Source organism: Phragmites australis, chromosome 16 (genome assembly GCF_958298935.1).
Source record: "Phragmites australis chromosome 16, lpPhrAust1.1, whole genome shotgun sequence".
Lineage (NCBI taxonomy): Eukaryota > Viridiplantae > Streptophyta > Magnoliopsida > Poales > Poaceae > Phragmites > Phragmites australis.
In genome coordinates this window covers 28,938,282-29,008,171 of record NC_084936.1, presented here as the reverse complement: position 1 = coordinate 29,008,171, position 69,890 = coordinate 28,938,282, and the positions used below count along the sequence as shown (strand labels likewise).

Genomic DNA, 69,890 nt, shown 5'->3' with positions numbered 1-69,890 from the left:
CTTTGTCAGTATTATGTCAAACACAGGGTACTTTGCTTGTAGTGTGGTATCAACTTACTTGTTTAATAGATTATCCCAGCCAGCCACTGTTCTCCTTTCGATCAGTATTTGCCCAATTGCCTCCCTATCTTTACCTTTTCCTTCTTTTCAGAAAAACTCTCATCAGCTTTCCTTCTTTTCTTTTCAGATTTCTGTTCACTCTTGATCAGAAAGAATATGTGGCTATCACACTGCCAATAGAATCTCAAACTTTTCCATCTGGATGAGATCTGTTACTCACTCATCATCCAACTTGTAAATGCACAGGGAGAGGGGTACATCAGAGGAGAAAGCAAAGTGACAGCTCAATCATAATCTGCAGGATTCTAACCCGCATTACATTGGTCTCTGCAGCTCTGCAGCTCAAAACTAGATAAAAGGAGCAGATGACAATAGAGTATCAGATCAGTACTTCATCAGCATGCGTTATCGATCCACTCCCCAAAGAAATAAAATTATGCACAAAGAAGAATATAATTCAAAGAGCAACGTTTCTGAAAGGCAGTCAATGAACCAATGCAATGCATTCCTGGAACTGCAATTGCCAACATGTAAACGTCTCATAATCTCTAACCCCTATCCACAAACAAAAAGGCCTACACAATATTATCTCTCCATTTCTCCTCCCTATTGCTCTAATCCTCTTTCGGTCTGAAAACAACTTGGAATCGCTCCTATGGATCGGGAGCCACAACCTTGCCAAATCATAGCAGGCTAAAGAGAGGATGATCCACTCCAACAAGCATGACCACCACTGCAACTGTCAGGGCAAATTGGAGGGCAACTGATGCCAACCATGGTGTTGCTTTCATCGCACCAGCGTCGCTGGCCTTCAAGGACGCAAGCCACACTTCGTCTTCCAGCTGCTCGTGGCTTGGCCTCCGTGACGAGTTCTTGTTGGATTTCCCGCTGCAAAATGTCCAAGGAGATGCTCTCATAAGCAATATGTAGCCAGAGGTTAATCCTATCGACATCTAAAGTTAATTCAAGCAAGAAATGTGATATGTTGGGTCTGTTTTATCTGTTTTGCAGCTCCACGTTCCAACAAGGCAATTGCAATTGCAACTTAGCCAAGACCAACACACAGGTACAAAATGGGGACAGAAGAAAGGAAAAGATGGCAAGAGAAGTGTTGAGTATATCTGACTATTATGTTAGGATACGATTTTATTAGAATTGATTCGGATATACTCTAACAAGAAGAGTGCATCTCAAAGCTTCTTTTAATCTTTTCTTAACTGCAAGTCTAACTCTTTTCCCCCCTTTCACATTACGAATCAAAATCTCATTTCCCCCCAGTAATCTATCTATCTCAAAGAAGTGTAATGTATACCTGCAGCTCGAATTCTAACAAACTAGATCAAAATCTGGGCAAGGTAAGTAAGGCTAGGCGCAGACCTGAATGGAGTGGATTTGGGGCAGAAGGTGATGGTGTAGTCGGTGTGGTTGCAGGTGAAGGTGGAGGTGGCGTCGTCGTAGGCATAGCTGTAGGACTTGGGGCACGCCGACTTGAAGAGCTGCGAGTACTGGGAGGGGTGGCAGGTATCGGGGTTGCCGTAGGCGCCGTTGCAGCAGTACTCGGGGCTGCCGAACGCCTCGCACGCGCTGCGGCACGCGCGTCCGTCGTCGGCGCGGAGCTCGTCGGGGCAGCGCTCGTTGAGGTCGTTGAGGCACCCCGTGTCGGGGCAATCCGGCGCGGCCGCCTGGACCAGCATGGGCAGGTTGTAGCCGTCGACGAGGCTGACGTCATAGAAGTCCTTCCCGCCGGCGCCGTCGAGGGTGAACTCAGCGAGCGTGGCGGGCGGGGACGCCCCCGCGCCGCGGCACTCCACCTCGCCGGAGCCGCAGTCCCCCGTGGAGCAGGAGCCCTTCCCGGAGGAGTCGAAGTCGCAGCCCGACCGGCCCCAGAAGCGGCCCGACCACCCCTGGGGCGCGTACAGCGAGCGCGATTGCCCCGGCGAGAGCGCGAAGCCGGTGCTCTCCAGAGGCGGCGTGCCGGAGCCCGACAGCAACCCCGGCCACACCGTGTCCCCGCACCGGTTGGTGAACGTGAACGTGATGCCGCACACCGACCCTGCCCATCACAAATCCAAATCCAAGACGATTCACGGACCGAAAGCTCGCAACTTTGCCCCAAATCCAAAGCAATCCAAGGCGATTGATTAATCCCTAGAACATTAGGAGAGCACTACCAACGAATCAGTCGCCACGTACCTTGGAAGAAGGAGAGGATGAGGAAGGCGATGGAGGTCGGGGTGCCGAGCAGACGCAACTGAGAAGCCATGGAAGCTGCGCTCTTGGGAGATGCCGGTGGTTGGGGAGCACGATTTAACCGGAAGAGCAGCGGACTAGCTAAGTAGCTGGGGGGTGGGGGAGGAGGCGGGGCGGCCGGGTAATAAGGCGGCGGCCGTTGGGGAGTGGGAGTGGAGGAGGAGGGGGAAGTGGGCGCGACCGGCACGGCCCATGCCCTCCTCCGCTCGCTTGGAGGACCGGGAATGGGGAGGTTGGGTGCGTGCGCGGCCGTGTAAACCTTTCCCACTCGCGGTTGCCCGTTTTATAACCGCGGCCGTGTGTTGCCTTTTGCTTCCGGAAACCAGCTTCTGAAAATGGCTCTCCAGAAAGGAATCTTGTCTTCACTGTTAAATGCTAGATGCTAGTTTAGAGATGTTTTTTGATTTTTGAGAAATAATATTACAGGAGGTATCTATTATATTATTATTTAAGAAAAAAAAGTATTTATATTCGCTCTCAAGACCATAAAATTACCACGTTAATCAAAAAAAATTTCTAGACCACTTATTGTTATAAATATCTAACGACGATGTAGATTAAATCAATGAGCATATATACAATTAATAAATAGCTATATTTAGAAACCAAAGAGTCAATATCACATACGATTAATAAATACCTAAACTCGGAATTAAAAATTAAAAAAATAACAGTTCATTTTTTTATAGTTTGAGAAGCAAAATATCTAAATAAAAAGATCACATAAAATAAATTTAATAATAATGAAAATTAAGGGTTGGAATAGAAAAAAATATCCATATCAAATATAGTTTTATAGAAAATCAAATACCTAAATAAAAAGTTCATGTAAAATACAATTAATCAACGGCTAAAATTCATAATAAAAAATAATAATTTTTAAAAAAAAAACTTACTAAGATAATAGATTAAGAAGCATTGTATAGCTCAAATTCGTCACATCAAGTAGTCAACGGGCAAGACATAGCATGCAGGCAAGATAAACATATTCTGATTTTGGTTGGACCGACTACACTTGATGCACGCTTTTAATAGTTGATCAAAACATATATGAATTGAAATAGTATGTATATACGATTCAAGTGCAAGTTTGGAGCATAAATAATTTCCTTTTTTACAAATTTTTTTTTATCTCTTCTTCTAATTTTATACGTTTTGTAACGAAATGACATTAATAAAAAACTAAAAAGACTAATTTTTAATCAAATACTATTATGATAAAATATTGTAGTGAGGCTAGCTACACTATTAGTGCGGTGTGATTTGCTAGTTATATATATTATATATTTCATTCACACCAAAAAATCATCTTAAAAACTTTTTTCCAAAAACAACTTTCAATAAAAGCTTTTTAAAAATAGATTTTAAAAAACCACAACCCAAACAAACAAAACCAATATCTCAACTAATGTCTAGGGTAAGGCCCTGTTTGGGGGAGCTTCTGGCAGCTTCTACTTCTCAGAAAAGCTGAGAAGCTGATAAGCTCTCCCAAACAGGCTGATTGCTGAGGAGCTTTTCTGAAAAGCAAAAGCTGGTTTCTGTTGAAATGAAATAAAAGCTGAAAAGCTGATTAAGGATGACTTTTCTGAAAAACTGGTATGCTGAAAAACTAAAAATTAAATCCATAAGTCAAACCGCTTATCTCAGAAGCTATAAACAGCTTTTCAGAAAAGCAACTTTTCAAAAAAAAATCTATAAACTCTAGCTCGCCAAACAGGGCCTAAGGCTGCAGGGGTTACGATTTTGGAGTGGCTCCTCCTCCCTTTGGTTCTCTCCAGACCAGAGACCAGGATAGGAATAAAAAATCACAAGGAACAAAAAATGTATGGATTCATTCATTCATGGCGCACGAGGCGAGACAGAATCCGGCGCGGGACCAGTGGTTGGTTCATTACTTTACTTGTGTAGCTAGTGTTGATCATGACATTATTGTTTGCTTTTTTTTTCTCCCTTCATGTTGTTTTTTTGCTGAGAGGATATGTCAGACGTACTCACATAGCTACAGGCTAAACTTACATCTATACAAATTCAAATGGCACTCACGTACGTATATCATACCTATATCCATATACATTTAAGTGATATGTCCTAACACATGTCTAAACAAGATTAGTAACAAGATTATAGGAATGTTGTTTGATTGACTCTGCCTTGTCGTTTTGCTTATGCATTTGCGTTTGTACACGAATGGAAAGTCCGCGAGCCGAGGCACAAACCAGTCCGACTCGCTTCGGATCACGCTGCTCCCACAGTGTAGTGTCCCCTGGTGCCAGGAAGAGCTCACGTCTGTATTCGACCAGTAATCCAAGGGTCAGGCACGCGACAGCAGAAAGGCTGAAATCCATGTGCGATTCTCGTCAGATCCTCGTTGTAACGGACGATTGATTCTTCGCACGTAAGCAAACCGATCGATCTATCACGTCGACGACCTCAAAATCAACTAGCTATGGGGCTTTCGTGGAAAGCCAAGACGATGATCTTTGTATAGCAGGAGCAGTAAGCTCGGCCTGCTTGCCGCTCCTTTCTGAAAAGAAGAAAAAAGGAGGGAGAGTGGAAAAGGCAATGCACCTCGTGCTATGCCATCATCCTTCACCACCATTGCCGTGCCGACGGCTGAACGAAGCCGATCAGGGCGCGTCATTCGTGGCTACGCATCACTCTGCCTATGCAGACCCTTGATAGAAAGCTACTCCTGCGTACTACTTACTAATCGAGACCAAGAACTAACCTGTCGATCGACTAGATCCTGCTCCTAATCCTAACCTTCTTGTCGAGAGGATACATATCATATGGGTGTCCGGTATGTTTGTTTTGGTTTATGTTTCTCGATTTTTTGAAAAATTGCGTTTTTGATTTTTTTTAAAACTGTTTTTGAATTTTAGCTGATAGATTTTACAATAATTTTTTAGCTTCTCAACACACTACTTAGAAAAATTACTCTCAACTAGTTTCTCAGCTTCTAGTTTATTTTCTCAGAAACAGCCTTCTCGAGAATACAAAAGCCATTTTTCAGCAAACACATTTGTTTGAGCTTCTGACTTCTAAACTTCTGATAGAAACAGAAGTTAAAAACAGACCCTCAGTCTAGCTGACAAATTCTTCAGTGAAGTATGTGCGTTCATTTGGCTGTGTCATATGACTCCTGGACCCCTAGCAGTATCCTGTGTGATTTCCTACTGCAGAGATAGATTCAATCAGACAGATTCCTTCGGATCCAGGATCAGATCCTGGATGATGCAAGTTGCAACAAGGGATAAGATCCGTCTGCTGCGCCTACAGAAAGCTAGTGAATGTGAATCTTCTGAAAACAAGGATCACAAACTTTTTTCTTCTTGGCAAGACCTGAAACAATTACTCGGAACCAACCATTTGTAATCATCAGCTTCGCAGAATGGCTTCATCAACCGTAAATCCGAGTACTTCAGTATGAGTACATATATGACAGATGCATCGATTAGTCGGACCGATTTTGTACTACAAGGAATGGACGAATCTGTTGAGGATACGAAGATAAGATGTTCATTGCATGTCTGAATCGGATCCAAATAGGACGTGCTTGTGCAGATTTTTTTTTTTGTGTCAAAGCATGAAAGTGACGGATTGATATCATCCAAGAAATCGAGGAGGATTAGAAGTGATAACATACAAAACCAGCAGAGTTTGACATTCAGTATTGCTATGTGCATATTGAGTTTTCAGTCTTCTTATGTTTTTTTCTCCTTTTTCACATATTGGAATAAAGCTTCCTTCATTAAAAAACAAAACCAGTTGGTCCTTTGTTCTAAAGGCTAAATCTTTCACCAAGAGACTTGCTATTGCAACAAGGAAACCTGAAACCTTCTGCCTTTCTGGACTCTGAAATGTGCAGTGTCATCCAGCAGTAGCAAGGGGCATATCATCCACACACGCACACACGCATACACCAAAAAAAAAAAAAAAAAAAAAAAAGTTATGAAGCACGGTTTCTCCAAAGTTTTCATTTAGAACATGAGAATTTAGAAGACGACGAAGCGACTTGTTCTGAATTCCTAACTGATAATGTGGATGACAATAAACAGGAACCCTGCCGGTCAGTGACGGCACCCATGCTAGCCATGCAAGACTTATAGTACAATTAAACGTTAAGGTCCTAATGACAATAATTGTCGAAATGAACTTCTGAAGGTTCAGTTTTGTTCACTGGAGTCCCAAGAAAAAAATCTCAGAATATGGATTTTCTAGAAGTAAGAAATTCCCGGATCAGGACAGTATATGGATTTCATATAACTAGCAGGGACAACAAACAATTAGGTCAAGCTCAAAAGGAAAACGGCATGATTCAAGTGAAAGAAGTTCTTCTCAGTTAATGGCTAAAACTTAATATACATCGATCATTAGGGTCAAGTGAGAGTAAAAGATTCTAATATCCTCAAAAAAGGGCTATACCACTGTTCGCCACCAAATTAAAGAGATACAGGTTAAAGAATGATGAAGACTAAAATAATCCTACAAAACCTTTTGAATTTCCGCAACAAAACATGATAACAAAAGAATTTTCTTACCTAAGTTTGGTTAGAAAAAGATTAATCATATCAGACTATATATTTTTTTTACCTGAATGTATATACAGTACTGAGCTGGTATGAAGAAGTCATCACTCTGTTTTCTTCTCAACAAGCCTTTGCCTTTCTGCAACAGAACTAGAACTGTTGCATCAATAGTCAGTAGTACCCTTTTGCCCCTCTGGACTGGTAGAGTTCCATCCTAATCTTGGCCTCGGGCAACAAGCTCTCGATCAACGGATCATGCGCCGTGTACCCTTGCTTCCACGCCCACTCGAGCACCGTCAGGATCTCGGCCTGTGCGAGCTCCTCGCTGTCGGGGACGTTGTGCGCGATGTAGCACACCAGGATCAGCGCCGCGGTCTGGACCGCCTGCTCGCTGAAGTAGACGAGCTGGACCAGGTGCTTGGCGCCGCCGTGGTCGATGATCGCCGTGGAGTGGTCCACGTGCAGGAAGTTGTCCGTGCACGCGAACTTGGTCAGCGCCACAGCCGCCTCCTGGCTCACGTCGGCTTCCCGCTCGTCGAGGAGGCTGACGAGCGGCCCGATGATCCGGGTCTCCGTCGCACGGAAGGTTCTTGACAGGCAGCCGAGGCACGTGATGCTGGGGATGAGGAGGTCGTCGTAGTCGGCCTTCTCCACGACGCGGAGGAGCTGGTCGACCACGGCGCGGGCCGCGGGGGAGGTCGGCTTGAACGCTGATCGCCGCAGGTCGGCGTTCTGCTCGGCGACACGGCAGATCTCTAGGAGAGCCATTGCGGAGTTGTACTGCACATCGCCCGTGCTTTTCTTGAGGAGGATGGACAGGCAGAGCAGCGCTCTCGACTCCGTGATGTTCTTGCAGATGGCGGGATTGCCCGTGGCGAGCGTGCACAGCGCCCTGGCAGCGTGGGCTTTCAGGTAGGCTTTGATCTCCGGGTCCTCCAACTCCCTCCCCCGCGTGCTCGTCCCGCACAGCGACGCGTTGTGCTGCTTCGTCCCGGCGACACTGACCGCGGTGGTCCCGGCGCTTGTCCCCCTCGAACTGGCACCGCCGTTCCCGCCCCCGCCTACGGTGATCGTAGTTCCAAGTACGCTGGAGCTGCTGGCGCCCCCGCCTACGGTGGGCTTGGCCTCCATGGTCTCCCCCGCGTCCGACGTGTGCTGCGAGCTGTCGTTGTTCTTCTTGTCCATAACCACGGAGTGGATGGACATCCTGGAGGCGACGGCGTACTTGGAGTGCTCCTGAACCGTCTCGAAGGCGAGGTGGGAGACGAGCAGGCGGATGATGTTGTGCTGCATGAAGGCGTCCTGGCATTTGGGATGGTTGGCGGCGAGCTCGGAGACGGCCCAGGCGACCATGCCCTGCACCTTCATGGGCGCGTCCTTGAGGATCTTGGCGAAGGAAGTGCAGACGCCGGCGAGGATCATGAGGTCAACGCACTCCGGGTCCCGGCCGAGGAGTCCTATGGCCAGCGCGGCGCTCTCCTGGGCGTCGGCGCGGCCCTCTTTGATGAGTCGCAGCAGCGGAGGGATGCCGTCCTCCTCGATGATGAGCCTGCCGTATCGGTCGTTGTCGCGCGCGAGGGAGACGACGCTGGCAGCGGCGTCCGCGCGGGCCTCGAGGCCGCCGGTCTGGAGCACGGCAATCTGCTCCCAGATGAGGAAGAGGATGGGCTCGTTCTGCGCGATGGGGGGCAGGCCGATATGGTCGTCGAGGTCGTCCTCTGCGGCGGCGTAGTTGGAGATGCGGAGGATCCAGGTGAGGTCCCCCAGGGAGTTGTCGAGCTGGTAGGAGGTTTTCTTGAACGAGCCCGCGGGGATGATGGTGAAGACGCGGCTGACGAGGCCGTGCCCGCGGCAGCGTTCGAGGAGCGCGGCGGCCTTGTCGAGCGCCTTGTCTGTGTCCTCGAAGATGCGGCGCGCGGGGCGCTCGTAGAGGTCGGCGCGCGCGGCCTGGCGGAGCAGGATGGCGAGGCGCTCGACCTTGGCCTTGAGGTCCTGGCACTCCTGCCGGCACGTCTGCGCCTCCTCCGCACACTTGATCACCTGCTCCGCAAGCTGGATCGGCCGCGCAAGGCTCGCCTTCAGGTCGTCCATCCCCACCCCCGGGATCGGTCGACGGAATCGATCAACGGCGCGAGCGAGGAATGAAGAACCCTCCGCGTCGAGGCCGGCCGGCCGGCCGTCGTCCGGCGGCGGAGGGAGGGGGAGTCGGTGAGGGCGGTGGAGCTAAATTTGGAAGTGGAAAGGAAGGGTGGAGGTGAGACCATGCCATTGCCAATTTGCCATCATGGGTAGGAAGGAGGGAGGCGCCAGGGCGGGAAGGGGACGGGACGCCGGTTTCTCTTCTTCTTCTTTTTTTTTTTTTTGCCTTTCCCGTGTCCTATTAGAGGACATTGGATTGAAAATCGACGGTTCAGATGGAGTGGGTTTTCCGAAATGGAGTATGGAATATTGGCATTCTCCTCCATGAAATGGGAGTTGCTAATTTTGAATGAGTGAAAATAAAGGTATGTTTCATTTGATAACAGCAATCGTCGGATGAAGATCAAATGACTGATAAAAATATTAATTCACAAATGAACAATATTTTTCTATAATAAAAATATATATAATTTTATATGCATATCAGATAAAAATACATGTTTGAGTACAGATTAAAAGACAGACGTACGATTAGATGATCGGATGGATAACACGTCGAATGAAACAAAGCTCTGATTTTAGTCGATTGAAACGTAGTAAATCCGCCATGAAATAAGTCGATGGAGACATGGTTGTGTTGTCTGTTGCAAGCGACACACCACCGAAGCGCAAAAGTTTCACATACCCTTCTACATATATGGGCACGCGGAAGTACATTTCCGCACACTTCACGTGCAACCAGCTTATCCCAACTATCCATCCAGACATTTTGTGACCTAGAGTGAGCGTTACTGCCTGAATTGCTTCGCTACATTACCTAACAAATCCAATCATTTCCCCATTACATTGAAACTTTGGCATCCGGACCTCCAATCCATGCCTCCTCAAGCTGCATTTTTGTTCTTTCCGCAGTTCAATCACTCATCCAATGTGGAGTGGAAATGACAAGAGAACAGGAAAAATTCATCGAATAAATCGGATGATCCGACAAAATACTGAAAATGATGGCTGCCGTTTTTGTTCATTTTCAGAGAAGACGAACACATGCTGATGATCCTCCTCCGGCGGCCAAAAAATTGCAACTTGTTTCCCAACAAATGACCCGCTACCCTCTTTTTTCACACGACCTGCTACTCCTTTTGTACGATGGGAGCAAGGTTCACTTTCCCGACCGAAGCTCGGTTACCGAGCTCCGGCGGTAACCGAAAATTCGCGGTTACCGTGGTAACCGGTCGAAAATTTTAAAAAATTCGGACAAAATTTATTTGGCAAAATTTGAAATTTGGAAAAAAAATCGGCGATTTTAGCCGTTCGGTAACCGGTTTGGACCGGTTTGGACCGGTTACCGAGTGGTTTTCTCGAATTTTTTGCATTGTCGGTAACCGCCCATTTTCTCGGTAACCGTTCGGTTTTCTCGATTTATCGAGCGGTTTTCTCGATTTTCAGTGAAGTTCAACAAAAAAATCCAAAAATTATCTCAACCTTATAAAATCAATAACTAATTCATCTGAGCTTCAAATCAAGTGAAACAAATTTTGTTGGTTTCCTTGTAACATGATCTACATGATAAAAGTATTTATACTCGTAAAAAAGTTCAAAATTTTCTGTGAGAAATTGTATTTGTTAAACCAAGTTAAATGCATAGTTTACTCTTTGCTAATCCAAAAATCATGAAAACTAATTTTGTTAGTCTTATTACATGATCCTATATCTTTTAAAAATACATGAACTCATGAATTAGTTATTGTAACATGCATGATTGTGTAAATGTTGTGCGACTAGATTAATTCATAACTAACCCATCACACCTAAAAAATTAGTAAAACCACTTTCATTAGCTTATTTATACTATGATTTACGTAGGAAAAATAATAGTAGACATGAAAATTTTAATTACAGTGTCGTTTCTTAACATATTCACTTTATGCTTGTGAATTTTGTAAATATCATAGAGAAATTAATAAAACTCTAAATAAAGTGAAATCAATTTTAAAGATTCTCTTAAAATACTTTTTACACAAAAAATATGTGTTTGCATGTTAAACTTTTCCTTAATATGAGTTAATAACTGAGCCGCAGGCTTCAATTTTTTTCAATCTTCCTCCCTATAGAATATGATACAAATAACATTATTTTTGAAAAAAAAAATTCACAAAATGTCTTATAATTGTGTCTAGTTTTTTTAATATTTTTTTGAATTTTTTATTTTTTTAAATTTTTAAATTTAAATTTAGTTACCGTGAAAAGATCGGTTATCGTAATTTTTGAGCGATTACCATCGATTTTTTAACCGTGGATGGGAGAAGAACGGCACTTATGTCACATGCCTTCTTGCTCGTGTCTTGTCGAGGGAAGAAAAAATTCATCTGTACGTGTGTGATGACTTCATTAATTTTGGAGCTACACGTTTTTTTTTTCTTCAATACGTCTACAGTTGTACTAGTATTTCTAGTTTAAAAAATCAGCGGATGCTGCATAGCACAGCATGCCGATTGTCGTCATGTTTGACTTTCGGACAAGAGGAAAGGTCGGCAGCCAGGCCCTGCTGAGAGTCCCATGGCGTGGCATGGAATGGAACGTTCTTGTGGAAGGAAAGTTGAATATTGTTGTGGAAGGAAAAATTGTGGCCTATGTTCCCGTCGGTTGACGCTGGCATAGGTTGAAGCAATGCAGGCAGTAACGCTCATTCTAGGCCACCAAATGTCCTCCTGCTGCTTCTTGCGTTTCAAGAAAGAAGACGGCATTCGTCGACGACGCCGGCTCATCAGAGATGTCAAATCGCACGGCATATTGGAATGGACAAGAGAAGAACAGCTTAGATGGATCAGCAGAGGCAGGGCGATTTCCTTGAAACCTCGCATCGGATCGACATGCTAGCACATACTATATACATTGCACAGGTCAGTTTCTTCGTAATCTCTTCTCAAGATTACACATAATTACAGGAAGAAGAACGAAAATTACATCACATGGATGGTCACCAATGCTAAAAATCCAAGGTGAGCCGCCATGACCGCAAGGCGGCAAGAAGGATATATAAATGCAGTCGCAAGCAAGGCCCGCATGGCTCTCATGGCTCCTACTACCAGCACTGGTCCGTCTCCCACGTGCGGCGGGGCCGGCCGGAGCCGCCGGCGCCCCACCGCGGGTAGTGGCGCGCGACTGGCATCGCCATCACGGCGGCGCGATCGTAGCTCGCGCGGCTGTCGGGGTCGGAGAGCGTGGCGTACGCGTCGTGGAGCCTGACGAAGTCCGCGGCGGCGGGCTCGCCCGCCACGTCGGGGTGCCGCTCCCGAGCCAGCCGCCGGTACGCGGCCTTGATCTCCCGCCCCGTCGCGCCGACGCGCAGCCCCAGCTCCTCGTACAGCGTGGAGGCGCGCCTCCCCACCGCCGCCGCCGCCGCCGCCGGTGGTGCCGCGGCGCACCGGATCTTATTAGACTCGGAGGGGGAGGAGGACACGCGGCGGAACCGGAACGTCCCGATTGCACCCTTGGGCGCCGAGACTCGAAGAGGCGCCGAGATCATGAGACGGACGAAGAAGGGGCAGATCTGGGGACAGAGTAGAAGAAGATTGGGGAAAGAAAATGAGGCAGGTGGGTGAGGCGTCCGTGCTCGCGCGCTCTTATAGCGGCGGTGAGATGGCGCGGTTTGCGATAAGAATAGGGGAGGTGGGGGCGCGTCAGCGTCGGCCACTCGAGCTGGACTTCCACGCCGGACGGCCGCACCCGCTGGCGCGTCGCTGTCGGGCGCCCGCGGGATTCTTGTGCCGGTGAGAGGCTGCCTGCCTGCCCGGTCGGGCGGCCCCCTGATTGATGGGAGGATTCTACTCGGTTTGGCCGCTGGCGCCCGCGGCCGCAAGGCACGCACGCTGATTCGCGCGAGCGGTTTTTGCCGACCGCCGCTTGGGCTGTTGGCCGTTGCGCCCTCGGACGGTTGCGATTTCAGACTGGTCTTGCGACGCATTTGGCTGATGCAACGTCTCGCTCTCCAGCCACTGACAGCTCCTGCCGCTGCCCGCGCCCTGGTCAATATCCCGCCTGTTAGACCGACGCAATTTGGTACTCCCTCTATTTGCGTTTACTTAGCAACTTTAACCACTTTTTTATTTGAAAATATTTATCAATTTACGTTTCCCAATAAATCATTTCTAATATTGTCGCTGATGTGGACCCAGATTCAATTTGGATAATAGTACCCATCTGCCTGTATGGTGTAAAAAAAATCTGAGCAATCCTTATTAAAATAATCAAGAAACAGAAAAAAGAGGGGTTAAAACAGATAAAAATATATCAATATTAATTTTTACAAGGACCTACTACTTCTTAGTTGATCAAGTAGCGCTAATACATACACCAAAAGAATTGTATATAAAGAGATGAGTGCATATTTACATGAATTGATAAACTCGTGTTTCTTAAAGTTCTAGCAGTAGTAATAATAGGTACACCTGATGACACAAACTTTTAAGTAAAAGTAATAGATATTCTAGTAATCTTATGATCCAAAAGTCATTTTTCAAAGACATTTTGATCATCATGTCTAAAATACCAAGCAGATATGAAGAGTACCACCCCCAGTAGCTCATTTATCAATCTGCCAACACACCTACTGCACCAAATTGACATCATAGTTGATTTGCATTAGAAGTTTGCCTTCTCTTTCTAATGCAGCTTTGTTAACATGAGGGATCTCATAGTTGTTGCATCCCCCTACTTTCATTATCTCTATCATGACAAGCTGTAATGTTAAGAACATACGGTTTGACAATATATGTGAGTACCCTTAGAAGGCCTGCTGCACGACAACAACAATTTTATGTATGGTTTTAATAGCGTTCTTAAACTAAATGGACTGAATAGCTACAAAGAAACCCAAATCAAGGATATTCAAGTTTGGTGAATTCGGTGGTTGATAAATCAACTGAATATTGAATCCACTCTATTGTGTTGCTTCCTTAAATAAAAGGTCAGCAGGGTCAATGTGAGGGTGAGCATTATCTTGTTGGATTAATATTGGCTTCCCAGCATCTTCACTTGACCATTTTTCTTTAATTGCAGGGATTACCTTCTCTATAACAAAGGAACACATAACATCTTTTTGTAATTGAAGTGATATGCTTCATCTGTAAGGTCCCTGCAACCCGATTTTTACTTATCTTTTTTGCAGGCTCATAGATAACTAGAGTGAAACACCCAATTTTATCATCAAAAGTACAATTTCCTTCATCAATCATCCTTGGCCGAGTAAGAGCACGAAGGAACATTACCTTCGGGATGAATTTTTTGCTTTTGCAAGTCTGAAGTGGATCCTCTTCATCTGAAAGAAGATAAAATCTCCCTATGGTCCTTGTGAGATAAAACAACTTTTCATCTATATAAACAATGTCAGTGAAGTCCCTAAAGACCGAGTCAACATCAATGCTTGTCAGATCAAGCATGGAAATGTACCACCACATTCTTTCTTTCATGCTCCGATCCTTCAACAATGGTTTATGCTATTTTAGTGTCGTTTTATCTGTCCTTCTCTTTTAAGCTTCCAGAGCATATATTTGCTAACTTTCAAATGCCTTGACAAATCATCCAAGGTGGTCCTTTTTGACACAGGAATATCGTGCAACAAACTTAGATCAACATGAACTCTCTTGCGGCCACAATTTGATCTCTTCTTTTAGATATCAATGTCACCACCCTGTTGAAAACAATGCCTTGCACATTTCCATATGCACCGAACTGTTCGAGTACTAACAGAGAATAATGATGCAACCTCTTCTACAACCTCTCGTGTTAATCCTCCATTAGTATTTTTATTTCTTCAAACCATAGCTTCATACACTTGCATTTGCTTATCATTTGGAAGTTCCTTCTTGCAAGGGTAGTGAGTAGCATCTGCTGAATGAAAAACACAAAGGGAAACACATAATGTAACTCTAATTAAGAATGAAGAAAACAGATTGAAACAAGATCATATATGTCGCATGTAAGCTGATAACAAATTGTTCTCCTACACGACTCTACAATGCAACTATAATCAAGAATGACCACTAAGACAGAAAAAAAACTATGGAGATATATACTATAAGCCTGAAAATTTAGAGATGGCATACTATATTGACTACAAAATTATCCTTAATTTGGAGCCTGGGAGAAGCATGCTTGCGTTAATCAGACAAAATATGAATTAACTAAGCTATCTGCTCATAGATGGTGCTAAATCTGCTGCGATGGCTTAGCTTTGATCCTGCAACTAACAGGCTGCTCTGCCGCCCTTTGGCTTCCTGGTAACCGCAACCTCAAGTCGGCGCCTCGTCCGGCGGAATGGGCTGCTCAACTATCTACGGAAGGCACAAAATGGAATGCGAGCTTACCGCTTGAAGGCGACGATCCTTGAATGGAATTTTCTTCCTCCATTTCTTATTGATGGACGACATTCAAATCGAACTCTCGCAAAGCTCTTGGACCACAGTCTTCCAGAGGAGAAACACTTAGGCAGTGCTCACTCCTTTCTTCTCCGCCAAGCTCTTCAGGATACAGGTTCAAGTCAGAGAGCTGGACGAGCAGAAACTTGTAAGCACTGCTCACTCCTTGCTTCACCGTAGCATCCTTCTAGACAAACATTCAAGTTGAGGACAACCATTAAGCTAGGGAGTTGGCTTCATGTAGGACTGTAGGAGTATTCCTAATTGGCATTTGTCACGTAGAAGCTCATAGGAAAACACTTTAGTGCGGCGAGAAGTATCCTGCGCTCTATTTTGAATTTTAGCAGAGCCAGAGACTTCCGTTTTGGCGTAAGGACAAATTTCGCTAACACCTATCCAGTACCGGAAGGTCAAGAAAGTTGATGAACTGATGGAAAAAAACCGGCGACGGAAGCTCCGGTGAACGGTGGCCGTAACTATAACGGTCGTATCCTGGACTTGTAGCATTTTTTTTAAAGCAAGAGCATTTTCGTCACTCCATTTGAACTGAATGGATGCCTTGGTTTCCAAGCCATGGTCTAATTTGCTAAATAAACATAACCGGAGGGAATATCACTGGACCGCATGCCGAGAGTGGCTTTCGTCCAGGCACGCGGCTGCAGAACTGGCGTGTGCGCACACAGGAACAGCGTGAAAAGGGGCTCCGCACCGACACCGACACCGACACACAGGCAGACAGAGCCGGACCCATCTCGCGTCGCACGTCACGGCATGATAGTTTGTGTAGATTACGTGCCCGTTTGGAACCACCGATTCTCGCCCAATCCAGGAGAGTTCGTTCCAAACGGGCCGTCGAGCCGTGAATCGGCCCAGAACATTTCTCCCTTCTGAACGTTGTGTTAGAAATGGCCCGCGAAGCGTTTCTCATGAAAAATGGCCACCAATTCGCAACATGCCCCCGGTCCCGCCCGCGTCGCCGCCTCCCGAGCTCCGCCACCAGGACCACCTCCCACTCTCTACTTAATTTCTCTCTGCCTCCTCTCTCTCACACCCGAGCCCCCCCCCCTCTCCCTTATTCTCTCCCCTCTCTCTCTCTGCCAGTGGTCGCCCGGGCTGAAATAAGATTTTTGTTACGCCATTAAATCGATTGAAATACTTTAAAAGATATAGTAAAAATAATATAACTCTAAACATTATGAAACCAATATTGATTATGTATTGGCATGCTCTACATATTAAAATTACTAAGTAACCATAAAATGCTCACGGAAAGAAAAAAAACTGCAAATCAGAACCAGCGTAAATTGATCAATTGCACCATAATCCTCTCTTTGAAAAAACTGATGCCATCTAGATAGCCAAACAATTTTCAAAAGTAATTCTAATTCAATAGAAAAACGTTTCTAGAAAAATCTAGTACCAAAAAAATATTACAATGGGTAATACGACATTTCATTCAGCCTTTTTTCTTTAGAGTACATTTTAGAGATGTACCACTCACGCCACCACTCGTGTGCATCTACACACTACAATTAGATACAGACACATACTTTTCCATTAAACACGCTATAAATAGTTAAGACATATTACTAAATTGTTGCCAAGCCCACTGGTAACGCTGAAAACAGAGACTAGTTTGGAATCGGATCATCTGACTTGAAGAAGGGAAGTCACCGGTGAAAGATATTCTAGGTGTGACTTTAATGCTGCGATTTTACTGTAGAAAATGCGCCTATGAAAATACTGTAGCAATTGTACTATATTGCGGTACTGTATCAGAACTATAGTAATCAATCTTGTAAAGTCATAGGTACTGTTCACCGTGGCTTGTACTCAAACAGAGCACATCCATGCCCAGCCGCTGCCCTATCAGAACATGAGCCCCATTGGAGTACTTAGAATACAGTACACTGAGCATCCATCGGAAACCGGCACCAGCATTTTCAGGCTGCATATGGTATCCAAGAGATACTACCAGTATAGCACTGTTCTTTTGACTCATGGATCTCTGACCAGGTCAACGGTGATCCCACTTACGAGTTACTGCCAAAGTTAATGGATGGCAACTCATGACATCATGGAACAAAAATGCCACAACAACGCGAATAAAGCGACAAAGATTTAAAGAATGACTATTGACTATCAATATGATTGTTATTTTACATCTACAAATAACGAATCATGAGCATCTAATCGAATGCATAAATAACCAGCGGCATGGTCATGAAAGCCAGCAGGTGTGGAGGGCTCAGCCTGTTGGAGTTGAACTGAAGAAAACAGGGACACAAACTCAGGGGCTTTTCCCTTGTTTCTCTCCACAGTTCAACAGTTGACGCTGCTTTCATTTCACCAATAGAAGATAAATATCAAGCTGCCGCTATTTCTTCCAATTCAAAAGTCATGCCTGCTTGTTCACAGTGGAAATTTCAGAGCTGCACATCGGGCATACCTGCAACACAGTCAACGGTATATGTCACCTTCATGCAGTTCAGATCTTTGTTTGATATTTAAATTGTGTATTCTCAATAACGCTGTTCTGATTATTTTTAGCAACGAAATACCAAACACCCCCTCAACATCATATTTGGTGGGGGACTCAGAAGGTATGTGGTGATGGTGGTTATACCTTGTTTAATTGCAGCCACTGGTTTATGCACTCAGAATGGTATGAATGTTTGCAAGGAAGTGCAACCAATGATTCACCTTCGTCAAACTCCACACGACAAATAACACATCTGCAAATTAATTTGATAGATCAGGATATCACTCTGCATACAGATCATTTTTTGGGATATAAGGCAAAATAAAATGGTGTTCATACTGTTCCATGTTGCCATCTTGCTTGTCTTGTGCCTGGTAAGTTACTGAAGGTAATGAAGCAATAGCATCGGCAGATAGGCCTTTGCTTTCCGTACCAACAACTTCACCCAATGCAACTAGCTCCTGAGATCACCACAACCATGAATGTTTAACAGTGCATCTTGAAGCTCCACACACAGGAGAGATATGCAAAGAACATCCCATTCTTTTTTAGAAAAAAAACGATAACTTACCTCATAAGAGTATTCATCTGGGTCAACATCTTCCCATGCACCCTAAAGTTTGAAGTAACAAGAATATCTAAAATGTCAGATACTAGCTTCATTCCCAGGAGATTTTCAATGAATATTCCAAGAAACTAAGGACCGTTTCCAAATAGAAGAAATGGCATTGTATATGCAATTTCCGATGTAAGCAGCTATATGCTTATTTCTCAACAGCCAACTCACCAAGAGGAACATGGAAATTGGACTCCCAACTCTACTGTGTTTAGCCAATTCCAGTGTTGCAGTAAACTTCTACTTTTTACCGATAAGCAGCACAGATTCTGACTACCAACTCAAGAATATGATGTAGGAGGACATAACATTACCATATTGATTCTAGAGCACTGAGAAATGATATGATTGAAAAGTTTCATTATCCACGATGGGTACCGGGGAAACAAACTAGTGCCTGTGTTTTGCATTACTGACAATAAGCTTATCATTCTCTTTATAAAACCGTCCAAAAGTACATAATCCAATTCAGCCAGTTCATAATTGTCCGAGCATGCTTATAACCATCGAATTATGGAGTCAATAGAAGGAAATTCACCTGTTGATCCCCATCTTCCTCCTCCTCCTCCTCCTCCTCCTCCTCCTCATCATCATCATCCTGCTCCATCGCTTGCCCTGGTAAACAACGGCAGACTAAGCAACATACCAAGAGGGAGGAAACACAAAGGTGACTGAATTTTGAAATCAGTTTTGTGCACTCACAGTCACCAATCCCGGCGAGCCCCATGAGGCGGCCGGCGACCTCGCGTTCCTCGGCGTCCTGCAGGGCGCGCGCGTACGCCTCGTCGTCCTCGTACCGCGCGGGGTCCAGGTCCAGGTCCGCCTCGGCCCCCTCCTCGTCCTCGTCGAGCGCCTCCTCCTCGTCCTCGTAGTCGCTCCCCTCCTCCTCGTCGTAGTCATAGCTCCCGGCGTCTGAGATCGCGTAGTCGCCGCCGCCGCGTCCGCTCAGCATCATGTACGCCCTCTCCTGCGCCACAACCCCAGAAAACGCACGACGAATCAGCCGCAAGCCCCGTAGGTGCAGAGCGCAGCCCGGCGGGATGTCGAGGACTTGCCTGCTCCTGGAGGACGCGGGCGAGGGCAAGGTCGGCCTCCTCCTGGCCCAGGCTCGTGAACGGCCGCCTCCCCACCGCCGCCGCCGCCGCCGCGGGCGAGGCGCCGTCGTCTCCTCCTGCGCCGGCGGCGCGAGGGTTGGGGCTAGCGTTCTGGTCGGCGCTGGTCTTCTCGCCGCCGCTGCTCCCTTTGGAGGCGCCGTCCATCGTGTTGAGCTTGAGCACGGAGGGATTCGAGAGAAGCGGAGAAGGGAGAGGGAGGGAGGGAGGAAGGCGGCGGCGTGCGCTGGATGGCGTTGTGAAGGCGAGCAAACAAGCAACGGAGGCGGCGGCGTGCGGGCGTTGTAGCCGATGGGGTTCCAATTTAAACGAGGGATCGGCTTGGTTTTTTTTTTAGGGGGATCGGCTTGGTTTTGGAGGTCATGGTTAAAGGGAACACGAAAATTCGACAAGGCACGTGGATGCGGATCCGAAACTCCTGATTTCATGCAGTAAACTGTGAGTAATGCTATAACATCATAGCGTCAAACACTATGCTAATTTTATGTAGCACTGCTGTATTACTAAATTTGGTCCACCCATTTCCAATTCAACTGCTCATAGTAAAGTAAAGTCAGATGGTTTTCGCCCCGCTGATGCATGATTTTTCAAAGTATTCGTTTGTGTTGAGATTCGTGTTGCAAAATTATGAGATAGGAGAAAGAATTATTGAATTGATGAATATTAGATAAAAGGAATAGACTATTAAAATTAGCTAGGTGCAGGTAAAAGCATTCAGAGTTGCATTTTCCAAACCACAGGGTTGACCTGATTTGCAAAGCAGAAATTCCGTAGGGACTTTGCACAAAAATCACACGACTTTCGTAGCATTTTGATATTTTGACTACTTCCTGGAGTTCTATTGTGCAGCTTTTAGATTTGTGCACGTAAGAAGGCGAAGTCCGAAAAAAATGTTACTACTACATTGCAAGATGATTAGTGCGGCCAAAGAGTCATCAAGAGAAGGTGTTTAGCACGACAAGATAAAACTCGCCAAGGTTGGGGAATAGCGCACGGAACGGAAGACAAGTTTGGAACTTGTGGCCGGCGACTTGTAACTTGCTGGCCGAGTTAACAGCAGGCCGCGGGCTCACGGCAAATACGGCGTTGCCTCCATGGGCCAACTCGTTTCTTGCACGGGTGCACCATGGATATTCTTGAGGTGTTCCCAGGGGCTGGGTTGCTGACCTCTGCAAAATGCAAATGATATGCAGAGAACCTGATGCGCATGAAAAGTATGTTACGAAAAGAAGCAACCAGGTGCCGAGTTTTTTTATTTTTATATTTTTTAACATAAAAATTTATTTAAATATATTCCAGATAATTTTTTTTGTAAAAATAGGCGTATATCATCCTCTTATGAGACGTTATCACCCTCTTATGAGACGAGACCTTACCGCCATGAGAACGGTAAGCAGTCCTATCGACTCTTACCGCACTTTACAACCCTCTAAACAGTAACGTGAACAGTAATCCGAAGTTCAATTTTCCCTCCACCTTTTCTGTTCAAAACAGTGATATTCTGTTACTTAAAAATTCTAAAAAATTTTATACGTGTTACATAATCAATGTGCAACCTATTTTAATTGAATTCATCCAAAAATCCTGTGTAAAATTTAAACTAAAATTCTTAAAAAAAACTACTTTTATAACTTCTAGCAATTGTTAGGTCTCAAATAAATTTCTAAAAAATGTTAAAATTCACTAATATTCTTCTTATGTGATGTAATAATTTTTAAAATTAATTTTAGCACTAGGTTTATATATGTTTGAATTCAAATTAAGTTAAAAGAGGAATATCACATGAAATTATAAAAATACATATAAATAGTGCATTACAAAGAAATCCACTTTTTTACCATATAATCTAGGGTTGAAAATAATTTTAAAAATTATCACATCACATAAGAAAAATATTAGTGAATTTTACCAGATTTACTAACAATTGCTACATGTTATAAAAGTAACTTTTTTTTTGAGAATTTTAGTTTAAATGCTATACAGGATTTTTAGTGAATTCAATTAAAATAAGTTACACATGGATTAGGTAGCACGTAAACAAAAAGTTTAGAATTTTTAGAGCAACAGAACATCGCTATTTTTAACAGAGATATAAGGGGAAATTGAACTTCGAAGTACTGTTTACCGCATGTTACTGTTCAAACACTGGCAGCCGCGACGGTAGGTGCCAATTTTTACAATAAAAATAAAAAAACTCACCAGGTGCCCTCGTCGGCATGGTCCAAAAAGCACAGTGCCGTGGTGCCGGGCCGTGACCATGGGTAACCAGCACAGCACGGCCAACAATCTTCTGGGCCAAACAAATTGAGATTCTCATGCAGCTTCGCGCCCCGTCAGATGGGAACACGACATGCTTAACAGATACAACAGCCATTGAAATGGGGGAATCCCAGCTTGTTCTCTATTCTGGAAATGGGACACCTCAACCTGTAGAAGCTACGCCCTTCAAATCTAGCCTGGGTACATCGTCAGATGGACAAACTACGTTTCACGGTATTTGGTACAGTTTTCAACATAAACAGTTTACGACTGGGGAAAAAAAAAGAAAAAGAGCGAACAAGGCTCTGCTATCCACTTGAGAATGCAAAAGGCTGGGCACTGGAAGCATAATGACTGTTGCATTGTATGACGAGCAGAAAAGAAACCAACATTATGCTTTGTATCCTGCTGCAATTTTTACACCACCCCGGATGGAAGTCGCAGCACCAGTTGCCCACCAAAAACACTGCATGCGCCACCAGAAATCGCTCGTTAGTCAATGATCAAGGCTTTTGCCTAAGTGATAAGAAATGCTAGACCATATGTATGCACCTCTTCACATAGTAGTAGCAGAAATCTGCAAGGATGAATGTCTGAACTATTTCGGAGAGAAGCACCATCGAAGGCCACAGACCATAGCCCAGAGCAGTCAGCAAACGGCCGCGAGTATCCAAAACCTACAAACAGAGTAACCATCACTTACTGATCAGATGGACTAATTCAGAAAAAAACATTGGACTTTGCAAAACACGAAGTCAAACTTTCTTTCTTTTGAAACCTCAAGGGTACGGAGGATATTTCTTTCATGCTGTTACACATGAACACACATGTTCCCTAGTCAACCTTAAACTGGAGATACTGTACAGATGTATTCATAAGGCATACAGTCAACCCAAGGTTGTTCTTAAAACATAACGTGGTTATGTGACGAGTCAAGAAGGACCCAAAAACCAATAGAAAAAGGTGACAGGTTTCATCTGAAAATGAAGATACTGAGACATACACCATGGAATAAGTAGAACAGAGTATTTTCCAGCAAATTTTGCATCAAGCATGAGCACAGATCATGGTGATAACAAGGAAAATGCATCAAAACTAAAAAAAACCTTGGTTGTTGCATTAATCCCTGTACTCAATGCTATAAGGAAATGTACTGCTTGTTCTGTTTCCCTAGTGTTTTGTTTTTTCAGCCTGGGGTATCTTAGGAGTCCGGACCTTTTGTCTGATTGTTTCATACTGTAACTGATGGGAAAGCATCTGTCTCTACTGACCAGATGGCCAGCTGACTCTTCGTTCTAGAAAAGGAAGAAACTGGCAATGTACTTCTTTAAAAAAAAAAAAGACAGAAAGAAAGAAAAGAACCTGAAGGACCCAGTGTGCACAGTTAAGAAACCTTGCAACACCCAGTGCAAACACATAATGAGCTGTGAACGGCTCAACAATCTGCAAAAGGCATAGAATGCCAAAGTCAGATAAATACAGCAATTGGATATGCATTCAAGGGCCCATGTATGTTTAAAGATTCACCTTGGTATTTTGCATCAAGTGCAACTGGGGCAGCACTGAAACAGCTTCCAAATAAACACAGAAGGCCCAGCAGATTCTGTTCACTATGTTGTGCGATGTTGAAGGATGAACAAGTAGCGCTAGAGCGGCACAAGGCAACACCTGGAAAGGAAGTCCAGTAAGATAGCATGTGTGGCAATACGAGGTGGGCTAACAAGACAAATGATGAACAAGCAAAAATAGCAAACAGCATAGGTACAATTCCTTAGCCAAGGCCAATTCTTTCTACAAGTGATGTCATCATTGTAGTGATAGTGACTATGTGGTCCAAAGTGCGTCAAGCAGCACAATGTGAAACAAAAAACATAGAGATTTTGAAAATACAGCTTCAAGATTCATATTCACAAGAGAGGTGATACAAAAAAGAATACATTATAACGTGTTTATGTTGAATAGCCTAAATGTTCATAGCTTTGCAGTCAAGAAGCTAATATTGTTCTTACCACATAGTACAATGCAAAGTTGTCTTTGTCCAGCATATACGTTGACCTCAGTTTGAACCGAATCATGTAAATAACAAAAAGAGTAGCCGCTAGTGTAGCTGTATCCAGAATTGTATGGATGTCATACTCCATAACAAAGCTGCAGTACAACCTAACAGCCAGAAATAATGCTGTCAGATCCTGAGACTTGAGTGACAGTCCTGAAAATATTAAGAAAGAGAGAAAAAAGTTGGGACAAATTAGACCATGGGTATAAAAATAAACATCATGAATCATGAAAAAGATAGAAAACGAAGAAAAATTGGCAAACTTGTCTTAGAATCATAATTTTCAACATGCAATGATATGCCAGTCTAGTGCCTCTTAATATAACAGATTAAGTCATTTGTCTACAGTTAAATGTCAGAAATCGTATAGGACAGATTTTTTGACCATCCGCATATTGTTACGGTGGGGTGACCATAATACACACAAGTTTCTTGAATTATAATATTGAAATAATAAAAAAAATGATGATGCTGTGTATGAACCAAGTCATTAATATTTTTTATTGCCTATTCTTTTACTATCAGAATGTCGACATCTACATCCCTCCACAAATCCTTGATTTTGCGTTAACAAAGCATTTAGCCACATAATCTTTTGAAAAGTGAATCAGGAAAGATGCTGAAAATAACAATTCCATTAATGGGACAGGTGTTCTAGTAGGGATTGAACAAAACTTAAACTACCAATTGTCAGGTCATACAAATCCAGGAATACTACCATATTTCTACAACCGGAACAAAGTGTAAATTAACTGAAACTCTAAAGAGATGCAACGAGAGCAACTTTAAGAAAGGCATTGAAATTGAAAAGGCGCAAACTTTTATCCTACCTTTGGGCTCACCCAGGGATATCAACATAGAACAATTTGACTACCCCCCAAAAACAGTATGCACACATTAGCATCCCAGTTCCATTGCAATGTCCAACACAGCACAAGTTGCATGCAGTATTCAGTAGTAGCAAATCCCTCACTCGCGTGAAATCCAAACCGTCTGTCCATACATCCTGACCTAAAAAAAACACAAAATTATCTACCTCCTAGATCGAATCAGGCTGACAATCCGCACTAAATCCATCGTTTCACACCCACATGCAGGCAAAGCGATTCGCACCAAGTACGAGAATAAGCTTCTAGAAACGGAAGACCCAACCCAATGCTTCTCGAAACGGGTCTACCATAAACGCAAAGGAAAAAAAACCCCCGCATGACTTATAAAAATTCGGATCGAAACGCAGCGAGGCTGACGGATCGAGCGGATAGCAGCGCCGGGATGCAATACTGGGGTAAGAAGGGGGTGTGGCGGAACCGGAGCGAACCAGCGCAGGTCTTCTCCTTGGTGAGCTTGTAGATGAGCACGGCGATCCCGAGCGCGTGCGCGGCCTCGGAGGCGACGAAGAGGTTGTCGTGGTCGTGGACGATGAAGCGGATGAAGACGAGCGCGGCCATGCCGGCGACGACGGCGAGGAAGGCCTTGACCTTGGGCGGCTGCCGCCGCACCCACGCCAGCACCGCCCCCATCGGCCTTCGCGACGCCCTCATCTCCCTGCTCCCGCCGCCGATCGGTGAAGGCGAGCTCTGGCTCCGCGCGCGCCCTTGGTTCCGGCTCGTGCGCGGCGTGAGTCGAGTTGGGGGAGGAGACGAGCGAGCGAGAGAGAGAGGGAGGGAGGGTTGGAGTTAAAGACGGAACGGGTCGAGTTGGTGCAGCTGTTTTGTTTCGTGGCATGGATGGACATTTTTGTAATCTCTTTCTTAAAAAGCATAATGATTGAACACGGTACCATCACAAATTCAAAACTACCGAGATATGAATATGTTACGAGAGTGTCGTTAAATAAATATATTAATTTTATAAAAGATTTGAAAAATAAGATGAAATTATCTATTAATTTTTTATTTATTTTTATTAGCACTAGTGGTTAACTGTTAAGAGACTAGAGAAATAAGATGAATGATAAAAATATAGTTATTTAAATTTTAAATTTTTTATTAAATATGAGAGGAATAAGAAAAAAAGATAGCACGAGAACTAATTCGTATTTATATACTAAATTTTTTATTTATTTTTTCAAATATAAACAAGTATTTTATTTTATTAGGTCAATGGACTTGGAGTAAGACTATGTTATGGATCAACTTCCTCTTAGAAAAAATGGCTTTGGGTAAAGTGCGTGCCCGTTTCTCGGTGCGTGTCAGATTACGATCCACAATTAAAAATAGGCACTCCAATTATCACCACCTAAATAATCGCAGAAACCCTAAAAAAAAGTGCACCAAAAAAATAGTTGCTTCGACTAGTCCAACCGGTGGACATTAGCTCAGCTGCTGACAGAGGTTGCTGGATCCGATTCTTCTTGTTCAGACACGTCGTGGAAAGTTTGGGGGGGCAGGCAGACGGATCACAGTGCGGCGTGCGTGGCGATGGGACCGGAGTAGGGCATCTAAACGGCCACCGGTGTTTGACCCGACACGAATTGTTAATGCGCCTCGTGGAGCCCGAGCACTCCAACGGCGACGACGGCGACGACGACTTGCACGGCGCAGGAAAAGGCACGGTCCACGCGGCCGTCTCGGCGCACCGCGCACGGCACGGTGTGGAATCCCCTCCCGCCGCCGTGCGGTGCGGTTTCATCCCAAAAGCACGTAGCGCACGGCGGAATGTAAACCCGAGGGTTCGAACTCTAGACTGGTGGGTGAGACGTGTCCTTGCGTGTTATCGGTGAGTACGTGTTCGTTTATAGGAGAGAAGATTTTTATTTTCGAATTTTGTATAAATATGTATTCTTTTCTTTTTGAAGGTTTACGGATCTTGTCGCCAGTTGGACATAGGCAAAATTATATATTATGTAATTTTTCATAATAATGAACCCACATTATTGCTAATTAAAAAATATATAAATAAAAAACGATGGAGAGACCAACATAAGTGCGGTGCGGGTGAACTTTTTTATTTTTCTATTTTTAAAATAGAAAATTACAATATATACGCATATGTTTTGAAAATTTGCAAATATAGTCTTGTCATCTGTTGGAAACAACAGGCACAAGTTTAAAAATAAAAATATCATGTTGCAATGTTTTAAAATTCAAAACACTATTTATGTGGCACAGATAATGCTATCATCTCGTCAAAAAAATTCAACTTAAACAATTACTTGTACAATGAGAAAACAAAAAGATAGATTTTAGGAATTTATCTTTTTATTTCTAATTGTACAAATCATATTGTTGTCAGCATTTTTATCATTGTACAAATCTTATTTTTGTGTAAAAATTTTAAACAGACGACACAAACACATGCAACATCTAAAACCCTAACCCTACACACTAACTTGTCACCCAATCAAAGGGCAACGACAACTTGTCACCCATTGGAAGCACGCCACGTCAATCCAACGACAGCCTGCCACGCCAAGTTTACATGTTGCCCGTCGAAAGGGCGACAGGTTCCAGCGAGCAACAAAAGTATATTCTTGCTATTTTTTTTCAAACAAATGACTATTTTTCTAAAATTTAAAAAATGTTAATATAAAAATGAAAAATGGGGCCAGTCTCACATTAGGCTAGATGCGATCCATCGTTTGGATGGGCTAACCCAGGCCTGGTGCTGCGGGCGGGCTTAGCTTTTGCCTCCACTCCTCTTCCGGGATGGGCTGAAATTTCACAAGCCACAAGTATCCATCTCTGATTTACAATTGCGCCGACATTTCTCAAAAAATTGCATCGCTCGTTGTAAGGGCGAGTGTCGCTTTTTTTGACATTTTTAAAAAAAATAAAGATGTCGTATTTTCAATAATCATTAGGTTAAAAAATAAAAGAAACATTGTGTTTTATTACTCTTAAATTTAAAATACTATTAAAATAACCATGAAAAAATCTGAAAAAATATATTACAAAGGATACTATAATCTATCTTAAAAAATTCAACTCAAAAAATTACTTTCACGATGAGAAATAAAAATAAGATCAATTTTATTGTACTGATCATATTTTTGTCTAAACTTTTAAGTTAGATCATAATATCCTTTTTGTCTAAACTTTTAAGTTAGATCATAATATCCTTTTAAAAATTACAATATATACGCATCTATTTTGAAAATTTGCAAATATAGTCTTGTCGTCTGTTGGAAACAACATGCACAAGTTTAAAAATAAAAAATATTACGTTACAATGTCTTAAAATTCAAAACACTATTGAAATTATCATAAAAAAGTCTGAATACATTATGTGAGACAGATGATGCTATCATCTAGTCTAAAAAAATTCAACTTAAACAATTACTTGTGCAATGAGAAAAAAAGGATAAATTTTAGAAATTTATCTTTTTATTTCTAATTGTACAAATCATATTTTTTGTCTACATTTTTTTATCATTGTATAAATCATATTTTTATCTAAAAATTTTAAAACAGACGATACAAACCTATGCAACATCCAAAACCCTAATCCTACACACTAACTTGTCACCCAATTAAAGGGCAACAACAACTTGTCCCCCATTGGAAGTACACCATGTCAATCCAACAACAGCCTGGCACGCCAAGTCTACATGTTGCCCGTCGAAAGGGCGACATGTTCCAGCGAGTGACAGAAGTATATTCTTGCTATTTTTTCAAACAAATGCCTATTTTTCTAAAATTAAAAAATGGTAATATAAAAATAAAAATAAAAAATGGGGCCAGTCTCACATTGGGCTAGATGCGATCCATCGGTTGTGGATGGGCTAACCCAGGCCTGGTGCTGCGGGCGGGCTCAGCTTTTGCCTCCACTCCTCTTCCGGTATGGGCTGAAATTTCACAAGGCCCAAGTATCCATCTCTGATTTACAATTGCGCCGACATTTCACAATAAATTGCATCGCTCGTTGTAAGGGGCTAAGGGCGAGTGTCGCTTTTTGACGCTTTAAAAAAAAATAAAGATGTCGTCTTTCAATGTCGGTAGGTTAGGAAATAAAAGAAACATTATGTTTCATTTCTTTAAAATTTTAAATATTATTAAAATAGCCATGAAAAATTCTAAAAGAAAATATGCTACAGATGATGCTATAATCTATCTTAAAAATCAACTCAAACAATTATTTTCACAATAAAAATAAAAAAGATAAATTTTATTGTATATTGTTTCTCATTGTACCGATCATATTTTTATCTGAATTTATTGAGCTAGAACGTAATATACTTTACAATATACATTGTTTTTAATTTTTTTCATAACTATTTTAATAATATTTTTAATTTTAAAGCAATAGAATGTATTGCTTTTTATTTTTTAATATCATTTATTGAAAGAGTGATATCTTTATTTTTTTTAAAGATGTCACTCGTTGCTATCAGATTTTCAACCAACGAACACCTAGTTTTATAATTTTTTATTTTCAAAATATCTACTACTATTTAAAAAGTAGCAAAATAGTCCTACACTAGTGATAAGTCACACTGTGAGGTAAAATGGGATGGAATAAGACCGTTCCTGTTTTTAGAATAAGATAATTTTTTTTTATTTGATTAGATGGATGAGATGAATCTTTTTTTATTAGAGGGATGAGGACGGATGAGGACAAGAATTATCAACTAATTATATCTTTTAATTTAAAATAATAATAATAATTAATAATACACCCATCAATATGCATTGACGTGTATTAATATTAGTCTTGCCATAGTCATTACTAATTAACAATAAAAATATGCTAATTAATCATAATCATACTTTAATAACTAATTAATTACCACTAATTAGCACATTAACCCTTACAAATTCTAATCTTATAGTAATACATACTAATAAGCAATACAAACATACTAATATCACTAATCATTTTATTAATAAGTATAATTAGCAAATGTGGATAGCTTTGTCCTACTAATTTAAAGGGATAGTTTTATCTAATATATTGAGAAAATATTCTTAAAAATAATGATCATACTACCTCTAAAAATAGGAATCACCCCCTTTCCATCTAACCATCCCCTAAAATAAACACACTCATAATGAGTCCTAGTTTTTTGTTTTTTAAATACTTTTTCAGTGAAGTTTTTATGGCTAGCGTTATAACATACCAACACTTAACTGGTAAAAATAATAATTTTTTTTTGTCGCCATCGCAGGGAGAGGCGTCGGTAGAGTCGTCCGGCCGGGCCGCCCCATCCACTCCCCTGTGCCCGGCCGTGCAGGGTGGGGAATGAATGGTACGAGGTCCCCGTCGCCGCCGCCGCCTCGACGGTTCCCTCCCGCCCTGCGCCCTGTCCTCACCAACTCACCGTGAGTCCCTCCACAGATTCTGCTACTCTTTGCTCGCTTTATTCACGGCCACACGTTGCGATTTCTAGCCCAGATTTTTCTCGTCCTTGCAATCTTGGTGGCCGAGACCTGATTTCCTGTCTAGCTGCACGAACGCACGATCATTTCGACTTCGCTTTTTTATTTTTCATGGCAAAAGGGTTTTTTTTTCATCTTCCTTGTACTTTGAGATATACAATATTTTGCTCATGTTGATTTAATGTCGCTGCAATGTGTAATTACTATATGAGAACGCCTACTTAAATGGTGCGGAGCCCTCTTTTTCCTGGTGCTGTTGTAAAACAACGATCCTTCATTGTTTTCTGCCACAAAAGAATTGCAGAACGAGTTTGTCTGGAACAACATGCTCAAAGTCGTAGCATTTGGTGACAGAGAGTGATCAAGTAGGTACTTAGACACTGTGATCCGTTTGGTGGTACTGTTGATTCTTGGAACACCAGTACTAGTGTGCCCATATATATAATTTAGCATGTGCAGCATTCTGGCTTGAGACTGAATCGAGGTCTACAATACCTGTCTCGGGTCATATTCCAGAAAACGCAAATGAATGCATGAGAGGAACATTCCAACTCAAATATTGCAACGGGATGTTTTTTAGGGAAAATTGATGTTTTTGTGGGTATCAATTCGTCATGCAGATGTCATTACAGCATGCTACATTGAATTCTTCAAATGGAATGCCCTACTTGCTAATTATCTGCCAAATAGAGTAACCAATATTGGGTGACTTAGCGGGTCAGGTAAGATACTTTAACTAGAAACTTTTTAAAATTGATTTCTCTCTGAAGAGACAGGTAAACTATTTCCTAAAAGCCTGGTCATTTTTTCAACCTTTTCAGAAAGTCCTTGTGCTAAAGCTAGTGGGATGTAGTACTGAGGACGCCTTAATTCAAAATTATGTGGCTAGGACCTAGGAGATCAAGATTCAAGGCCTAAAAATGTAGATTCCCTCCCCTTAATCAAGTGTTGTCTGCTGTCAATCTACATCAGTTACACGGTTTCTTAGCTGGAAGGTTGCTAATCCAGGTTGTTATTAAGTGAATTTAGACTGATGGAATGCGGCGATGGAAACACTCGGTACATGAGCAGTAATCATATCCATCGAAGATTTAGTTAGTCCAAGTTCTTTGCTGTAAGGCGTTGCACTATAATGTGGTTTTGTCTGTCGGTAAGATGGTAACTGCACAACAGGGATGAGAAGGTGAATTTCTAGTTGTTTCTGCGTGTCTTCTCTGTATCATTGACCACCTCAACCGTTGGTGAATCACCATCCCAACTCGAAAGTGATAGGCTACCACCTCCAAGTTGGGACTTCCATTCATCTGGTAGGATATATTACTTGAAAGAGAAAACTTAAATGCTTTGGTGAAGAGCAAATATGGTACAAAAATTGCTCACATAAAAACATATGTGAGATAATATCACTTGTTCTATACACTTTTTTTGCTGTGCTGTCAAGCTACATGTAGAGCTGTCCGGAAACAGTCAGAAATATATACAAACTCCATCAAGCGCTGTTAAGCAAGAGAGTGTCTTAATTTAATTAACCACCATCTAAAGTCAATGAATACTTAGTGGGGGGGGGGGTGCAGAAGTTAGGATTCACAGCAATTTTCTCCTTTTAGATTTTCTCTGGGACAATTGGATTTCAATTTGAAAATTTATATGATGGTAGATCCTTGACTACTAGCTCTACAATTTTTTTTGGGAGTTCTCATATTATGTTTTGATAACAAAGCAATAGTTTTATCATTATAGCAGTATAACACCTAGCGTGTGTTCTGCAGTTGATGTCTTCTAGAAATGCACTTCACAACTTATAACTTTCTGCGTAAACATTGGAAGTCAGGATGGAATAGACCTACGACCTAGGAAAAAAATATTATCTAAAAGCAAACTTCTGTTTACTGTTTTCAGAACAGGAATACATATAAGTTCCTGGGGATAGCAACAGTACACTGAGAGTAAAAAATTAGCAGATACAGTTGTTGTGGTGCAGCCATTTTCTTTGGTTGGATTTTTTCTTTGATTTTATCCAATATGTATATATTTCTAGATGAAATGAGATAATTATTTCTTCAATTGAAAGGCTGTCTCTTAATATGACAGTATACGTGAGATTGGATCTCATTTCTCTAGAAACAATAAGCCGTTCAAGTTTCAGTCTCCTTGTACTATAATTATCTAGAAATAATAAGATGCTCAAGTTTTAGCACACTGCCTTTTGCAGATTGATTTTTCCTGCAAATGCAGATTCAGTGAAGACCAGATCAATGGCTTGTAACTGGTGCGTCTTTGAGGGCACTCGGCCGAGTGTCAGGATTCTGCTGCGGGAGATCAATGAGGAGGTACGGCTTTGTATTCGATCATTTATTTTCTTAATATAATGACACGCAGCTCTCCTACACGTTCGAGAAAAAATGGCATGTTCTGGTCTCATGGATGTGTTAGCATTGTATCCCAGAAGATTACTGCCATTCCATCAGCAGTTGCTAGCATTTTTCTTGCAGCTTACACAGCATAAATTAGCTCCTGTAGGCTGTAGTTGTCCAAAATATTCTTCTGCTGCCAGACCTGTGTCTGAACAGCATTTATAGACAAGTTTGGTGATTGATTGATTGAAGATGCCCCTTCTTATATCAATATTCCAAAGCATGTACCACTGAATTGACATTATTTTCTTGTTGCAGCGTGCAGTCATTTCTTCCTCTATTCCTCATGTCGGCAGATTCTTAAGCTGTCCCTTGCTGTCCTTTCTGAGTAGAAGTAAGATGACTCATTTCTTTTCCCCTTTTTTGGTGAATAGGCTCTGAAGAGTTTGGTGGATTAAGAAACTATAGTTCTTATCCCTTCTTTGCATCATGTTACGGAATAACCAGTCTACTTACACAATGAGTAGGACATGCGGTTGTTCTTTTAGCAAACAGGCAAGAGAGCTGCACATCTTTGCATTAAGAAGGATAAAACGAGGTGATGTACTGCTTTCCCAAATCTAATCAATTAATTGTTGTTTTTTCTCCTCTGGTGTACTACTGAAATGGAGAGGCTAAGCTTTTCCAGTCGGTTGTAAAGTCCCTGAGAACTACAGATTCGAGGAAGGTGATGTATTGTATGGTTGATATGTGACCCTGTCTGCTCTCATCCTCACTTTTGCTGTCAGACATAAGTGTATACACATGGTAGAAGAAGATCATATTGTTGAGTTCTTGCCTGCTGGTAGCTGACCTTGGCAAAACTCAGTGTCACAAGACCACCAGTCTCAATGATCTTGGATGCTGAATGCTTGAATGTTTCAGCTTTTTTTGATAAATTGGATGCAACAGAAACATCATGGTGTGCACAATGCCATTATATTGGTCCAAACAGATACATTAGACATGCAACTTGCAGAGGACACAGGCAGGTCAGATTGTTCCTCCTGGTTTGATCTGTTATAGTGCACCACCGATGATGAGGTTGTTGATGAAATCGTTTCGTAAGATGGCAATGAAGGCGACACACATATATACTTTTTCCCCTGTGGGAAATGGTCGCAGCAAAAGCTTCGGAAACACCAGATGAGCTGCAGCTTCTATATTCAGAGACAATCACACCTTTGGTTCCTGTGACAGCATTTGCAATCGAATTGTCGTGTTTAACTAGGAAATTGTGATATTCTACCTGCAAGAATTGGGCATTGTTCATTTAAGTTCAGAGTTAATTAATTAAGATCATATCAAGCCTTTGTACCATATCAGAATATTGAAGCACAAGAATCAACTTGGTCACAGATTCTGACACAGTTACGTCTGAGTGAACCTGATCAACAACTCTATTTGTAGTACAACATGATGCTGCAGTACATAAAAATTGCACAGTTTACTATAGGTCGGATTGAGACTCTTGCTTCCAGATCACATTAAATTAACCAAGTCGCGATTACTATCTCCATCAGCAAATAGAAAAGGTTGAAAAGCACAAGACAATTTTTTAGAAAAGATGGAACTCAGTTATAAATATATGCAGGCAGACACCCATTGCAGTTGCAAGGGAGCTGTCACGATCCTTTTGTCTGATGCTTGTCTGTGGAGTTTGGTGGCTCACAACATATATACAATGCAATAGAAGCTTATTGATAGCCTTGTTGTACAGATCTTAATCTGGTGTCAGCTGCAGCTGATAGTAAATTCATCGATGGGGAGGAAGCCGTGCTGTGACAAGCAGGGGGTGAAGCGGGGGCCTTGGACAGCAGAGGAGGACAAGAAGCTCATAAGCTTCATCCTGACGCACGGTCGGTGCTGCTGGCGGGCTGTGCCAAAGCTGGCGGGGCTGCTGCGCTGCGGCAAGAGCTGCCGGCTGCGGTGGACCAACTATCTCCGCCCTGACCTCAAGCGCGGCCTCCTCACCGCAGCGGAGGAGGAGCTCATCATCGATCTCCACGCCAAGCTTGGTAATAGGTACGCTGGCCTGCATGGATGTCTCGTAGTACATACCATGTGTGCATGCATGCGTAAACCTATAAACATCACTGCATATGTTAATCCCTTGCTAGAATGAGCTATTTGCATGCATTCCTGGGCATGGGTGGTGAATTCCCTTGTTTAGTTTGAAGTATCCAAAAAGCCAAATAGCATAGTGAAACTTACATGATACTGAGCTAACTCCATACCTTTCGAAATATAAACTGCATGCACATATCCTGAGGCAGTGATAGCGCAATAAGCAGTGTTTGTATGCTTAAATTCAATCCATATATAGTCCGCTTTGTAGAAATCATACAAGCAATTTGTATGCAGTACTCCTGCGTATTTTATGCGTTTCTTTGTGGATACACAGCTTCTTTGATGCGTACGTGTTTCCTAGTCATCAGAAGACTTGGACTAGCACATTATCTCGCTGTTTTAGATTATTTTAAGCATTACTATTGGTGCCCCCTGGAAGTAAATAAGATTGGTTGACGCCTTGACTGACGGTAGTATGTATAGTCGGACTAGCTAGCTAGTTTGTGGTCGTAAGAATCTACACAAAACATGCAGTGTTACTTACTGTAAAACGATGTCACAATTTTAAAAGCAACTGAATTCACGGTCAACAATTAAGAGTTGCAAAGTCACATGCACTTGTCAAAACCCCTTGGTGCACGGCTTTCCATCAAGACAAACTTATCTAGAAAAAAATAATAGTCTTGATAAAGAAATAAGTCCTTCGATACCAGGATCAACTAATCGACTCTACCTACTTAATTAGAACTGCTATTTTTTGTTTGGAATTGATAGTACTTCAGTTCTTTGGACACTTAGTATTACCTTTTGGAAGATAATACTGTATTATTGTGAGTTTTTCATGGTTATCGAGCTTATTGAAAACAAAAGAGTACTGGGGGGAGGACGTCCCCCCTGGATTTCATTAAGAGAATGCTACATCTCGAACCCAAGCACGATCATGATCGTTAGCAACGTGAGAGGCTTGGCAGTTATCGAGCTTATTGGATCTTGCATAGCATGACCCTATAGTTGGAAAGAGAGTGTTTTCTTCTTTTACTTATTTTTGTTCTCGTCTCTAATAAGTAGTTACCTCTTGGTTCTTTTGTGGCTTTCGGTGTTCTTGCAAAAGTCAAGTTATCTCAAACACCGAATGTAATGGATATCTTTTTCTTAATCGTTGCATTTCAGATCAGCGGTCAATGATACACTGATGTAGACTCCGTATCTGCATGTGAGTTGAAAAGCACTTAAAAATTAAAGGGCGATAGTAATAGCGTTGATCAGGTCATTCTCAAGCTCTTTACATGTAGCACAAACTCCACTTTCAGAAGCATGAAGCACGCATTTGCGAAAATGATTGAAATGTGTAAATTAATACATTGCTTCGCATTCAGCAAGCTGCAAAATGAATCAAAAGGGCTGGTCTTTTCACCCATGTGTTTTTTTTCTCTAAAAACAAAATATTAATACCTTTTCTTCACTCGTGATGACTTGCATCCGTGCAGATGGTCCAAGATTGCTGCCAAGTTACCTGGGCGAACAGACAACGAGATTAAGAACCACTGGAACACTCACATCAGGAAGAAACTCGTCAAGATGGGCATCGACCCTGCCACGCACCAGCCTCTGGCCAACACCAAGGCAGCTACAACCGGATCAGCTAAATCCAGCGACACCGGAGACGAGCAGAACTTGAAGGAAGGCAGCCCTGGGGACATGGCAATGCCCACTGACTCGTCGGAGCAATCCAGCGGGCCAGATCCAAGCACCAACGCCAGTGACCAAGACCAGGATCTGCTGGTGAATTGGCTGTTGGAGGCGGAGGAGCCATGGCTAAATTTTACAAGCGGCAATGATGATGGGCTCAGCATTGTCTCGGCGCCTTTGCCATGGGATGATGCAACAGACTGGCTGCTTGACTACCAAGATTTTGGCATGGACAGCTCGAACTTGATCAACAATTCAACGGTTCACAGCTCAAATGGATCAAACCTCTAAAGATCGGAGACATACAAACTGCGGGTGTGCGTGCACTGCCCTGCTCCCAGTATAGACAATAGATACATACATGAATAAGATTGTGGTAAGAGATAGGCATGAGGCATATTTAGACCGTAGAATAGTGATAGCTTACCCTTAAAAGCAAGGGTTTTGTGTTCATAGAACCCTAAGTTTCTCAGCATGGCAAGTGGTAGAACTACAAGTCTACAACCCTCTGCTGTAAACATGCATTACATCCTTTGTACACAAATGTATGCTTCTATATAAAAAAAGTTACAGAACATGTATGTGGCTGGGTAATGCTTGTAGGTTGCTTTTAACTTAGCTCATTGTTATGTGCAAGTTGAGTCGGGGCTTTGAGTTGGGCGATGGCGAGATACATCTCCCCGTTGCAATCCATGGCGACTTCAGAGTTTCGAACAAGTTAGAGACTAGCCATCCTCCTAGCGACTTGTTCCAATAGTCAGACGCAAGCTTGTGATATACATTATAGTGTCTGGAAGGACTAGTGACAATTGTATGATAGGTCATGAGATGAACATTCAGAGGCCAAACGGGGCATTGTGTCGTCCATTTCCCTGATAAAGATGTGCGAGCCTAAAGAGGGATTCAGTGAAACACTTATCAGTAGGACAAACGTTGGCAGTCACGAAACAGGGCACAAGAGAGACGCTAGAATCACCAACTCATCACAAGACACAAGCTTAGGCGCCCTGGGACCTTTTGTTTTTTTTTAGATCGCCCTGGGACCTATGGTTAGGTGAAGAAACGGGATCCGTCAGAGACAACTCATTTGCAGAGTGAACTTCCTTTGGAGCTCGATCGCCGTCAAACTCTCGAGTCTGCAGTGCATTCTGCGACAAGGTCTTGATCTCATGTATGCATAGAAAAGGTGGTTCTGTTGGGTAATCCTAATCTCAGCCTTGTTTATTGATGGTGATGGGAGCTCCTGCTCAAGAATTTAGGCGTACACTCCTATTACTGAAGCCTGACACTCAACTGCAGGTGATTAAATTGATGGACAGGGTCGCTGGAGTTGGTGGTGGAGTTGCTGTGTGGTGATGATGCTTTCAGCTTTGGTTTTCTTATGCAGCGCGTAGAGGGTAAAGAAAGACATGATGAGCACAGGGTATGAAGTATGATATGATAGGACTGAAACAGGAGGCAGGCCGCTGAAATGCTGAATGCTCTGCTCCTGCTTTCTGTGACTGACCTGGCTAGATGAATTGAAGTGGCAGTCATCTCGAGCCCTTCAGAAATGTGTAGCACCGGCTACTGCCTTACTGGTGCCTCGGCTCCTTGGATTGGATTGGATTGGATGAAAGTCCAACGCCGATACCTGATGCAATCCGTGCTCAAGATGGCGAAGCCAGTATGAGCCGGGCGGCGACGGCGAGGCAGCCGCGGGGACCTGCTGAAACAGAATATGACAGCCCAGTTTCGCATTTCGCGCGAGCCGAACTGTTGTTGGACGTGAGCGGAATTAGGCCTTTCAGCCCAGGCTGCGTTTGGGTTTGTCTTTGTTGACTACAGTTGAATTTTCTCGTGTGGCCCGACTTCAGCCGCAGCCTTGGACCAAGAAGCTGAGCTCAATCAAAGATAGTCGCTCTGTTTCGAGGCAAACTTCTTTTTTAGATCAATTGTTTTGAGGCAAACTGGGTCGAACAAACGAGCCTGGTTTGGAAACATGACCTTTGTAATCAGACGGTTCGTGATATTAATTAAATTACATGCAGCTCTTCTACGAGTTTGAAAAAAAAAAACATGATCTTGTTGTGCTGCCCAGCTGGCTGCTTTCACAAGGCCCGACGGCCGGCCCCGACCGAATTCCTTGCCCGTCGTAGGTCCATGAACAAGAAGTCGTTGCGGTTCATGTATACTTCCATAAAATATAAAAATTACAGTAGGATTAAAAGATTTTTATTATATATCTGAGTTTATCAAACAATCACCGTGTAAAGATTATTCTTATCCCTTCTTTTAAAAATATGTTTAATTTTATATTAATTATATTTTATATCTAAATATTCAATATTTCTCTTCTATATATTTTAAAAATATTTTTAATCTATTATAATTTATTTTTTATATCTAGACCTATGATATTTATCATCCATATAATGTATCACATCAGATCAGATCAAATCAGCATCCCATCAAGTGCTGTCTGCTGACCAGATCACCAAAACCATGCGCGTGCTGCGTCAAGCCCCACCTCCCCATGGCGGAAAAATATCTATTGCAACGGTGGATCTTAATGCGGTGGAGTGGGGACAGCGATACTCTGCAGTGGAGAACAAAAATGTATTTTACTGTAGCAGAAGGAACAGTAAACATGAGTACATGAACAGGAATTTGCAGTTACACTGCAGACAAAATACTGCAGCAACAATATTCCGTTATACTGTAGCGACGCTTTCTACTGTTCATTTGTTACTGTAGCATCCGATCTGATCCGTTAATTTTTGATCTGATGGCTGATAAGAGGTGCTAATGCACTTTACTGTAGCCCTCTGATCCCGATCGGTGGAGTGGATCTCCCCAGGACTGCGCAGTTTGCTCGGTGGCCGTTGTCCCCTCCCTTAATGCTTTGTCTACTTAAACTACTTACAGAAATAGTACTAAAAGCTAACGTGTCGAGAAAATTTCCTAAATGCCCAGCAATAGTCAGGTCGGATCCGGACGAGGCAGATCCGTGCCTGACCCATCACCAGAACCATTTGCCTTTATCCGCACCCGTGAAGAGTGACAGGCAAATTTTTGTACATGTGTCTTTGTCCGTCGGATATTCAAAACTCGTCGGGTCACCCGTGGGTACCAATGCCTGTCTCGGGGGGAGAGACGCGAGCGGATGGATGGATGGATCTACGGCGTGCTCGTATTGTGAATAGATTTGCAGCGACGGCGGTGATCAGCTAGGGGCTCGAACGTCGACGGCGGTCGGCTGGGGGAGGGAAGCGGGCGGCGACGGTAGGGCGTGAGTGAGCGGTGATGGGCGGCTAGGGGAAAGGTGCGAGCGGGCGACAACAGCGAGACACGAGTGGGCAAGCGGGTGGCCTGCCAAGTGGGAGCGGCAGAGTGAGATGTGAGCTAGCGGTGGCAGCCGGCTAGGGGACGACCGTAGGTGGCTGACGATAACTACCATGGGCGGGCGGCAGTGGTCGACTGGGGAAGGGGCACGGGCGACTTACAAGCGGCTGGGGAGGGGCGCAGACAGGCATGGCTTAACGGCGGCGACCAGTTCGATCGGGGCGGGGATGGGGATGAGAGTGGGGGATTGGGAATGGGTGTTGGCCGGCTGGGTGGGTGAGGGACTAGAGGTGGGGGTTGAGCCGGTGGGGTGAATAGGTTGGGCTGGAGTCAACAATTAGATAGTGGATTAGGTCAACAGTGCATATCAAGTATGCCCGTGACTGTGAGTATTGAAATGTCGTCTAGAGGAGGGTGAATAGGCGAAATCTAAAAATTCTGCGAACTTAAAACAGCGGATTAAAAAAGTTCGGACCTTCCACACTTTTGATTTTAGCTTTTCTAAAAAGCTAATTTTTGATTTTAGCTTTGAGATTTTACGATATTTTTTTGACTTCTCGGCACACTATTTCTCAGAAAAGCTACTGTCAGCTAGCTTCTCAGCTTCTAATTCATTTCCTAAAAACAGACTTCTGTCTTCTGCAAAAACCACTTCTCAGTAAACCCATTTATTTATATTTCTGATTTTTAAACTTCTAACAAAAAAACAGAAAATAAAAACAGCCAGAAACAAACAAGCCTTAAGTTTTGTACGGAGATACCCTCCCCATGGCTGAAAAACAAAAGAAAATAAAATCGTATGGCATCTTCCGTTGCCAACGAGACGGGACCTCCACTTGGCTGGAAAACAAAAGAAAATAAAAACGCATGGGCATGTTCCGTTCCCGACGAGACGGGCACGTTAGTATGTGGTGGCGCCAATCCCTCCGGTTGGGCATCACACATCCAAACAACGTGCACACCAGACCCTGCACACTTGCACAGCATGCCACCTCGAATTGGCCAAATCCCATGACTCTCTGGAAAGATCTGCCAAGCCAAGCGAGACACTGCAGCCAAGGGGCCCATGCTTTTGGTTTGCATCGACGGGCGTGGGACGTGGCTTTGTTTTTGCGGTGGGACGGCGGCCGGGCGCGGTGACGCGAGCTTGCCGGAACGAGACAAGCGTCGCATCTCTGTGCCTCTGTGCTTCCGTCCAGAAGTCAAGATGCCGCGCCGGCCGGTATATTTGCCGTCCAATCGTTAGTTTACATCCCACGCGTGCGAGCTGCTCTTCTTCTTGGCATCGAATTGTGTCTGCGGCACTGCAACCATGGATACTGCCACCACCACGACTCTTCTCTACGCGGCGCTCCTCGCGGCGGCGTTCCTCTACCTCGCCGCCGTCCGGCGCGCCCGCAGCAGCGGCCTTCCGCCGGGGCCGACGGGGCTGCCGCTCGTGGGCAGCCTGCTGTCGCTCGACCCGGAGCTGCACGTCTACTTCGCGCGCCTCGCCGCCAGGTACGGGCCCATCTTCTCCATCCGCCTCGGCTCCAAGCTGGGCGTCGTCGTCACCTCCCCCGCGCTGGCGCGCGAGGTGCTGCGCGAGCAGGACCTGGTGTTCGCCAACCGGGACACCCCGGACGCCGCGCGCTCCATCTCCTACGGCGGCGGGCAGAACATCGTCTGGAACCCCGTGGGCCCCACGTGGCGCCTGCTCCGCCGGGTCTGCGTCCGCGAGATGCTCAGCCCCGCCGGGCTCGACAACGTGCACGGCCTCCGCTGGCGGGAGTTCAGGGCCACGCTCCGACACCTGCACGACGTGTCCGGCACGCCCGTCGACGTCGGCGCGCAGATGTTCCTCACCACGATGAACGTCATCACGGGCACGCTGTGGGGGGGCAACATCGGCAGCGAGAGCGAGCGCGCCGCGGTCGGAAAGGAGTTCCGGCACCTCGTCGCGGAGATCACCGTGATGCTCGGCGCGCCCAACTTGTCCGACTTCTTCCCGGCTCTGGCGCGGTTCGACCTGCAGGGCATCCGCAGGAAGTCAGACGTGCTCAAGGAGCGGTTCAACGAGATGTTCGCCAGGATCATAGAGCAGAGAGTCAAGGCCGAACAGGCCGGCGGCGAGGCCGCCGCGCCGGACTTCTTGGAGTACATGCTCGGTCTGGAGAAGGAAGGCGGCGACGGGAAGACCCCTTTCACCATGACCAACGTCAAGGCCCTGCTCATGGTAATCTCTTCTCGCCATTAGCTACTAATTAACCAGTATTAGTACTTGACATCTAATGCGTCCAATAATACGACAGGACATGGTGGTCGGGGGGACAGAGACGACGTCGAACACCGTGGAGTGGGCCATGGCTGAGATGATGCAGAAGCCGCGGATACTGAACAAAGTGCGGGAGGAGCTGGACGCGGTGGTGGGGAGGGACGTCGTGGTGGAGGAGTCGCACCTCCCGCAGCTGCACTACCTGCACGCCGTGATCAAGGAGACGCTCCGGCTGCACCCGGCGCTGCCGCTGATGGTGCCGCACTGCCCCAACGCGGACGCGACGGTCGGCGGCTACCGCGTCCCGGCGGGCTGCCGCGTGTTCGTGAACGTGTGGGCGATCCAGAGGGACCCCGCGGTGTGGAAGGACCCGCTGGAGTTCATCCCGGAGCGGTTCTTGGCCGGCGACGACAGCGACAGCGGGCGCAAGTGGGACTTCAGCGGCAGCGAGCTAGACTACATCCCGTTCGGATCCGGGAGGAGGATCTGCGCGGGCATCGCCATGGCGGAGAGGATGACGGCCTACTCGCTGGCGATGCTGCTTCACGCGTTCGACTGGGAGCTGCCGCCCGGCGCGCGCCTCGACCTGACCGAGCGGTTTGCGATCGTCATGAAGAAGGCCATACCGCTGGTGGCCGTGCCGACGCCAAGGCTGTCCAAGCCTGAACTCTACTCCACCTAGCTCGATCCACCGAACATATCGTTGGCACGAGCCTATAACCACTTCAGTATGCTACAAATTTGCCCTTCTCGTGATGCTGGTGGTGTTCGCTCCAAAGTTTAATACTCATACTTAATCAAAGCTCCATTTGTTTATAGTTATTTGATTATTCTATGATTACAAGATATGGACATTGATGCATATGTCGTTGCAACTATCTGACTGTCTTCCCATAAAAAACTTTCCGGCTGTCACATGGAAGCAAGGGGCAAGTTGCAGCACTAGGATTCGCTGCACTGCCTAATTAGCCCGCGCAATTGCGTTGCACGGCTAGAGCTGATTGGATCATCTTTTCAGCAATAGAGTGCTTAGAGGAGGTGTTAATGGAAAAAAACTGTTTTTTTTTTCTTAACCGTAGTAGCACATATGCTTAGACGGAGGGTAAGTTGCTTATTCAAGCACCACTGCTTATATTAATGCTAACATAAAAGTTAATCATATTATATCAGTGCTAATAAAAAATTAATCATATTTAATTATATGTAGTCTTTGTTTGTATTGGAAATTACAATTTTTAAACACATATAGTCTTTATTTACATTAAAAATTACAATTTTTATGTAGGTGCTTAACACTCTCTTTCTTTAAGCACATAGCATTGTTTATGCCCTAACTAGCTAGCTAGGTGGCCCACGCTAATAGTGTGGCTAGTCTCGATGCAATATTTTGTCATGATAACATTTAATTAAAAATATGATATTTTTATTATTTATTTTATTTTATTTGGACTCTTTATTTATTTAGATAGTTTGCTTTCCAAACCGTATGGCAATCGAGCTGCTAATTTTCTATAATTTTTTATTCTAAAATTTAGCTATTTATTAATCATATTTGATATAGACTCTTTAGTTTAATCTAATCCGCTAGATGTTCATAGTAATAAGTGGTCTATATCATTTTTTATTATTTAATTTCGAATTTAGCTATTTATTAATTATATTTGATATAGACTTTTTGATTTAATCTAGATCGTTATATACTTATAATAATGAGTGGTCTAGAGTCTTTTTTTTTCAGATTAACGTGGTAATTTCGTGGTCTTGAGAGCAAATATTGTGACTCTATTTTCCATTCAAATATTAAGATAATAAATTTTAATTTATATGGTTAAAATTGTTACTATAATTATTATACAATTCAAATGTATATAATTAAAGATATATGGTCTTTGATGTGTACCTTTGATCATTATTTTCTATTATAGTATATTTATAAAATCCAATATATTTATGAGTTTTGAAGGTATATTTTAAGACAAATCTACACGCACCATTTTCATATTTTCAAATTAAATATTTTAAAAGTTACTGATTGCCAAATTTTCAATTGTTTGATCAGACTTTGTCTAAAATGTCAAGTATTTTTTTTACCGAGAGTGTATAATATAGCAGCACCAATTAAATATAAGTTGTTCTTTTTTAATTTATTATTTTATTAACTCAAATTTTTTTGGTAAATAAAGCATATTATGTTATCTACAGTGGTTGAGCCATTTCTTAAGTTGATTCTTGTAGGAGGCATGATTCGGCTATGTATCCTTATTGTATCTTTCTTAAGTTAGTTGTTGGCCTAATGGGCCTAGTCATCTATAATATTAAGCCAGCTCAAATTATTATCTTTTCCTTCGGTAAATAGGCCAGTAGGATATCTACAGTATTGGGCCCTCTTTTTAGTTGATTCTTGAAGACAAGCTTGATTTGATTCTCTATATCCCTATTAGTCGTATATAAGATTAAGTCACTTTACGAGCAACTATCACTAACGCACATGTTTTGAAGATACAATAAAATATGATATATTTTGAAGATATATCACTATCGTACATGTGTCTTTCATCTGATATGGTATGTTTTATAACCACCGTGAGGTAGATAAGGTATACACCGATATTCTAGACAGTTTGTCGTGTTTTTCACAGAAGCGATCCCAGATTAAAGAGTCCTCTAGATATTTAAAAGTAATACAATCTAAAAAAATTATACGCAGTGATTTTCTCCGGCCCGACTATATAAGAAGGAGAGTGATACATCCAAGAGGGGCAGATCCCAAGGAATAAGATAATCGAATCTTAGGAGAGAGCCATTGAATACAAATTGGACAAGTAATACAGAGTAAGTCTAGTCAGGAAGGAGCAGATACAACCCATTACATCGTGTCACGATTAGATTTATCTTATAAGAGTTTTAAGATTTAGAATATGAGAGAACTCGTCGAGATATTTAGAATTAAATCTAAACACATCCTTATCATAATTATTTTTTTTCTGAAAATAATCAAGTTGGAACATGAAGTTGATTTATTATTCTAAGGAATACCTAAACATGTATAAAATCGTGCATTCTCCTATTAGATACACATAGTTGATAAGCAGATATACATACTTAAAATAAATATTTGCACAATTAACATTACCTATCGTCAACGTCAGCCAAAGTCTATTTGGATCTATTGCTTGCGATTCAATCTTACCGAGGATTTATCTCACCAAAGAGAGCCGGATGTTTTGCTTTTTTGCGATTTTCTAGTTTTTCTCTTTTTTTATTAGCACGTTTCATCTAAAACTATCGTGGACAGAGAAGAAGCCTTCAATCAGTAAATATAAAGATTGACTTCTACCATTCGTATTAATTGAAACGGTATAAATTACTATTGTTCATCTCCTTCAGTCTTTGCTGTGAGCTTGTTCCACTCATGTCTGCAGGAGTTTGAGTACCATGATGCACTTGGTTAGTTGTTCCAGTCACAGTTCCAGTCATACACTAGCCTGCAGCAATCCCTGTGCCTTGAGATTACAAGCAACCAGGAAATGCCATCATGTCAATCCTGCACAGGGAAGCGTCTCGTGAGCACACATTTAGGTTGTGTTTGATTTATTAAATGAGATGGTATATATGAATAAGATGATTTATTAAATGAGATGGTATATTCTGTTAACTTCGCTAATCATTTATTTTAGTTTGTGGCTTGTTTGTGGTCAGGGTCGTCAGCTTAATCCTGCTGCCATTAATTTGTTTTCTAGCACGGATTGTCTGATTGCATCATTTTGGGCGAGTGCACGCATGGGTCCTTTTCGATCATTCCTTGTCAGAGATAAAATCCTTCGTCTGTTCCATCTGTTGGCTATTAGAATCCACGTGTTGTATATAATAACAACAAAATGGTCCTTTTTGCAGTTCCGCAAAAAAAAAAAAAAGGGTCCTTTTCTCTCATTGTTTGTGACTTCTGGGTTCCATAAACCATTTTCTGGGCGAAATGTATTATGCATTAATCCCAAACAAAAGGTGATGTTGAACGCAATATCAGCAGAAACAAGAGGAAAAAAATATCTCGGCCCATCATATAGTTTCTTTGTGACTTGTAGTTTCTTTTCTTCCTTTCTTTTTTGCAATTTCCCTTAGAACTGGGAAACTGAAACCATTTACAGTGCTTTTTGGCACGAGAATAATTTTTCCTCTTTTCTTAAGGGCTTAAACGTTTCCTTACAGGCTTGCAAGTTCACTACCTTAAAACTGCTTTATGCTTCTTTTAGTTCTACTAGTCATGGGACCCTACATGTGTAGTGTCTTGTATGTGCGTGGCAAGGCTACGAGGTGCGACCGCGTGGGGGCATGGACTCGGTGGGCCTCGGTAGGACGTTGGCTCGGTCTATATATATGGGCTGCTTGGCGCAGCTGTAGCCTAGGTACGGGTGCAGAAGGCAGGCGAGCGAACGAACCGTAGAGGCAAAATTGCTGAAACAAGACGTGATCGTCCATGCCAAGCGTCATTTTATAGATTGTGCTTGCAGGAGCCGAGATCTGCTTGAACAATGTTAATCCTGCATCTATTAATCTTCTTGCACCGATTGTGTCTGATTGCCACCATGAGGTAGATAAGGTATGCACCGATATTCTAGACAGTTTGTTGTGTTCTTCACAGAAGGGATCTCAGATTGAAGAGTCCTCTGTATATTCAAAAGTAATACAATCTGAAATAATTATACTCAGTGATTTTCTCCGACCTGACTATATAAGAAGAGGAGTGATACATCCAAGAGGGGTAGATCTCAAACAATAAGAGAATCAAATCTCAGGAGAGAGCCATTGAATACAAAATTGGATTAATACAGAGCAAGCCTAGTCAGGAAGGAGTAGATACAACCTATTACGTCGTGTCATGAATAGATTTATCTGATAAAAGTTTCAAGATTTAGAATATAAGAGAACTCGTTGAGATACTTAGAATTAAATTTAAACACATCCTCATGATAATTATCTTTAACTGAGAATAATCAAGTTGGAACATGAAGTTGATTTATTATTCTAAGGAATATCTAAACGTGTATAAAATCGTGCATCTTCCTATTAGATACACATAGTTGATAAGCAGATATACATACTTAAAATAAATATTTGCACAATTAACTTTACCTATCGTCAACGTCAGCCAAAGTCTATTTGGATCTATTGCTTGGGATTCAATCTTACCGAGGATTTATCTCACCAAAGAGAGCCGGATGTTTTGCTTTTTCATGCGATTTTCTAGTTTTTCTCTTTTTTTATTAGCACGTTTCATCTAAAACTATCGGAGCTCTTGAAGAAGTCTTCAATCAATAAATATAAAGCTTGACTTCTACCATTCGTATTAACTGAAACGGTATAAATTACTATTGTTCATCTCCTTCAGTCTTTGCTGTGAGCTTGTTCCACTCATGTCTGCAGGAGTTTGAGTACCATGATGCACTTGGTTAGTTGTTCCAGTCACAGTTCCAGTCATGCACCGGACACTTATCCTCTGCAGTTGTCACTGACAACTGCAGAAAGCAACAGGAGCACTTCGTAGCTATTGATTTGGAGGTGGTTGGATTGGATTAACTGCTACAGTAACACTACAGTACAGATCCGTGATACAGTGTTATCAGACAGTATAGCTACAGTAATTTTCAATAAACAGTGATGCTACAATAACACTACAGTGCAGATCCGTGATACATTGTTATCAGACAGTGTAGGTACAGTAATCTTCAATAAACAATGATTAATTAATGCCGAGGGCTGTAGCAGTAGACTCATATTACTGTAAAACAGTAATTCTCTGCATTAATAGTCATTAATACAAAAGATCCGTGTCCTCATGCACTAGCCTGCAGCAATCCCTGTGCCTTGAGATTACAAGCAACCAGAAAATGCCATCATGTCAATCCTGCACAGGGAAGCGTCTCGCGAGCACACATTTAGGTTTTGTTTGATTTATTAAATGAGACGGTATATATGAATAAGATGATTTTAGATATATTCATGTCTTTACATTTAGTTGTCTAAATCGTATCATCTCATTTAGGACATAGTGATACAGATTCAGAGAATATTCTTTTAACATCCTGTACTACCTATTCAGGAAAATTGGCCAAACGATCTTGTACAGATTTTGTTAACTCCGCTAATTATTTATGGTTAGAGATGATTATTGACTATTATTTTAGTTTGGGGTTTGTTTGTGGTCAGGGTCGTCAGCTTTAAGGACCATTTTAGTTAAACATTAGTTACAGTTAGATATTATCAATCATAACTAATTATTATTGTTAGTATTTAGTGATAATTATTAACAATTTAAGTTATAATTAATTAGAATTAGTAACGATTAGTATTAATTAGCATAGTTTATTGATAATAACAAATATAAAATTATTATTTTTATAAAATAATTAAGTTATACATAGATATAATATATGGTTTTTAAATAATTAAACATGTTTTCGTATCATCCAATACATTTCAAAACACATTCTCGTACCATCTCATACACTTACAAATAATCTATTTATATCATATCATCTGGTATCATCTCATCTATACAGAACGACCATATACCATTTAATTTCATTCAATCAACTAAATACTATCTTAATCAATGCTAAATTAAGTGATGATTCTTCATGCCAAGCGTCATTTAGGCTTTCTTTACAGATTGGGCTTGCAAGATCCGAGATCTTTTGGAACAATATTAATCCTGCTGCCATTAATTTCTTTTCTAGCACGGATTGTCTGATTGCATCGTGTTGGGCGAGTGCACGCATGGGTCCTTTTCGATCATTCCTTGTCAGAGATAAAATCCTTCGTCTGTTCCATCTGTTGGCTATTTGAATCCACGTGTTGTATATAGTAACAACAAAATGGTCCTTTTCGCAGTTCCGCAAAAAATAAAAGGGTCCTTTTCTCTCATTGTTTGTGACTTCTGGATTCCATAAACAATTTTCTGGGCGCAATGTATTATGCATTAATTCCAAAGAAGAGGTGACGCTGAACGCAATATCGGCAGAAACAGGAGGAGAAAATGTCTCGGCCCATCATATAGTTTCTTTGTGACTTGTAGTTTCTTTTCTTCCTTTCTTTTTAGCAATTTCCCTTAGAACTGGGAAACTGACCATTTACAGTGCTTTTTGGTACGAAAATAATTTTCCCTCTTTTCTTAAGGGCTTAAACGTTACCTCACGGGCTGACAAGTTCCCTACCCTAATACTGTTTTATGCTTCTTTTAGTATAACATGTAACTCTCCTACAGTTACGTTTCAAAACAAAAACCCTGAAAACACAAAATGGGTCTCGGCCTCTGGGGCCTTTCATCATTGGGCGTGGGTCAGATTAGAAGCCTAGTGATTACCACCTGGCCCAATGTTGTGAAAAGGGCCGCACGTCAAACTGGCACATATCAGTGTGGCAAATTCGCCGAAGGTTTCTCCATTCATTTTTGCCTAGTTTTTAAACAGTATTCGATGCAGAAGATTACAAACAGTTGAGATCATGCATGCTTCTAATGAAAACGAGGACAAGCTATTCCTTTCCAATGGCCCAACTGACATGTTGGCCAATGACCAACAGGGTTTTTGCCGTCTGTCATTTGCTTTTGGAATCAAAAGGTGCTACCTTGATTGTTTGAATTCTACATGATGACAGTATTTACGGGACAGCGAGGATTATTTTTTGTAGTCCGTACAGCGTTCTGTCATAGAAAGATACACTCACACAAACTTATAATCCCAGAGTTGACTTGCACTTTTAATGTCTATCTCTGCAAGTCTGAATCCTCGGGTCACTTCTGCAATCTCACCGAGCTTCATACCACCCCGTTTGTCTTCGTGGCTCTAGTTTGTGGCTTGTCTGAGGACGACCATGGCGCATCAGGCAGATCATCACCACTGATCATTTTGTCCAGATGGATTCCCTCCCATAATTCTCTTCAAAAAGACAGTTCGTTTCTGAAAAGGAACAAACGAGCAAACTAGTGTTCGTTCCATGTACTCAATCTGCAGTCTGCGCAGTGAACTTGTTTCACTAATGTCTGTAGGAATCCATGCAAGTACATAGCCTAAGCACTTGTTCTGTTATCCCAGTTCCTGACATAGCCTAAAGCAATTAGCAATGCCTTGAGATTACAAGCAACAAAGCAATGCCATTATGCCAACCATGCACAGGAAAGCTCTGGAACAAACAAATCAAACACCTCGTGAGCACAGCTTTAATCAAATGCTGAATTGCTGAAACAAGACATGATTGTCCATGCCAAGCGTCATTTAATAGGTTGTGCTTGCAGGAGCCGAGATCTGCTTGAACAATGTTAATCCTGCATCTATTAGTCTTCTTGCACTGATTGTGTCTGATTGCACTAATCTCCACGGCTTTGCCAACCTCAAAGAGTCAAGAAAGCAAAGGCAAAGGCAATCATAGTCCTCAGGCGATCAGTAGAGAAGCCTTTGTTTTTCAGACCCATCACTGGAGAGGCCTGTCTGTCCGGCAGACGTACACGCGCATTGAAGCGCCTCCATGGATGATGGAGAAGGTAGGAAAAGAACCGGGAGGTCCAAAGGCGAAGGGGGTTAGGTTAGGTGTGAGTGCGCCATCAACTGGGCGACAGGCAGAAGCAGTACCTTTGCTTTGCTTGGGCCTATTCCCATGGAGTACGTTGTTGCATTGCATCGGTTTCAGAACATTTTTCCTGTCGTCTGGCCGTGCAGCTCGGAACAGATTCGGAGGCAGGCTTCAGCTTCACTCTCATGCCCGCACTGCTCGCGTGCAGGGGGGATCAGGTGCTGCCTGCTGGATCGGAATCGTCTGGCTTAATAAGAGAGGAATAGTAAAATGTGAGAAACCGAATAGTACCGTTAAGTGAGAGAGGAATAGTAAAATATGGGAGGACAAACAATACAACTATTTCAAATATTGTAGCAAAAGCATTGCTGCAATCTCACCAGTTTACTAAATTAATTTTACTGTTTATGATACACTGTAGCATAACACCGGTCCATCCATCTGCGATTCATCGGTCCACAGCGATTTAAAGTCACCTAACTTTATCAGTCGGTGTAGTTAGAGGATATGGGGCGTCGCCGTCAGTTTCACGCTCTGATAACTATTGTTGCCTCACAATCTCACATATGTGTGCAGTGGCGGTGTACTGCAGTGGTTGGCACGTCCATGTTTTTCAACCGCGCGTGGTGATTTGACGGCATCACATCAGCGCATGCACGGCACCACAGGGCACGACGCAAGTCGACTAGGCATCCAAGAAACATAACAAGTTGGGAGGAGAATATCTTCTAACGTATATATGGTCTACTGTATTAATAGCATATCTTGTATAGCTGGAAACAATTAATATATATCCTATCAGTTTAGATATTCATTATCTGTAACTGTGAATATAAGGAGAAGGGGTGCAGCCGTATTAGGTGCACAAGCTATAACCAAATCAATCTCTCTCGTTTTTGTTCATGGTACCAAAGCCCGACTCTTCCACAAAACGTCCGAAGATGATTCCCAACTCCTCGATTGGTGTGGCGCCATTCTTCGCTCTCACCAGTGCCAGCAACGTGAAGCTCTCAAGAGACAACAATGTTTCCGTACATCACTTAACTACTGACAACAATGCTTTTCTCAAATATTATTCTGATCATTTTCTTGTTAAGGATCAAGACACAAAGAGAACGATTCTTCGTGAGGAATGTAGGGATGGTCTCTATCCCCTCATACCAAGCTCATCGTCCTTATCATCATCCAAGCTCATCTACTCGGCTGTCAAACATGAAAAATGGTATTGTTGTCTTGGTCATCCATCATCTTCCCAGAGTCCGCTATTTTTTTTTAGTCGCAATAATCTCCCATGTTCCGGTAATTCCAATAATATGTCCGTTGTGATTCATGCCAACAAGCCAAAAACCATCAATTGCCTTACACTACCTCGCATGAGATCTCATCATTCCTGTTGCAACTCATCTACTCTGATGTATGACAGACTGCCGATGGCATGATACGCTATGGCTACATTGTAGCCCATGAGCCGACTCTCTCAACTCAGAACTCATTGATCCTCATTGGAAAGCGGCCATGGATCAAGAGTTCCAGACACCACAACGCAATGGCACATGGAGTATTGTCACTTTCGCTCACGGTCAAAACATTATTGACCATAAGTGAGTGTACAAGGTTAAATACAAGGCTCGCTATGGCATATTGAAAGTGCATCTAGGCCCCCTAAGTGGGTGTTGGTTTATTGATGACAAAACGATTAAAGAACTAACATGCTTTGTGAGTATTGAACATGTATGAGTATTAGTTGTGAAGGTAAATGACGTTTGACGCCCGTCGAAACAATTGAAGAATCAACGAAGGATATAAGATAGGGCTTAAATTCTTTTTACTTTTGAAATTGAGTCTAGGATAGATTTTTTCTTAGATGGATGAATTCATTTGCTTGATTAGTGTCTCAATGCTCAAGAGATCCTTTAGAATCACCCAATTGAGAGACACATTCACTCACGGACACGAAACTCTTTCTGAAAATCTTCTGAGTCCGGAGTCTCCGGTGTTCACCGGATACTCCGGTACTCAGCGTTCAGTCGGAGTCTCCGAGCTAGCCTCCGGCAGAGAGTCTCGGTTACGGGTTAATCTTTTCAAAAAAAAGACCGGAGTCTCCGGTGTTCACCGGATACTCCGGTAAAATGTTTTGTGTGCAGTCGGAGTCTCCGAGGTAGACTCCGGCAGAGGCTCTCGGTTAGCTTTTAATCTTTTTGATAAAAAGTAGTAAAGACCGGAGTCTCCGGTGTTCACCGGATACTCCGGTACCTGGAGATGCCGGAGGACCCGGCTAGTCTCCGGACTTAGTCTGTTTTGGAAAATCTGTCAGGACCGGAGACTCCGGTGTTCACCGGAGACTCCGGTAATTAAACAGAACTGTAACGGCTAGTTCTGACACGTTCGTGACCGTTCTGACGCTGTTTTTGGAATTAGGACCGGAGATTCCGGTGTACACCGGATACTCCGGTAAGCTCTGACAAAAACAGTAACGGCTAGTCTGTGAGAGAGGGCTATAAATGCCCCCTCTCTCCATATCATTTAGAGCTTGCTGTGGCTGGTTTCCTTGAGACCTCTTGAGCACTTTAAGAGCATTCAAAGCCTCTCCAATCATCTCTAGAGCCAAATTTGCACAAATTTGAGAGTGTGTGTTTGGAGAGGGTTCAAGCCACTTGAGCATTGATTTCTTCATCGAGCATTTACTGCGATCATCTCCTTTGAAGCTTTGGGTTTCTAGAAGGAAAGGAGTCGCCCGAAGAGCACCCAAATCTTGTGGTGTGCCTCGGGAAGTTTGTAAGCATCTTCATATTGAGTAAGAATTTCTAGCTTGATCTTTGTGGTCGCTAGAAGAGGATAGGGTTTGAAAAGACCCGACTCTTTGTGAGCTCCTCAACGGAGACGTAGGCACTTCTTTGTGAGGTGGCCGAACTCCGGGATATATTCTCGTGTTCTTACTTGTGAAATTTACTTGATCGTGTGCATTTGATGATTTGTCATTTAAATTGCTATAGTATCAATCTTGCTATTTTTAATTGTTATTCTAGCTTAGTAATATCTACTTGACCTAGTGCAACTCATAGAATCTAGCTGTGATCTTTAGTTCAAATTTATTCTAAAAATTTCCTGTCAGGCCGGAGACTCCGGACTAGACCGGATACTCCGGACCATACCGGAGTATCCGGACTTCACCGGAATATCCAGCAGTTTAATCCGCTGTTTTTAGTTTTAAAATTCAGAAAAGCCTATTCACCCCCCTCTAGGCACTTTCACATATACTATGAAGAAACCTTTAGTCTAGCAGTTAAACCTACTACAATTCGGTTGGTGCTCTCTGTAGCCATATCACATGGCTAGGAATTGCGGGAACTCGATGTTTAGAACACGTTCTTGCCTAGTGTTTTGGAAGAGGTGATCTTTATGCATCAACCCTGTGGATATGTTTATCCTCATAGACCACATCTTGTATGCCAGCTTCACAAGACGCTCTATGGGCTTAAACATGTGCCTCATGCATGGTATGCTCTCTTGAGCTATAACTGCAAGAGTTGGGATTTCAACCCTCTCAAGCCGACACCTCACTATTCATCTACATCAGCGGTGCTACGATGGTGTATGTACTCATCTATGTTGATGATATTATTTCCACCAACTCTTCATCCTCGGCATTGTAGACCCACCTTCGAGATCTTCAGCATACCTTTGCCCTCAAGGATCTCGACGAAATCCACTTCTTCCTTGGCATTGAGGTGATGAAACTTGTTGATGGCATCCTTCTCTCGCAGTTCAAGTATGTGTCTATCTTCTTTGTCGTGTTGACATGATGGCTTGCAAAGGGGTTTCTACTCCTATGTCTAATACCGAGAAGCTCCCAGTCTCTCTTCAGGAACCACTTGGTCCAAAAGAGGCAACCAAGTACAAAAGCAATGTGAGTGCTCTTTACTATATTATCTCGTCCTCGTTTGACCCGACATAGCTTACTCTGCTAACAAGGTGTGTTAGTTCCTGCATTCTCCTACCAGCATGCATTGGACGACGGCGAAGAGAATACTTCGATACCTCAATCACATTGTAGTGACTGGTTTGAAGATTTACGGGTCTCCTTTCACCTTGGTGAGTGCCTTCTCATACGCTAATTGGGTAGAATGCCTGGATGCATTGGACGACATCAAAGAGAATACTTCGATATCTCAATCACACTGTAGCGACTAGTTTGAAGATTTGTAGGTCTCCTTCCACCTTGGTGAGTGCCTTCTCAGACACTGATTGGGCAGGATGCCTGGATGATCAGAAATCTACATGTAGTTTTGCTAGGGTTTTTTTTTATCCAACTTGATATCATGGAGTGTGTGCAACACATGCAACAATTTCTCAATCAAAGCACTAAGGCCGAGCGTAATGCTTTTGCTAATGCTTCAACAGAGATCGTTTGGGTGCAATCAGTCCTTGGTGAGCTTGGCGTGTTCCAATTTTGGTGTGACAATCTTGGTGCTACGTATCTCTCTATGAATCATGTCTTTCATGCTAGGACTAAGCACATTGAGTTAGACTTTCACTTTGTCAGAGAGTGTGTTGCGCGCAAGGTCCTCGACATTCGATTTATTCCTTCTCGAGATCAAATGGCGGATGGTTTTACCAAACCACTGTTAGTATGAAAACAAGAGGATAGATGCAAACTCAATATTCATCCGTTGTGATTGAAAGGTTTTTTACCATATATAGAATACATTATATTAATAGCATATCTTGTATAGTTGTAAACAATTAATCTGTATCCGAGACACAATCTCAATCTTCATCAATTGTGATTGAGGGGGTTATTAAGAGAATATCTTCTATATTTTATATGATCCATTGTATCAATAGCATATCTTATATATATTTTTTAGAAAAAGGATAAATTTATGGCCATTTGCATCCTAGGATGCATGTAGCCCTTGTTACATTATTACATCATCCCAGCTTATTGCTGACATGGAAACAAAAAGAGATAAATATTTTAGAGAGGTTACATGATATTATCCGGCACATAATTTATAACTAAAATGACAGTTATTCCTGGCAAAAGCTCTATAGCCAGCATCTCCAAAATCTGGCAAAACTAGTCTAATATTTTTACTTTTGTCCTCCTTTTGTAGCATATCTTATATAAATGTAAACAACTAGTCTATATCACAGATATAATCGCAATCTTCATCAGTTGTGATAGAGGAGGTTTTTAAGAGAATATCTTCTACGGTATACAGGATCAATTGTATCAATAGCATATTTTGAGGGGCTATTAAGAGAATATCTTCTACAGTATAATAGATCCATTGTATTAATAGCATATCTTATATCGATGAAAACAATTAATCTATATTAAAGTCGCAATCTCAATCTTTGTCAGTTGTGATAGAGGGGTTCTTAAGAAAATCTCTTCAATAGATATGATCAATTATATTAATAGCATATATTGTATAGTTGGAAACAATTAATATGGATCTCACCTCACCAGTTTAGAGATTTATGACCTTTAATTGTGAATATAAGGAGAAGGGGTATAGCCGTATTAGGTGCATAAGCTACAACCAAATCAATACCTCTCGTTTTCCTTCAGAGAAAAAGAGAAGAGACATGGACGCCAGCACGGATGCCGCAGCAGCCGCCCTGCGCCCGCCGATGACCAAGTCGACCAGCTTCTTCATGGACATCGTCGTCAACCCGGACGGCACGGTCACGCGCCCGGACATCCCTCTCGTCCCGCCCTCCGCCACCGGCCCGGCCGTCTCCAGGGACGTGCCCCTCGACGCCTCCCGCGGCACGTACCTCCGCCTCTACCTCCCCAACCCCGTCCCGCCGTCGCCTGCCAAGCTCCCCGTCGTCCTCTACTTCCACGGCGGCGGCTTCGTCATCTTGTCCGCGGCCACCGTCTTCTACCACGGCTACTGCGAGGCCATGGCCGCCGCCGTGCCCGCCATCGTCGCCTCCCTCGAGTACCGCCTCGCGCCCGTGCACCGCCTGCCCGCCGCCTACGACGACGCCGCCGCGGCCGTGCGGTGGCTCCGCGACGCGGCGCCCGAGGACCCCTGGGTCGCCGCGCACGGCGACCTGTCCCGCTGCTTCGTCATGGGCAGCAGCTCCGGCGGCAACATGGCATTTTTCGCGGGCGTCCGGACCAAGGGCCTCGACCTCAGCCCGGCCGCAGTGCAGGGGCTCCTGCTGCACCAGCCTTACCTCGGCGGCGTCGAGCGGACGCCGTCGGAGGCCAAGTCGGAAGACGACTCCATGCTGCCTCTGGAGGCCAACGACAAGCTCTGGAGCCTCGCGCTGCCGGTGGGCGCAGACCGCGACCACGAGTTCTGCAACCCCGCGAAGGCGTTGCCTCCGGACGCGGTGAGCGGCCTGCCGCGGTGCCTGGTGACCGGGAACGACGCCGACCCGCTGATCGACAGGCAGAGGGAGTTCATCGGGTGGCTGCAGGAGCGCGGCGTCGAGGTCGTCGCGAAGACGGACTTCGCGGGGTACCATGCTGCGGAGCTCTTCGTGCCGGAGAAGGCCAAGGAGCTGTGCGCCACGGTGCGCGAGTTCGTCTTCGCCAACGACGCTTGACGCGGGCAGACGCATCGTACTCTAGTCGGGTGGACCTGATGCTCCGTTGAATTCGTGTGTGTGACCGTGGGCAATAATTGATGGCACTGTTGAATCTTGGTGACTTGGTACGGTGCCGTTCTGGTGCGAGTGAGTTCTTGTGCAATTGTCCTCGTATTACTTGTTTTTACGGAGAAATCGTGTGATCATTTCTCTATTGATTACCTCTAAATATGGCATTCACGTTAACGAATGAGACAAAAACCGCTCAAAATGTGCGGTTTTTGACCGATTCGGTCTGGTTTACATTTAGAAACTGAGCGGTTCTCGATCAAATTCAAATTCGAAATTCGAAAATTTGATGAAATTTGATTGAATTTGACCGAATTATCCTGTTTTTGAAGAATGCGCTAGGGTAGGGTCCGGTTTTCGGTCCTCGATCGCATTTGTTAACCCTGTTGGCATTATCTAGAACTTACCTGTCAACAAAGCTCAAAGACTATGGGGACTGTCAAAAATGAAGGTTGAGTTTATTGTGCTTATGGTTCTGACTTCTGTTTGAGTGCAAGTGCACACAGCTTCTAGGACAAGGCATCAATCTGCACCCTGAATTTTCATTATTTTTTTACATTTTGTTAATTCACTAAACATATTTCAAGATAAATGGTCCCTCGTTGAAAATTATAGTGTTGACAGACATCATCGATACTCACGATAAACATCACCGACACTCATGATAATTGTACTCGTGATAAACATCATCGATACTCATGCCAAGAATGCTGCTCTCTCATTCTTTAGCCCAGAAAATTATGCTCCAGTTCAGAATTCCCGGTCTCTATTGGCTGTTTATTGTTGACCACCGACTGCCTTTTCGGCTCTATCGTCTGATGCAGTGCGGATGATGGTCACCTAGGTCAACATGGCGACACCGCTACAGACAATGAGACAGAACAAGTAGACCAACGCTATTTTAGCAGGAGAACAAAACACATCAGCAGGACGCATCTTACCGTGATCTCGAGTTTAGTATTTGCGGACACACTTCGATCTTCAATTTGGTTGTACATATGCATGCATAGCCAGACAAATAGGCCACAATTTGTTTTCTGCCCAGTCCAATTTGACATTCCTGTATTAATCTTTCGACGTATTAACAGTCGAAGCAATTGGAACCATGAAAAAAAGAATCCTCGAATTCCTTGGAGCTGCTTTCCTTGATGAATCCTGAATTCCTGCGGATCGGTCAGAGAGAGGGATTATCGAAAGAAGCGGAAAACGAAGCAAAAGAAAAAGAGAACCATGGCGGGCTTTACAGAACCAGTGGGCTTTGGCCTTTTGGTGTCGTCTAGTAGTAGACTTGTAGTTGCAAGCCCGGCCCATAGAAATGATCAAAGGGCCTTGTAACATAGAAATGATCAAAGGGCCTTGTAACATACGTCTAAATACATACACTTCTATCCTACACACTTACATCCACATATTCTAAAATATACATTAGATCTATAGCTTATAAGCATATCTACTAAAATGATTCAAGAAACCTTTAACTCCGCAAATGATAAACACATCACATTCCTATACAGATACTCGAAACTGTTCGAAAGAATTCTATATACGAGACTAAGCTCCTATAAAAAAACTATTGTATCCAAACATACGTCTAAATACATAGACTTTTATTCTACATACTTACACCTACACATTTTAAGATGTACGTTAGATCTATAACTTATAGATATATCTATTAAAGAGAATTACGAAACTTCTAGCTCCACAAACGATGAACACATCCTGTTTCTACTCGAAACTGTCCGAAGAAAGCCCCTATACCAGACCGCGAATCAAACTTGCGACCGATGGTTCGCCCACCGACGAAAACGCGCTACAAGCGTGTTCGCCCAGAACCTGGTAGCTCGACCACGCACTCGTCTCTCTTTCGTTTTCCTCCTCCTCGGCACCGGCACTCAAAGCGCAAGGCACCTGTGTTCTTTTGCCCGGCGGGTTCGTTAGGCGTCGGGATCTGCGCCGTCCGCCGGCCGGGTTTTGAAAAGACAAATGGCCTTGCCCTTCGTCCGCCACTGTTCCCTCTCGTCGCCTCGCCGCCGCCGCTGTGGATGGTGGATCCCATTGGGCCGGCGCAGGCGTGGGAGCACGCACAGTGCGTAACGTGCGGGGTTGGGGACGAATCCAACCCTCCCTTCCCTTTCGGGCTCCAGGAGGGGTCAACCGGGTGGTACAGCGCGCACGGCTCGAGGCGGGTGGACAAATTATTGGGGCCCCGACTTTTCTGTGCCCTCCTTAAATCGCTTTAACGCCTTCCCATATGCGTCCATCGGTCCGTGCCTGTCCACACCATCCATCCTCTAGACCGAATTTCTCCTTTTGAAGGATTCCTAGAACGAATTCGTATTATAAAATTGTACCGTAGTACTCTACTCGATTATAAATACTTATTGTTTTAACTAAAATTTGATCAAAATTTTAATCATCAATAGTTTTTAAAATATTTAGTTTGAAAATATAAAAAACATATTAAACGGCGGCACAAGCCTGATCAGATCAGACCGTATGTTTAATGTTGTGCAGACAAGCATGTATATATAAGCGCGCAGCCGGTGGCAGCATGCATGCATGTTAGCGCGAACATGTTTTTGCCGTACGCCAAACCAGCATACGCATGCACGTACGTACTGCCATGCATGATGCATCTCAGACTGCATCAGACCAGAGCAGTAGTGGTGCAGCATCTGAATCAGATCAGCTTCCTGCCCGTGCCTGCGTAACTTGCTGCTACCAATGCTAGTAATTTTTTTTTTCGATGACGTTCAATGAATGTAGTATATCATTAAGAAGAAGTTGAGTACACATTTAAGATGCATGAAAGATCAAGGCAATAAAGTTCCATGCACTGTAGATGTACGAGAACTTAAGAACCATAGCATTGGTCAATGTGATTTTAGTAATTAATATTAATATAAATAATAAGGCTAATATTATTTGGTATTACTTTTTTCAACTCAAAATAAACGTCATTTTAGATTACACATAGTCCATTGGTTTAAATTTTAACAAAAATTTAAATATTTTTTTACTACTGATAAAGTTTATGGACTCTACATTTTTAAAGCATTAGCCGCTAACTCGTGTAAAAAGATATGAGGCATTGTACGGAGCGACTAGAGGCCACATGTGTGAATAGGAGGCCAAACGCACACGTCCCTGATTTCACCGCCGCACCATCAGTGGCCACCTCTAGTTCTCACCGCCGCCATACCCCCTGCCGTCTTCCCCCCTCTCGTCATCGTCGGAGCAGATGCCGGCGAGCCCCTTCGACAATCTCCGAACCCTCACAACCCAATGTTCAACCTACAAAGCTTAAATGTTCAAGTGGGAAAATTTGTTCCAAGCATGGTAAAAAGTGTTTTATGAGAAATTAGGCGACGGTGGCAGACGCTATGCGCGGGAGGAGCAGCGGCAACCAAGCGGAAAGAGACGGCGAGAGCACAGGAACCACGGAGGAAGCAACGGTGAGCAGCGAGGAGCCGCCCTTTCCGAATCCGTCCGGCTAGCGGAAGGTGAGGGAACCGCGCGCGGCCGGAGGCGGTGGTCAGAATCGATGGCAAGGCGTCGGCGGCGGCGGACATTTGTCTGCTTCTGGAGCAAACATTGCTGCCTATATTACTGCCACAGTCTAGTGTTTGGAAAATTATGGTATTTTACTAGTATGAAACTGGCAGCCCCCAACATAAGAAATCAGCAATCTTTCCACACGTACAGTGCCGTTCAGCTATCTGCAGTAGAAGAATCTACCCTGTGCGTGGTTATTGGTTAGTGCTGCATCTCCCAGAATTCACCGTGGGGTCGTTGCGAGATTAAACAATACAAGCAGCTAAATATTATAGAATCGTCGGTAATCGAGGTACACGCGGTAACTAGTTTTGTTTGATCTTAGGGAGCATGTTAGTTTGTCGCAGTACGTGGGTGGTAGTAGTAAAATATAATTACGGAGAGGTAATCTCTGTTAATGATTCTAAGTATATCGGTCAATAGACGTGTGATAATATCTTAATAGATGTGTATCTGTTAGAATTTAAAAATATCACGGGTTATCTAGATTCACGTATGTCTTCTCGCTGTGAGCCATAAGCTTATATGCTAAGACGTTTCGTCCTAGGCTTTCATGAGCCCGCCTATAAACTCATCCAAGTCGGTCTATAACTCCACTCTATAGCATTTAATACTATAGGATGAGACATTGTCTATTTGCGCAAGCTATGACCTTGTTCGCTGAATGAAGATGTCTCATGAATGAAAATATTTGGGTAGAAAATAATAAATACGATTAAACATGTTAGAGATATCTCACGACTAGTAAGAAGATTGTTCGTACAAGACTTACGTTGGTCGAGCGAGCTTTTATGTGATCGTGGGATGGATCAGAGTTCAAAAAATATTTCCCGCTGGTCGTCATACCCTTTATGACATCATCAGCCAAAACGTACCTTTATTCAATACTCTGAAAATAATATTTACGGAGTTCCCTCTACACCACCTAAATAGAGGCCATGCTTATGTACGGCGCCTGAATTTTATAAAAAAAATGGCAGAAACCACAGCTGGTAAAAATAAAATATTACTCCACATAGCGGTGTGCCAATCCACAATCTAAGAACTAGTATACAGGGATGTAAATAGATACTAAATTGGTAGGTTTGGATCATTGCTTAGTTTATTTTTTTAGCTAGTAGAGAGTGAATCTTTAATTTTTTAAGTTTTAAATGGATCTAATAATTCAAAAAATATAAAAGTTACATCCTGCTGATCTATCTATCCAGTGCGTTGAAAAAAGACGAGTTTAATTTCTCCTCTCTAAACGCTTGCAGTGACTACCAGTAACAGGGCTCGAGATCTATTGTTTATCATGCCTGACTTTGTTATTACGTACGGAGGGAGGAGGGAGTTGAAGTTTTGGGGTACTTGACCGGGGTCAACGGCCAGTCCAATAATAGTGGTCTGGTTGCTCGTCCTACAAACCGGGCCCGGACGACTTTGCTGCTTCCGTTTGCAGGCAACGAGGCCAGGAAATCAAGGGCCTGTCACGTACGACGTCACGCAGATCTCCACTAGATCGCCTCATGCCCGTCAAGGATCGGCTTGTTTAATCCAATTTGCTCTCAGAAAGCGGAGTAGCATTTCCAATTTTCTATAGCATGCAGCAGCACGATCATATCCGACGTCGATCGGCAGGCGGCCAAATGAGCTGAGCTGAGCGCCGCGAGGAGATAAAGACAACAGTGCAGTGCAGTGCCAGCGGTGCCTGCCAATCTGTTCAGTTCAGAGCACAGGCCCGTCTGTTGGTTCGCGTCCCACCAACTCCAAGCGTCAGGTCTAGTATACAATGCACAAACCGTTAGGATCGAGCAGGCAGGCAGGCAGGCAGGGAAGGAACTTTCTTTTCCGATCGAGCTCGACCTGGTGGCCATCGCCGACGGCGAATCGTGGCGGCGATGATCTTCCCCGCTCGTGTCCCGCCAGCGCTTCCGGGAGAACTTGGAGAGTTGCAGCTGGCTGGCAGGTGCGGGGATGATCGATCGAGTTTTCGATCCATCCAACGGCTGTGGCTCAGTCTGTGGAGGATCGGACGTCCGCGTTTCACAGCTTGTGTGTTTTTCATTCGGGTGTGCATTTGCAAAGAAAGAAGGATATGCATGTCGCGTGTAGAGAGAGGGAGAGCGCGCTTAGCTAGGTACGCTAGCGATGAATACGAGTACGTACGTACGGCGTAGAGTAGAGAGTATTAAATGGGGGCGTTTTGGGGGAGTGCAGGATCGTTGGCGGCGTGGCAGGCCGTCCCTGTCGCCTCCCTCATCACTCACCTCACCACACAAAAATTAAAGCAACCTCACCTCAGCTGCCTCGCTCCTCCCCTCTCCCCTACCTCCGTCCTCCTTCACGCGCAGATACGCCAAAATTCTAGGGAACCCACTACAATTCCACGCGCACCCTACCTAGCTCAGATCGATACAGACTGCAGCAGCAGCTGCTGCTGCCGAGCCAAGGCCACGAGACGCGGAGCCTCAAGAGCTCGCACGCGGCGTGACCATGTGGGCGCCGACTCGGCGGCGGAGAGCGGAGACGGGAGTCGAGTAGCCGGACACGGGCGACCCGGCGAGCGATCCGCCCCTGCGCGCAGGGGCCTATGGATCTGGGCGCATGGCGGGCTACCCTCTAGGCGGAGGAAGCAGCCACAGCCGCGGCGACCACCCTCCCGTCAACCCCACCTCCGGCTCCGACTCCACGGCTGCCTACCTCTACACCACCGCCACCGCCACCGCCTCCCGCGGCGGCTTCCAGCTATGGCCACACCACCCGGCCCAGGAGCACCACTTCTACGCGCCCAACATCATCCGCTTCGCCGATGACCCCGCCGCGGGCTCGTCGCGCGCCGGGAGGGGCTCCGGCTCCGGCCTCGGCGTGGGCACCATCAGCTGCCAGGACTGCGGCAACCAGGCCAAGAAGGACTGCGCCCACATGCGCTGCCGCACCTGCTGCAAGAGCCGCGGCTTCGACTGCCCCACCCACGTCAAGTCCACCTGGGTCCCCGCCGCCAAACGTCGCGAGCGCCAGCAGCAGCTCGCCGTCGGCGCGTCCGAGCCCTCCAAGCGCCAGCGCGACGCCGGAGCCCAGCCTTCCTCCACTACCGCCACTACCACTTCCTCAGGTTCAAACTGCACTCCACTAGCTAAGCAATTCACGGGCTCAGCTAGTTTTCCACTCCTGTAGCTTACTAATTAATCTAGTACTTGCTACTAAGCATGTCCATGCGCGCGCGCGCGCGTGTTTGATTGATCAGGGGAGCAGCTGCAGATGGCAGTGGGCGAGCGGTTCCCGCGGGAGGTAACCTCGGAGGCGCTGTTCCGCTGCGTGCGGCTGGGCCCGGTCGACGAGGCCGACGCCGAGGTGGCCTACCAGACCACCGTCAGCATCGCCGGCCACGTCTTCAAGGGCATCCTGCACGACGTCGGCCCGGACCCCTCGGTCGCGGGCGGCCTCCGCCACGCCGCCGAGGGTTCCTCCCCGAGCACGGCCGCGCCGCCCGTGTCGTCATCGGCTGTGGTGATGGACCCGTACCCGACGCCCGGTCCGTACGGCGGCGCGCCTTTCTTCCACGGCCATCCGAGGTGATCAAACAGCCACCTCGATTGACGGCTGGCTACCTTCAATTCCCTTTAGACGTGTCATCTTTCAATCCATGTCTTAATTTGCTTTACTAGAAGAATTATGATATCTAAATTCTTAGTAGCTTCAATTCCTTCCTTGATCTCTTCCTTCTCACTGATGCATGCATAAACTGATGAGCTGATGGTGTTCATCACAGTTTCTTTAGGATCATACACTCTGCAGTAGCTAGCCATCAGGCTACTAGAAGTATAAAGTTTGGACTCGCTAGGAGCAGCTCATGATTAAAAATTAAAATTTCTGACAGTTAGTTTGGTGCCTGGAGAGAATGGATCTTGATTGGTACTCTCTCGTCTTGCTATATATTCTTTCTTCCTTTCTTGTTGTTCAATGGTGGTGATGATGCTGTCTCCTGGTGGTGTCTTGCATAGAGTACGGTAGTTAAGGTTTCTTGGCATCTGCTCAAGTATACACTACCAGCTGGCTATTTTTACTCCTGTGTCTCTTCCATAAGGTGTGACACCTTTACTTTAGGTTTGTCTAGATCAAAAGCTGAGCCCTAGTTCCCTAGCTAGTAGCTACTACTGCTGATACTTAGTTGGAAATTTGGTTCGAATGATTGCCCGTTTAGAGAGAGAGAGAGAGAGAGAGAGAGAGAGAGAGAGAGAGAGAGAGAGATTTCTTCTAGTCATCATATGCTCAAGGAAGAATCAAATGATCAGATGATTGGGACTTTGGGAGAGAATACTTGTTATCAGCTCGTCTCATCCCTGATTAGCGCTTCCAGTATTTTGCCCTCGTACTTTCTCGGAGTGTTTTTGTTATATCTATAGCGAACTCGTCAACGTCTAAACTAACCTCACTGCACAGGGTGTGAAGGTGTCTTACTGTAGAGGCTAAGCAAGATATATATAATGGTGTATATCTTAATAGTAATGTCTTGCATGTGTGATCCCTAAAATTAATTTCGATTCACTGGTTTTCAAGTATGTTTTTTTCCACACTATTGAAGTATTTTCTAGTAACATTTACATATATCATTTTCATGTGTCCGATGTAAATATCCGTTAAAAATATTATCGGTCAAAATAAAATAGTTTGCTTGAACGTGCTCTTGGACGACACTTATTTTTGGACTTACCTTTTCGTTATTTGCCAATTCTTCCCTATGGTACTAATGCACGCACCACATCGAAGCTGTAATTCTGATCAACACGCTTATGACTGCGGAAATACAAACTTTACACAAAATTGCCTTTATTAACTCTTGAGCTGCCTTTTATTTTGACTAACCTAATATCAGGTGAGAGTTTTGTATCAGCTAGCTATATAAACATTATATGTATAAGTGAAAACCATTTAAATTTGTCATACATCTCTTATACATTTGATAAAAAGATACAGTTTTATTCACTAAAGTGCCACTGATAGAAAATGCAGTTATATTTGCTATAAATTTTAGTGCCTATGATTGAAAATATATGCATTTGTTATACTACTGCACAGCTCTAATTATTTAATCTAGATTGCATCAGACCCTAGGAAAAAAAAGTGCTGTAGACCATTCTTTTTTTCTCAAATAATGGAGGGTTAACTTCTGGGATTGTATCTTTTTCACTTTTTTCTTCTGATTTAAGGATTTAAGTGCAATTACTTAGAAATGTGTATCAGAATAAAACGTTTTGTTTGCCACCACTGAAGATTGAAAATACATGGCCTCCGTTGGGCAATATTGTTGTACAAAAAGAAGTAACCTTCCCACCTTCTGCCCTCAAGATTTAAATTTCTTGCGCTACACATTGTTTGCCAAACAATGAACGATGAGTCATTGCGTCACTCAGGCTCTACCTTGCACCTCATTTATGTGTAACTCATGGCATGCATTTGTGGAAACCCAACCAGATGATGATATAATACTGCCAACCTTCAAATTTCGTGCATTTGGTATCAGATAATTTCAGTACGATTACTATCTATTTGCTTGTACAATGTTACAAATGTTGTAAGTTTTATACTTCATTGAGGAGAAATTACATTTTCACTTGACTAATGAAGGACTTGTAGAGTTTTAATTTAAAAAGCATGCTTTACCATCTGTGGACATGCTTTGTTTACTTGTGCCATATTTTCGTTTTGGGAAGAGTACTGTGTGCACAGCCATATGCATCGCCTGATCTGCATGCAAATGGATTTATTATCGTTAATCAACAATTTAGCGATGTCCTATTTCAAGCTACTATTAGCGTTGCATTTTGTGTGACAGATTTTTTTTTCTATCTTCATATATACTAGAGCACTTTGGAAGCTCAAATTTTTATTTATGTGCTCCTCCATCCCCTGAATTGATACTATGTATTTGTTGTGTTATTGTTGGGCTACGTATTTGCGAAGGTGCTAGTCCCATCTGGTATATGATGGCATTGTATGAAGATATCATTTGCCTATTCTTCTACGCTTCACTGAAAATAATACGAACTTTCAAAAGATTGCAAGTTTGCTCGTTAAAATCTATTTCCTTTTAAGTGCAATTGGCTTTGATCTCACTCGCACTTTTATTTGGAATATATAGTTTGATACAATAGTTGTACTCTTTCAGCCTTGAAATTTGATATTATTGGTTCTCCTTAATTTCCAAGTCATACAAAATATGCATGAATTCAATTAATCAGTTTAGCAATTGATATAGAACCTACAGATGTGTTATATTTTGATTGTCGTGTGACACATCAACTATTTAACCCGTGCTTTCCTCTATAATATGCTGAACTAGTGTTTCCGTTGAATAATGGAGTGCCAATTCTGCTTTTTGCTGATTTATTTAAAAACATAGACAATTCTGCGGGAATGGGAACCATATTTTAGGACAAGACATTTGACCTAAGGCAGATATGGAAATATCATGGGTCTTGTAGTTGATGAGGACATTGGCTACTGTTATGTCGACAACTTTACCAAATCTAGAAAAGAAAACTCGAGGTTGAGAATATTGCCCAATTATACCTGATACAGTTCGTTAGCCTATCTGTATAATTGCTTTACCTGTTTACCAATAGGATGCTGATTATATTCATGTGTGTGTTGCCTCTGAGAAAGAGGAGCTAAGCTACCAGCCTATCTCTGTAACTGTCTCAAAAAGAAAAGAGTACGCTAGTCGGAAATCTGTACCTTAAGCACTATGGTATTGTTTCCAAATTCTTTTGTGCAAAGTGCAGCAAACTGCATGCAGTGAATTAATTAGAGGCATAAGCACTTGCTCATCTATGTTTTAATTTCTATCTACATATTTACCTAGCTAGAAGTCGCCATCAGGATTACACATAATGTATTTGTCACGCAACGAGTGGAAAGATGGATGATGATTTCGGCCTCATCTCCTTGCCTACGATCTGTTCCTTTCAATCGAAAGGTTAGCTGAAACAGTCAGCAACCCCTTTGGAACTTTGCTAGAGAAATTCCATGCGTTCGTTTCCGATTCTGGCTGGTGCATACTAAAGTCAAAGCTACGAAGATATTATATTGTGTAATAGAATTTGTACATTATATCTTTTGGGTCTTTTGAAAGCTTTGACAGGGACTGATTGGGTCTACTTTTCTATTTAATACTCCATTATTGACATATTTAAATTAATAAGTCAATGATTAACAGTTAAGTAACACTACTATTTTTAGCTATATATCTAGCCCTAAAAAATTCCAGATCCATCAAACAAACTGAGCTTGTTCTCGTGAAATTCTTATCTTCTGAATTTGCTCGTAAAGATTGATTACGGTTGCCATGAATTAGTGGAGATTAAAGTACAATTGACGGGCGTCTGTAAAAAATTAGAATTGCTAAAGTGATCTTGGCTCCTTACCTAACAAAACTTTAAACAGTATGGCACAGCTTGCCCAAACATCAACTTACCCATGACGGAGGCTATGGTATCCATAGTACTGGCGGGTATCTTGTTCGATTCTACTCTGCCATACATATCTTACAAAGCAGCAAATCACTGTTTAATAGGATTTCTTTTTGCCGGGTACCGTATTTGGACTTTAATAACTAAGTACTTAGCATCTCATTCGCACAACCCTTCTAGATTTTTTTTCCTTTCTTTCTGAAGGTGTTCACCAGGAGGTACACCCAGAATGGAGTGCCTACTCGTGTTCAATCTATTTCATTACGTGTGTGTATATATTGCACGGATTGGTCGGCTAGTTTATAAGAATGTTTTTTTACACTAGTGCCGTCTGAGCAATTTTTAGAGACGGGTGATAGAAGAAACCGTCTGTGTAAAAATTATTTTCACATACGGTTTCTTATATGAACCGTCTATGAAAATGATACGATTTTCACAAATGGTTTATATAAAGAACCACCTGTGGAAATAGTTATTTTCACAAAAATTGTAAACAGTGTGAAAAATATAGTGTGACCTTTTATTGCAACGGCGTGACGGCGGGGGTTCCTCAGGTAAAAAAAGGTTTTTTTTCGTATTTTGATAAAAAAATATTAATTCGGAGACCGATTATCACAATTGGTTCACTTAAGTAACCGACTGTGGAAATAGAACCGCCTGTGAAAATTGGTTTCTTAAGAACCGTCTGTGAAAACTATTTCTACAGGCGGTTCATTTAAGAAACCGTATATTGAAATCAATTTTTACATACGGTTATTTAATTGAACTGATTGTGGAAATGAATTTTTACAGACGGTCTATTTTGCGTCTGTAGAAATCGTCTATTTACATAAGTTTTCGATTAACGGGTGTACTAAACGACTGTGAAAACGGGTTATAAATTGTCTTTAAAAATAGTTTCTGTAGTAGTGAAGTATTTTCATGCAAATTAATTTTCAAAAAATTAGCACTAATTTCTTAAAAAAACATGTGGGATCAGTTGACCCCACAGGTCACAAGGTGGGCCACCGTGTGTACAAGACATGACGGAATATGCATTCCGGTACGAATATGTGTGAGAATTGAGGCAGAAGAGAAGGTGTGTGTAAAGAAGTGTTGCAATGTACTGGAGTGTGACACTTTCCACCCCCTTTCGCCGTTTCGTCTCGTTTTGCTATAAAAGGAGGAAATGAGTAAGGAAGGATGTGACGGACAGCACTATATGTTCGCCTCCTTTACTTTTGGCTCTTGCAAACAGTAACAACTAGAGGATGCAACTTGGTAAAGAACTTACTATAACTACGACATTGCATGCATGTACGTACGTGTTTATATACGTCGCCACATATACTCCATATGTATTCTTCTGGATAAACGATTAACAGTACACGTACACGTATTGATGATATATAGATGGCAGACGACGCAAAACTGCAAAAGCGTGCGTGCATGCATGCAGTGTACCGTCTCATCTTTATCACGCCGTAGCTACAGTAATACCCCCGCCCGGTATGCTTCTCTCTCCTCTTTTAGTATCTCTTCTCGAGAGAGATCGAGAGAGAGAGAGAGAGTGCAAGGATAGTTGGCATGCAGCTAGAGCACGTAGGGTTCTTCATGGGGAATCCTTAGCTAGCTAGGGTGGGGAGAAGGGTAGGATTATAGGACGGCAGCATGGTTGCCTCCCGGCCGGCATGGTCCCAGAAAGTACGCCTATCTAGTTGGCGTCGAGGAGTCACGTGACTCGTCGATC

The 69,890-nt window shown here is 43.4% G+C and overlaps 9 protein-coding genes across 10 annotated transcripts; 4 read left to right on the top strand and 5 right to left on the bottom strand.

Moving 5' to 3' along the window:
* Positions 1-548: 548 nt before the first annotated feature.
* On the bottom strand, positions 549-2,587 carry LOC133895598 (thaumatin-like protein 1). The gene is made up of 3 exons (XM_062336029.1): positions 2,254-2,587; positions 1,438-2,113; positions 549-948 (listed from the first exon to the last, which is right to left on the bottom strand). Exons 1-3 carry the CDS (start codon positions 2,321-2,323, stop codon positions 744-746), a joined length of 951 nt encoding a protein of 316 aa, XP_062192013.1. The 5' UTR covers positions 2,324-2,587; the 3' UTR covers positions 549-743.
* Positions 2,588-6,634: 4,047 nt separating this feature from the next.
* On the bottom strand, positions 6,635-9,178 carry LOC133894796 (uncharacterized). Its single transcript, XM_062334966.1, has one exon. The coding sequence runs from the start codon at positions 8,928-8,930 to the stop codon at positions 7,011-7,013; it is 1,920 nt and encodes a 639-aa protein (XP_062190950.1). The 5' UTR covers positions 8,931-9,178; the 3' UTR covers positions 6,635-7,010.
* Positions 9,179-11,768: 2,590 nt separating this feature from the next.
* LOC133896456 (chaperone protein dnaJ 11, chloroplastic-like) lies at positions 11,769-12,603 on the bottom strand. Its single transcript, XM_062337065.1, has one exon. It carries the CDS (start codon positions 12,502-12,504, stop codon positions 12,061-12,063), a length of 444 nt encoding a protein of 147 aa, XP_062193049.1. The 5' UTR covers positions 12,505-12,603; the 3' UTR covers positions 11,769-12,060.
* Positions 12,604-17,500: 4,897 nt separating this feature from the next.
* Positions 17,501-19,952, bottom strand: LOC133896072 (E3 ubiquitin ligase BIG BROTHER-related-like). Its single transcript, XM_062336581.1, has 7 exons — positions 19,548-19,952; positions 19,195-19,459; positions 19,031-19,107; positions 18,448-18,489; positions 18,216-18,337; positions 18,021-18,129; positions 17,501-17,843 (listed from the first exon to the last, which is right to left on the bottom strand). Exons 1-7 carry the CDS (start codon positions 19,749-19,751, stop codon positions 17,793-17,795), a joined length of 870 nt encoding a protein of 289 aa, XP_062192565.1. The 5' UTR covers positions 19,752-19,952; the 3' UTR covers positions 17,501-17,792.
* Positions 19,953-21,892: 1,940 nt separating this feature from the next.
* Positions 21,893-25,639, bottom strand: LOC133895836 (uncharacterized). Its single transcript, XM_062336356.1, has 6 exons — positions 25,238-25,639; positions 23,873-24,072; positions 23,391-23,531; positions 23,226-23,306; positions 22,416-22,540; positions 21,893-22,329 (listed from the first exon to the last, which is right to left on the bottom strand). Exons 1-6 carry the CDS (start codon positions 25,458-25,460, stop codon positions 22,281-22,283), a joined length of 819 nt encoding a protein of 272 aa, XP_062192340.1. The 5' UTR covers positions 25,461-25,639; the 3' UTR covers positions 21,893-22,280.
* A 6,942-nt stretch (positions 25,640-32,581) lies between these two features.
* LOC133896199 (MYB-like transcription factor ODO1) lies at positions 32,582-36,963 on the top strand. Of its 2 annotated transcripts, none has more exons than XM_062336753.1 (3): positions 32,582-33,188; positions 34,350-34,654; positions 36,187-36,963. In XM_062336753.1, exons 2-3 carry the CDS (start codon positions 34,392-34,394, stop codon positions 36,677-36,679), a joined length of 756 nt encoding a protein of 251 aa, XP_062192737.1. In that variant the 5' UTR covers positions 32,582-33,188; positions 34,350-34,391; the 3' UTR covers positions 36,680-36,963. The 2 variants fall into 2 exon arrangements, with proteins under 2 accessions (XP_062192737.1, XP_062192736.1); XM_062336752.1 differs by having other exon boundaries at positions 33,279-34,654.
* A 3,841-nt stretch (positions 36,964-40,804) lies between these two features.
* Positions 40,805-42,844, top strand: LOC133895685 (flavonoid 3'-monooxygenase CYP75B137-like). Its single transcript, XM_062336155.1, has 2 exons — positions 40,805-41,927; positions 42,004-42,844. The coding sequence occupies exons 1-2, from the start codon at positions 41,025-41,027 to the stop codon at positions 42,646-42,648; spliced, it is 1,548 nt and encodes a 515-aa protein (XP_062192139.1). The 5' UTR covers positions 40,805-41,024; the 3' UTR covers positions 42,649-42,844.
* Positions 42,845-55,960: 13,116 nt separating this feature from the next.
* Positions 55,961-57,312, top strand: LOC133896071 (carboxylesterase 1-like). Its single transcript, XM_062336580.1, has one exon. It carries the CDS (start codon positions 56,019-56,021, stop codon positions 57,099-57,101), a length of 1,083 nt encoding a protein of 360 aa, XP_062192564.1. The 5' UTR covers positions 55,961-56,018; the 3' UTR covers positions 57,102-57,312.
* Positions 57,313-62,928: 5,616 nt separating this feature from the next.
* LOC133894885 (protein SHORT INTERNODES 1-like) lies at positions 62,929-64,406 on the top strand. Its single transcript, XM_062335069.1, has 2 exons — positions 62,929-63,804; positions 63,937-64,406. Exons 1-2 carry the CDS (start codon positions 63,297-63,299, stop codon positions 64,266-64,268), a joined length of 840 nt encoding a protein of 279 aa, XP_062191053.1. The 5' UTR covers positions 62,929-63,296; the 3' UTR covers positions 64,269-64,406.
* The last annotated feature ends 5,484 nt before the right edge of the window (positions 64,407-69,890 follow it).

Coding starts and splice junctions, on each gene's coding strand:
- LOC133895598 (XM_062336029.1), bottom strand. CDS start 2,323: ATGGCTTCTCAGTTGCGTCTGCTCGGCACCCCGACCTCCATCGCCTTC. Junction 2,114..2,253: donor CATCCTCTCCTTCTTCCAAG/GTACGTGGCGAC, acceptor TGTGATGGGCAG/GGTCGGTGTGCGGCATCACG. Junction 949..1,437: donor CCCAAATCCACTCCATTCAG/GTCTGCGCCTAG, acceptor GACATTTTGCAG/CGGGAAATCCAACAAGAACT.
- LOC133894796 (XM_062334966.1), bottom strand. CDS start 8,930: ATGGACGACCTGAAGGCGAGCCTTGCGCGGCCGATCCAGCTTGCGGAG.
- LOC133896456 (XM_062337065.1), bottom strand. CDS start 12,504: ATGATCTCGGCGCCTCTTCGAGTCTCGGCGCCCAAGGGTGCAATCGGG.
- LOC133896072 (XM_062336581.1), bottom strand. CDS start 19,751: ATGGACGGCGCCTCCAAAGGGAGCAGCGGCGGCGAGAAGACCAGCGCC. Junction 18,490..19,030: donor AGGAAGATGGGGATCAACAG/GTGAATTTCCTT, acceptor TTCAAACTTTAG/GGTGCATGGGAAGATGTTGA. Junction 17,844..18,020: donor AGTGGCTGCAATTAAACAAG/GTATAACCACCA, acceptor ACTGTGTTGCAG/GTATGCCCGATGTGCAGCTC.
- LOC133895836 (XM_062336356.1), bottom strand. CDS start 25,460: ATGAGGGCGTCGCGAAGGCCGATGGGGGCGGTGCTGGCGTGGGTGCGG. Junction 24,073..25,237: donor CAAGGAGAAGACCTGCGCTG/GTTCGCTCCGGT, acceptor TAATATTTTCAG/GACTGTCACTCAAGTCTCAG. Junction 22,330..22,415: donor TGCTACTACTATGTGAAGAG/GTGCATACATAT, acceptor TGGCGCATGCAG/TGTTTTTGGTGGGCAACTGG.
- LOC133896199 (XM_062336753.1), top strand. CDS start 34,392: ATGGGGAGGAAGCCGTGCTGTGACAAGCAGGGGGTGAAGCGGGGGCCT. Junction 34,655..36,186: donor CACGCCAAGCTTGGTAATAG/GTACGCTGGCCT, acceptor GCATCCGTGCAG/ATGGTCCAAGATTGCTGCCA.
- LOC133895685 (XM_062336155.1), top strand. CDS start 41,025: ATGGATACTGCCACCACCACGACTCTTCTCTACGCGGCGCTCCTCGCG. Junction 41,928..42,003: donor ACGTCAAGGCCCTGCTCATG/GTAATCTCTTCT, acceptor ATAATACGACAG/GACATGGTGGTCGGGGGGAC.
- LOC133896071 (XM_062336580.1), top strand. CDS start 56,019: ATGACCTTTAATTGTGAATATAAGGAGAAGGGGTATAGCCGTATTAGG.
- LOC133894885 (XM_062335069.1), top strand. CDS start 63,297: ATGGCGGGCTACCCTCTAGGCGGAGGAAGCAGCCACAGCCGCGGCGAC. Junction 63,805..63,936: donor CGCCACTACCACTTCCTCAG/GTTCAAACTGCA, acceptor TTGATTGATCAG/GGGAGCAGCTGCAGATGGCA.